Source organism: Malus sylvestris, chromosome 15 (assembly GCF_916048215.2).
Source record: "Malus sylvestris chromosome 15, drMalSylv7.2, whole genome shotgun sequence".
NCBI classification, from domain to species: Eukaryota; Viridiplantae; Streptophyta; class Magnoliopsida; order Rosales; family Rosaceae; genus Malus; species Malus sylvestris.
Window position 1 is genome coordinate 54255521 of NC_062274.1, and position 72089 is coordinate 54327609.

Sequence of the window (72089 nt, forward strand, 5' to 3'; positions counted from 1 at the left end):
TTCCAAATTCAATTAGCTAATCAAACTTATATTACAGACATACTGCTTCCGGTGATAAAGGATTTGAGAACAAACTACAAATCTGCATTTGAAACTCTTCACACGATAGATGATCGATGCAGAGAGAGAAGCATTGCAAACTGAACATGTAAAAATATCCAATCTTTAACCAAACAATCTAAACCCTAAACCCTGACAAAATTATAGTACAACTGCAATTAGGGTTTCATCAAAATTTCAGTAATTAATCCTTGAAATTAAGCTGCATAAAAAAGTTATAGATCCAAGATTAGAAGCACTCACTGCAAACTATCCACTTTGAGACCAACAGAGGTGAAGAGAGAAGAGAGAGCAAACGGCTACGAAAGAAGCAGAAAGAACAGCTGTAAAACGACGCGACTCATTTGGGGAAAACAGCATAAAGAAACAAAACACCCAGGTTTTTAAAAGATGAAACCGGATTTGAGGCAGAGAGATACAGAAAGAAAGAAGCAGAAAAGAGGATGGTAACTAAACTTTCCAGCGGCTTCGTTCTTTAAAAATAATTTTATGACAAAAATACCCTTGGATAATTTTATGCATTCTGTTTTGCTGGTTTGAATTTTTTTTGGCCGAGGGGCATTTGCATCCAAATATTTTTGGCGAAGCCGGTGACACCAAAACCGACTTCCGACTTTCTATATAAATAAAAGAAGATGATGATATAATGTGGATGTGTGGAGAAAAAGAATTTGAATCTAACGTTGGTTGGGTTTGGGTTTGTAACTTGTGGATGGGTGGGTGGACGGAAGGAATAGTAGCAGTGGTGAAATGTAAACAAAGTAAAGCACTTCGGTATGAAATTATTATCCTAGCCAGTCAATGGCAAATTGGCAATTAGCAATTGGCATAGGCGCGTGGGGTAGGAAAAAGTATACAAGGTGTCGTTGTCGCAGCAGTGGAGTGGTCAGTGTTATTAACCAAATAAATATAAATATTAAATTGATTATATTACTTAAACTTAATCAACAAAAATAAAAAGAAAAATAATTAGGGGAAGGAAGAAAAAGAATTCCATCCCATCACAAAACTGGAAGTCTGGAAGCCACATGGTATGAAGAATATGAGGAAATCTATACAACTGTAATCTGCTGTGATTCTTTCTGGGCTAAAAAAGAAAACAAGAGCTTCTCCCAGCGTTACCCATCCAAGTTCAACCTTCCCAATTATTGAATAAATTAATAGATAATACAAAAGAAAAAGTCCAAACTCAGTCCACATTTTCCTTTTTATTGCCAGCAACAGCAAGACAAAGCAAGTAGCTTGTTTGTTTTGTGAATTCAGTTCATTCATTACTCATTGGATCTGATCGCTTTGCTTTGGGTGTCGGTGTCGGTGGAACTCAATAACATCTGTCGGTCGGCTATGAGCATGTACGGCAGGGACCCCTGGGGGGGCCCGCTGGAGATAAACACGGCTGACTCTGCCACCGACGACGACCGCAGCCGGAACCTACAGGATCTGGACAGGGCGGCGCTGTCGTCGCGGCCGCTGGACGAGACTCAGCAGAGCTGGCTGCTGGGCCCCTCCGGCGAGCAGAAGAAGAAGAAGTATGTGGATCTGGGATGCATCATCGTCAGCCGTAAGATCTTTGTGTGGACGGTCGGGACGCTACTGGTGTCGGCCTTCCTGGCGGGCTTCATCACGCTCATCGTCAAGACTGTGCCGCGTCACCACCACGCCCGCCCTCCCCCCGACAACTACACTTTGGCGCTTCGCAAGTCCCTAATGTTTTTCAACGCCCAGCGATGTATGTTTGTTTTTTCCTTCTACTTTTGGTTGGTGCTTCTTTTGTTACAAAAAATACATGTCTCAAGACTCATTCAATACCCTCAGAAACATAAAGTGTAACTATCAAATCTGGATCATGTTTGTTTGTTTTTGGTTAATTTGGCTTCCTCAGATACTGTCATCACTAATTTGTCTGCCATTCATTCAATAATTATTTCATTCATGTTAATTTCCTATAATATATGGGCCTGTCAGCCGGAAAACTCCCAAAGCATAACAATGTGTCGTGGAGGGGTAATTCGTGCTTAAAGGATGGCAATGATCCCTCCACCACTTTCAAAGATCTTGCCGGTGGCTTTTATGATGCCGGAGATGCCATCAAGTTCAACTTCCCGGCCTCCTTCGCCATGACCATGCTCAGCTGGAGCGTCATTGAATACAGTGCTAAGTATGAAGCTGCTGGGGAACTCTCCCATGTTAAAGAAATCATTAAATGGGGATCCGATTACTTTTTGAAGACCTTCAACCATTCTGCCGATTCCATTGACCGACTTGTTGCCCAGGTATCCATCTCTCTGCCTAATATTTGCAGCATTCACTACTTAGCCCTCTCTTTTATTTTTCACTTTTCAGTGCCTATTGCTAATTTCCTAATCTGGTACTTTGCTAATTTGACAGGTTGGGGTAGGATCTACTGCCGGAGGAAGTACTACTCCTAATGATCATTATTGCTGGATGCGTCCTGAGGATATTGACTACCAGCGTCCTGTGTCTGAGTGTCATAGTTGCTCTGATCTAGCTGCTGAAATGGCCGCCGCTCTAGCTGCTTCATCCATAGTTTTCAAAGATAACAAGGCATACTCTCAGAAACTTGTTCATGGTGCAAAAACACTCTTCAGGTTTTCAAGGGAGCAGAGAGGCAGATATAGTGCTGGTGGTAGCACGGATGCAGCAACCTTCTACAACTCCACCAGTTATTGGGATGAGTTCATATGGGGTGGAGCTTGGATGTATTATGCTACTGGAAATTCCTCTTATCTTCAGCTTGCAACAACTCCGGGTCTTGCTAAACATGCTGGTGCCTTCTGGGGAGGACCTGATTATGGAGTATTGAGCTGGGACAACAAGCTTGCTGGAGCTCAGGTACGCTAGCAGAAGAATTCATGTTTTGATATGATGCGTGAAATTTCTAAAATCCATTTATTCATGTCTTACAACTATCTTCTGTTAATTCTATGTTCATTAATCAGGTCCTTATCTAATATCAGATTACATTCGGGTTATGAGTCTTATGATCTTCACAATTTTAGTTGCTTCATATTTTTTATTGCCAACACAATCTTGAAATTCTTTGACTAGGTGCTTCTGAGCCGTTTGAGGTTATTCTTGAGCCCTGGGTATCCATATGAAGAAATTTTGAGGACATTTCACAATCAGACTAGCATAATCATGTGCTCATACCTGCCTGTTTTTACAACCTTTAACAGAACAAAAGGTACGAGGTTCTTACTCCATAATTTTTTGTGTTTTGGACTTAATTGACCTCTTGGGGTTCTCAAGTATGGGATCTAACATCTTACTGACCTGCTGTAGGAGGCTTGATCCAGTTGAATCATGGAAGGCCACAACCTCTTCAGTATGTAGTCAATGCAGCCTTCTTAGCTACATTGTATAGTGATTATCTTGATGCTGCTGATACACCTGGGTGGTATTGTGGACCCAACTTCTACTCTACTGACGTGTTGCGAGAATTTGCTAAAACTCAGGTATATATTTTTCATTTGCTTTCTTTCCTTTAAATTTTTTTCAGTGAGGTTGCTGATGGGCCTTGAACTCCCCACACATGTAAAGACTCATGTTGAGACTTGATGGCCAATAACCTTTTTTTTTTCTTCACCCTCTCTTTGGCAGATTGATTACATCCTTGGCAAAAATCCTCGAAAAATGAGTTATGTCGTGGGCTTTGGTAATCATTACCCAAAACATGTCCACCATAGAGGCGCATCTATTCCAAAGAACAAAATCAAATACAATTGTAAAGGGGGGTGGAAATGGAGGGACACTCCAAAGGCAAACCCAAACACGATTGATGGGGCCATGGTTGCTGGTCCTGACAAACATGATGGTTTCCGTGATGTTCGTTCTAATTACAACTACACAGAGCCGACTCTTGCAGGAAATGCAGGTTTGGTAGCAGCACTCGTTGCTTTGTCGGGAGAAAAATCTGTTGGAATTGACAAAAATACGATTTTCTCTGCGGTTCCCCCAATGTTCCCCACTCCACCACCACCTCCGGCACCCTGGAAACCATGAGATGCTAAAGCGGTCACTGTTGTTTTAGTATGCTAAAGCGGTCTTGTCGACATAAACAGTAACTCAGTAACATGAAGATCAAGGGGATGGGCGCAAGGAAGTACTGGACAGACGTTGAGAGATTGTTGGGCTGGCCTTCGTCAAGAGGAATTGATAAAAATGTCTATTTGATTCAATTTTGTGATATATACAGTATATATGTGTGAGACAAATCCTTTATTTTTTGAAACATGGAAAGTGAACAGTTTGAATTTGGTTAACAGCAATGTCTCAAATGCCGATAATTTCGCTGATATTATCGGTTTTTCACGTTACCGATATTTTAATAGGTATCCATCTGGTTTTCGTCAAAATATCATGATATTTTCAAAACAATCGCGATATTTTGGAACTGTGCTAATCGGAGAAGAACGCCGGAGCTTTTATAGCTCCAGCCAACTGTAAAAGAGCACCCTAGACTTCGATTTAGGTATCAAAATGAAATATAAGACGAGATGAATGTTTTTATAAATTTCGTTTGCCGTGAAACGGTCGGAGGTGTTCGGAAAGTTCATCGACACCCACGGCCTCGCTGGAGATGGGTGTGCCTATTCCCGAGCCGATTTCGTCCTAAAAACCTTGCAAAAACACGATTTTGAACTTAAATTTCACATATAAGCTTCAATCTACAACAGAAAGAGGCAAACCCGAAGCTTACCTAACCGGAGAAATTCAAGAAACTCGCCGGAGTTCCTGCGTTCGCCGAGTTGCAGAGACGAGAAGGAGAGGGAGAAAGACGAGGTTGCTGATGATGATGGGTGTCTTCCTGAAGCTGGTGCGATGGTGTGCGTGTGTGTATGTGGGTCTCAGACCCTCGGTGCAAAGAGAAATGAGAGAGACGGTGCCGACGAGGGAGGAGCAGAAGGCGATGTGGGAGAAAGATCGAGAAACCTTGGGTCTATGTGCGTGTGTGTGGGAGAAAGATCGAGAGACTTTGGGTCTCTGTGCGTGTGTGTGGGAGATCTCTGTGTGTGTGGGGGAGAATGGAGAAGGGGGAGAAGGGAGCTCAAAGAAGAGAGAAGGATCCAGAAAGAGAGACTGTGTGCGTAATGAAGGGATAAATGTAGAAAGAGTATTAGAGGAGGAGGTGGGATCTAGCAGCGCTAACTCTTTGGAAGAACTTTTGCGCCCAAGACCAAGAAACACTGAAATTCCACCTTCTTCCAATCCTACACAACCACAACATCGTGCTGATATTAATGATAGCTCTAGTACAAGATCAGGAGACTCATCTACCACCGGAGGTGGGAATGATGAAAGATATAGTGGAGCTGGAGGTAGTGGTGGTGGATATGGAAACTATATTGGACCACCTCCCGGATTTATGAGCCCCTTCACTGGTGAGGCAAACTTCACGCATGCAACACAGGATGAGGACCATGGCAGTAGGCGGGCAGGACGAGGAATTTGTGCCATAGGGAAGGACTATACTCGTAGAGAAAAAGGCAAGGGGATTTTGTCAAGTCAAGAAGATGACTCGTTATCTATAACTTCGGACTCTGTTGGAGTGGGAAGTAGTAATTAACTATGGTTATACTCATAACCAACCATTTCCCTACCCTTCATATCCCATTCCTGTTGGGATGGAATCGAGCGACTCATGGAAACAATCCGAGACTCAATCTTCAAATGATTTTGCTTATGGACAACGTCAACCAATCTCAGATAAATATGGGTGGCATGTTAACAATTACATGCAAAACTATTTTGAGGATTTATCATTTGATAACTACTCTTCACAATACACTCACTTTACACATAGAGATGATGAAGATAGTGAAAAATTTGAACCTCATAGGAACTCTATGTGGTACTAAGTCACCCATGTATCTTACCATGCAATGTATAAAGTGTAAAATATTGTACTAATTCATTATATATAAATGATTATGGTGTGTTTAAACTTCTTTCATTAATTACTACATATTTTCTACACTCACAATGTTTGCCAGCTCGCTATATAATCAACTTGATAATGTTAAATCCATCATGCAATGCATTTCCTTCCATTTTTTGTGATAAACTAATAGATAATTGACTAAATAAAATCCTGGAAAGTTTCAATAAAAATTTCCAAGTTTTTCTTACAATTTCTGTGGTTTCTATATTATTTTTATCGATATCGATAATATTCCGATATTTTCATCGATATTTCCGTGTTTTCGGACTACCGATATTTCTGATATCATCGATATTTAATACCTCGGTTAATAGATAATAAATTTGAATTTTTCATGTCAATCGTAGTAGTATTTTTCTCGCTCCTTACCTCCCTGGAATTTGGGTTTTGACAAGAATGTGTCATGCTAATGCTGTTATGAGCATTGAGTTGTATTCAGAGTCTCGACCCGACTCAGCTTCTTACTTTACATGGATCTGTGCTATGTTTTCATTGTTTTTTCTGGTGGCTGCTGGCGAGTTGGATAAGGAGCTCTGTAAGAATAACAATAACCAAATAACATGGATTCAACCAATTGAATCACAACTCACTAATAACCAATATGTAAAACTATAAACCAAAAGCTACAAAAAACTAACCTGCAGAATTCGATCCAGATGAAGTAGCCATTGTAGCTTCGTGAACTCAAAACCTTCTCCTCTTTAACAAGACACGATAGCTCTTGGAACGACGATGAACCGAGAGCTTGCAAGTAGTGGCTTAAGGGTTTAAGCCTTATATAGTATTCCTCTAACTATTCCCTATTAGAATCAGTTTAGGATTTAAACTATACAATCAATACTAAATCATGAGTCTAAATGAGTTCCAGCACTAAGTTTCAATCCCACAGGGATTGAACAATTCTCAATACTCATATCCGAAAAGAATAAGGATAACTCACGACTTTTAATCAAAACTTTTCCATATCAATCTTAAACACTATAGCTATTCCTCTTACATAATTCATACACATAATCTTACACTTTCTACTTTAGTAGATGTAGATCTTGCAGTGGTAACTTTCCTCTTTTACTCGGTGAAATTCTGTACATTACCATGGCCATCTTGAATATGTATACCCACTGTTCTAAAAAGTGGTCTAAGCGGCCGCTCAGGTGCTGGGTGTTAGGCCGCCTTCACGATTATCCTAAAAGTGTTCAATAAATCAGAGGGGTTTAAGCGGTGACTAGGTGGCCAATTAGGCGTGCTAGGCGGCCTTGGCGGCGATATAGGCGGCCATGTTCTGTCTTGCCATTTCACTGCATGTCGTAGAAATGGAATAGACAACATAAGATCTAAAGAGAGAACGGGAGAGCATGAGGAAAGAGAGAGAACTGTAGAATGAATTTAAAAAATAGATCTGTAATTGCATGAAAAAGACGAGAATTTGATTTAGACGCTTGGGATTTCTGCCGAAGCAAGCAACGAGGGTTTCTTCGCTGCTTGAGAAATTTTGCAAAACAAAATAAATGGAGAATTAGGCAGAGCGATCGAAGAAGGGAGGAAGACGACACGGAACAAAAACCAAAATCAAAGCTTTCGGCTTTTAAAGTCTCAAAAACCAGGATCTTCTTCGGATCCGGGTATCCTTTAATTGTCATTCGTCGTAAATTGTGTAACCAGTTTTCGTCAGGTACTATTGGTAATTAATTTTAAATATAAAATTTAAAATAATTTCTAACCGTATAATGTACGATGAATTGACATGACTAGAAGATCCTCACAAAGAGGATCACAAAAAGATCAAAAGAGTAAAGGATCCGAAGAGGATCCACTTTCTCAAACACCAACTCTTCGGTTTCCAAGGCCTTATAAATTATAATAAAAGAATAAAATACAATTTTCCACTCTCTCGCTCCTCTCTTTCCCTCTCCTCCATCTCTCATTTTTTGCCCTAACTGATAGGGTTTCCATGTCCATATAGCTCCAACCTCTCATGCATCAGTGCCTTCAACCTTTACCGATCGTTGTTGCAGCAGCCTTAATCGTTTCTGGGTCTCTCTCTTTCGAGGGTTTTTTGGCGGAAAGCTTTGCACTTTTGGCCTCCCAGAGGTTTTTGAGTTGCACCCATGTCAAAGCTACTTGGTTTCTCCGGTAAGTCTTGAGACTTTTCATGTTTTTTGTGTTGAATTTATTGTTTTTGGGCTTAAATAGTTGTCCGCTTGTTTGGAATTTGTGATTTGAATGATGTCTAGCTGTTAAATTTGTACATTAGAGATGAAATATTTGGAAATTTGATGAGCTAGCTTGTTGATCTGTTGTGTTTTCTTGTTTTAGTGAATTTTGATGATTTTAGTTTCATTTTTCGAATAATATTTTGGATTTAGAATAATAATTTAGGGTGCTTAGATGAAATAGTTTTGGATTTGAAACCCTAAGATCTGATCAGCCTTTTGGTTCATGTATTCAATTTTGGGGTTATTGGGTGAATTAATTGCTTTCTAAAATTAGATGAGGATTAATTAACGGAGTAATTAGGTTTTCATCCTTATTTTTACTACTCTATTGATTAAAACCTTATTACTTTTCAATTTTTGATTAAGGTCCTTTGTATTAATAATATCATTAATTATTTCAATAATAAAATATTTTTTATTTATAAATATATTCATTTAATATTAAAAATGTTACAATTAGTATATTTATATTTATGGCTAAATTTTTCATCATATATTTTTATTTTTAGTTTGTACCCATTTTTAATTTGCAACCCTTTTTTAATTTGTACCAATTTTCCTTTCAATTTTAATTTGTACCCATATATTAATTTCTTTTTGTGCCCATATTTTTTAAATTTTTATTTGTATTGTACCCATATTTTTTTATTTATTTGTACCCATTTTTATTTTTGCTAAATGTACCCATTTTGAAGAATGTACCCATGTTTTGATACAATAATTTTTTGGTTATTTTTTATGAATGTACCCATGTTTACACACACACATAATAGTATATTTATATTTTAATATTTTTAATCCCACAAATTATGTTTTTTATTTAAAATCTCATTAATATAAACAACTATAAATTTTAATTTTTAATTTAAAAAATATAGTAACGTACATAGAAATAAATTATCAATTAATTTTAGGGACTTGGATCAAAAATTGAAAACCAACAAAGTTTCAGTCAAAGATTGTTCATAACTAGGGACTGCATCCAAAATCTTCCATTAATTAACCATAGTTTTAGAAAGCACCATAACTCAGGAGTTTAGTACTTGTTTCTTGCGTGGTCCATGTTTGCATGTTGATAACTCAAAGTTGGGCTTCGATTTGATCACATTGGTTTTCTTTTCTAATTTGTTGTTCTTATGGATCTTTATGATTTTCTGTTCTTTTTTTAGTTTATAAACTTGCTCTATGTTTGAGAGTACTTTTTGTATGCAGAGACATCCCAACTTCTGTTTGGGTTCAACTTTGTTGAAGGGGAGCATGCTGCTTTTTGAAGGGGTTTGGGTTCTTGGCTTATGATTTGATTTTGTATTGCTTGGGGATTGTTTAATGTGCAGATTTTTTTAGCTTGGATTCTTTTGTACGTCTACTTTATGGAACCGTCCTCACATTTGGTTTGCTATTCATCTGTTATCCTTCACTGTTTTCATAGAAAGATTGTCTTTGGTTTACGCTTCTTTGCTTCATTGTCTTCTAGCACTGGTTTTAAGCATCTTGGCTTCGTTTATATTTTAATACTGCAGCCTGATGTACAAATGATGGGATTCATTACTATTTGACAGATGCTGAAGTTTGTTTGGCGACTTTAAAATTAAGGAATTTTCCTTGGATAAGATCCGGCATTTTCATTTCAGATGCAGCTGTCTTTAAACATAGTTACAGAGGAGGGCACTCTGTGGTTTGATTTCAAGAGGGATTATGATGCTTCTTTTGTTGTGATTAGTTTTTTCTTTAAAGCGTTGTTAGATGTGATTCTAAATGTACGCAGTGAAGAGTGGAGCCTTATTTCATTGGATCCTAGAGGAGTATAGATTGCTTCTAAAATGGAGCCTTATTTCACGTGATGTTTGAAACTAAATCTGTGCAACCTGTGCTGCTATAATTTTTTTTTTTCCCAAACCAAAAAAAAAAAAAAAGAAAAAAAGAGAGGACCCGTGGACCAGGCCAGGTTAGGTCCGATTGCTGTATTGAAATATGATGTACTCGGCCCGATCCGTTTCTTTTAAACCTAGATCCGGTCCGGTTCTTTCAAAATTGGGCCCGGGCCGGTCCGTGCCCAGCTCTATTCCCCATCTCCCAAACTCCTATTAGACTTAAGACGCCCACTCTTCTCCTCCTCGACATCATCCCTCACAAAAAACCCAGTCTCAGACCACCATCGCCGTGGCGAGTCGCGACCACCACCACTTGAGCTCTCTTCCTCAATGACATCCCAGAGAACCCAGGTCTTAGAACCCAGTTCTCCCACTCCTGATTCCAAGTCACAGACCATCGATTCACCATCGTCCCCCATCACTGCCGTCGCGACCACCGTCATCCAGAACACTGCCGGTCATCATGTGAGCAAGATCCCAGTTGAAAATTCATGTGGTGGTGGGTGATAGGTGTAAATGTACAAACTGAAGAAGAAGAGGAATGCATTTTTTTTTATGGAATTTGAGAAATTTGATTACTCTGTCGAATTAGGATTTTGGGCCAATTTTGCGATTTTCTTAATTAATTGTGCTTAAGTTGACGCATCATGCTTGATATATAATATGTTCGAAAATTAATCTTTACCCTTAGAAAATGCATGTTATGATTCTAATGCTGCTAGCATCTGACTGTAAAAGAGTGTGCTTTGTCTTCTCTATAGATTCGTTCGAATATGTGCTGCTGTGTTTTTGAAAAAAACAAAATAACATTTTGTTTTAAAGAAAAAAAAATAATTGGACCCGTGGATCCGTCCCGAATCGGCACGTTTCGAACGAGCCGGGTTAGGGCCGGTTCCAATGATCAAATTTGCAATACTCGACCCAGCCCGTCCAATTTTTTTTTTTAAGCGGGTCTGGTCCGGTCCCTTCAAATTTAGCCCGACCCGGTCGGTGCCCATCCCTATTATATATAAAGTGAGCACTCGAAAATGGTGAAACATTCAAAATACCATAAATTGTCCTTTAAGAATTTCATAAATTATAATTGAACCAAAAGAAGCTAAAGTATTTAACCATATTTTTATTTTGAATGAATTTAATATTTAAAATTATAGAAAAAAAAAAAAACAAAACCTCCCACATTAGTGGGTGGTTTCACATTTTTAATTCATTTCTTCTTCTTTTTTTTTAAATAATTTTAAAAAAATATGTAAATTAATTATTTAAATAAAAGATATATATATAAAGTGAGCACCCTAAAATGATGAAACATTCAAAATACCATAAATTGTCCTTTAAGAATTTCATAAATTACAATTGAACAAAAAAAAGCTAAGGTATTTAACCATATTTTTATTTTGAATGAATTTAATATTTAAAATTATAGAAAAAAAAACAAAACAAAACCTCCCACATTAGTGGGTGGTTTCAAGTTTTTAATTCATTTCTTCTTTTTTTTTTTTAAAATAATTTTTAAAAAAATATGTAAATTAATTGTTTAAATAAAAGATATATAAAAATGTCAATTGCTACACGCGTATGTGTGTGGCAAGAGGCTAGTATTTACTTAAATCCGCATAAACAGCCTAGGCGTAAGGCCCCAATCCGCTTCCTGACAAGTGACTAACGTCTTTTAGAACCTTGTGTATACCCCTAATTTATTTGCTGCTTCTCCACTTTATTATCTTCTTTTTCCTTTGCTTTGGAACGGGTATTCTTTGTCCCCAGAATAAAAGTTTCCCTATACAAACATATTCAATGTCCACTAAAGCAAGATTCATTTCCGTCCCGACCAAAAATGCTCGCCGTGGCAATCTTTGTTGGTGGATTGTTCATTTTGGTGTGACGAAGCTATGGCAGAATAACTCAACAGCTTTTTAGAGTATACACCGACATGGGTGGTTGCACTTGTTTGCCTTGTCATTGTTCTGCTATCTGATCTCTTTGTGCCGAGCGCACGCTTCATAAACTTGGAAAGGTATCCAAAAATTGTTCCCCTCTCTTATCATATTTGCCGTCTTTCTAACACTTGAAATCTTTTTGCTTTTTCTCCCTCCCACGCTGGAAAATGCTTTCCACCGTGCCATCCCTATCCCCATCCCCCGGCATGCCACCTCACCTAGCTGTTCACAACAAATCTAACTTCACCAACAGTTCCTGAAACAACGTTAGCAACTACAATCATTATCAAATTTGATAACAGAGTTCGCCTAGATCCTTTAGTAGCGGTTTGATCAGTTTGATCACAAGGTTCATGATGATGGTGAAGATTCAGAAGATGTAGTGCTAAACCCACCTATGTAAAAAGCTCAATATTGCTAGAATTTCATAAGTGTTGAAGCTTGAATCAGGCCCCTGGATAAAGAACATAGATAATGGGTCAAAAGAAGTAATAGAACGATGATAAATTAGATATAACTTTAGTCATTCCTAACAGTAGCGGTGGATGGAGTTTGTCTTTCATTGTCCCTCATTGGTACTTAGAGAAAAATAACCCCTTGTCGTCAGTTCCACAATAACAAGTAATAACAGTCCTACTTCTTCATCTTCTTCAGTCATCACCATACTGCTCCTTGTTCAATCTATAGAATTGTTAGCAGCTGGTGAATATGGACACATGCGAATAAGCAGGAATGTATTGACAGGTGATAAATGCAATGTATACACGGAGGGCGGGAACTTATTTGATCAATAAATATTTGTCAGAAATTGATACTGCTGAGATTCAAATAATTCCGAGGGAGGGAAAGCAATCTCAAAATCACAATTTTGTAAGAAAATTGTAGGAAATAAGTTCTGTAGCTTATGAGAACTTTTAAATATATTTCTTAGCTCTAGTTCACAAAAGGTGCACGTGGTATTGATAAACTGCGAAACATGTCCAACTTTTTTGAAAAGTGAGGATTTTTCCAACTTTCAAATATTATCGATGGGTAGAGTCATATAGTACTCTTTAACTCTGTTTTTGACAAAATTGGACTTATCTATTAGGACAATTCTTCAAGCGGTTATTGAGCGCATTGAAAAACTTTCAACTAGTTTTGCTGTTTGGTTTAATGATTTTTGCCTTTGAAAATTCAGTATTTAAAGCATGAGTAACAAGATGCACAGTTTGAAACCCTACAGAAACTAAAAGAAGGTCACTCCCTCTATAAACATATCATTTTATTCTTGTATCTCAAGTCCTTTGTGCGGTAGCTCCAAATCGTCCGAGACTCGGAGAACGAGCCAATATCAAGAAGATTTGGCATGCTCCCGGTGTTTTAACCTGAGTAGACCAGAAACCCACAATTGTACTATTCTGAATTGGTGAAGTCGATAGACGTCTTGAATCTCTAGATTAACATTATACTCCATTCTCTGATATGCCAAGGACTCAGCTCCCATTAAAATCTCAACAATCCAAGTTTCAACTTACGGGAAGTCAAACGAAATAAAAATCCAAATCTCTAGTCCAGCAGCTAGTTGAGAAAATACTCAAACGAGACAAGTACATCGTTATTGCATTAGCAGCACAGAAACCAGGCACCAGGCACATAAAATATGTAACATCCCTATAGCAACCAGGTATGAACACAGTAGTTCATAAAAAATTCTACATTTTACACAAATATTATTAGTCTTCTGTTTTCTTTTGTTTGCCTAGTTTACATAGTTACAAAAACTACCCCTCCCCTTTCTTCCCCAAAAGGGACAACTAAGACATAAAATCACTAACCAATCCAATTATCTGCAATCAAATTTCCATGAGTGTATTCAGCCTACCATGTTCTTATATGCTTGGGTTTTTCAAGGGGAAGCTTCTCCATCTCTAAACTGCCATGGTCCAAGGCTGATGCTTCCGCTCCTCCACTAGTTTCTGCCCTTTTAAGCTTATTTAAAGCATTTTTTGCATAAACAGTAAAAGCAACTGTGGTTATAACTGCAACAATTAAGGATATAACGTTGTATACAATCTCCACTTTAGTCAAGTGATAGTTCCCATACTTAACATTTGCAAATGTCCTTATTAAGCGACCACTGCACAAGAAAACAGAAGAAATAGCTGAGGAAAAAGAAAAAAAAAACAGTTTTATTCTCTTTAAAGATTGACATTTTGACTGGCAATACATGTATGGATATCAGAAATGACATGCAAAATTGTTAAACTTTATCACTAAAAAATACTTAACAAAATTGGAATTTGATGGTACCAAAACAATCATACTGGATAGGGAAACCAACCTGTAGATGTAAATGAAAGCCTCTGGCACCATTCCAGCAACTGATCCACATAAGTAGGGCCAAAATGTCATACTGGTAACAACGATTGCATAGTTAAAAATTGTGTACGGAAAGGGTGAAACCCTAAAGAGAGCAACCACTCGAAATTGATGGAACCAACTCCCTTCCCCGGCAAGTCTAATCATTGCAGCATTTCGGGGCCATCTATTTAACCATTGCTGCCCAATAATTAAATACAAAAATGCAATGAAAACGTTATTTAAAGAAACAAAAAGGTAAGAAGAAAGAAGAAAAAGAAAGGCTCTCTTCAACAAGTCATTATTGGTTCCAAAAACATGAAAATCTTACATGTATGCGATCACGGAAAAACAGACCAATTAGATATGGCAGGACCATCCCAATAGTTGTTCCGACCATGATGATAACAAACCCTAAGCCATAACCAAATATCATTCCAGCCAGCCACATGGAAGGGCCAGAAGGTATTAGGACCACAGGGAACAAAGCGAGTGAAGCAACGAGAACAAGGGCAAGAACTGGACGGCCAAATGCAGTAGCTTCCCATTGCATTATTGGTAAGAGAACCTATGATAAGTCAAAAAACTTCAGGTATCACGAAAAAAAGAAATTGAATTTGTCCAACAACCAAACAATGTATAAAATTACAAACAGGACAATAGCTAGTGAACTATAACATGTTCTATAAGAGGAACTAATGAAAGAGGAGTAAAAGGAAGGACCTTTTCAAAAAGAAACGGCATCCCCCATTTTAAGAAAATGAGGAGCAATATAATGATAACAAGGCACCAAGCTAAGGCTCTAATCCACCACAAGAAAGATTTAACCCTTGTCTCTGATTGAGGCTGCAAGATATCAGCTTCTGCCGCCCTTGTTTCATTGGATACAACCAGCCTAACATACTCACTGTCTTCTCTAACATAATGCACTGAGGTTGGATGCTTCCCTAACTCTTCCAAGGAGTTTGTCATCATCAACAGGACCCCAGATGCAGTAGAAGGCTATCAAATTTAACAAAAAAAATATTACAAGCATCATAAGACACAGATATGAAACCTTTTCCTCTTGAAACATGTAACATGTTATATGAAAATGACCAGAAATTTGTTGGTGTTTTGGGGTTGGGGGGGGTGGGCGTTAGAAAAGGTGAAATAGTTACCCAGAAATATAATGAGAATCCTGAGCCATTTGTGGACAAAGGAAAATAATCCCCATATCATGCATTAATTAGCATGATATTCTATGAGAATTCCACAAGGGACAAATGGGATTGACAATTGTGACTATAAGAATATGAAACAAACCACCAGACAAAAGTGGGGAGACTGAGACTGGTGGTTTGTGATTATATATGGCTGTTATGCATACCAAGGAACTCAAGACAACTGTGGCACATACTATCACAAACCATCAGTCTCACTCTCACCACTGGTTGATCAACCAAACATAAAAAAAATAATTAGGTTATCTACACGGCCCCAATATACTTCTGGTTAAATGCCACCAACTGCACTCATGATAACTCCAATCTAACTCGACAAGAACTTACCTGGAATCTTCTAGAGTTGAAACAGTACCAGTAATCACTCAAAATTAGCTGAAATTTACTAACATTAGCAGAAGTACCCAGAACTTCTTCAAACTTGACAAAATTATCCTATTCTACCAGTAATCACTCAACATTAGCTTGATTCACAAAAAAGGATAAGCGCTGTTTTGTTTCGGCCTTTCCTTCTGAACTGATTTTTTAGCAACTACAGTTTGTTCTTATCATATCAAGATCTAAAAGCAATGTATTCGAATGCAAACTAAATTCTATTAGTCACATATGTTATCACATCCCATATCCGATTTCTGCTAGGTGCTACTGAATCTTTTCTGCTAGTCGACTTGTGGAACAGACTGAGTTAGAATCAAGCTATTTTGCAAATCTTGATTTTTGTTTTAGAACAGAAGGAATATCCAGTGCTACATCTAGATATTTCGAAGGGAGAAAATCCCCCCAGACCTGCATTTATAGTTAAGAGATTTCCTAGTATCAAAGGAACATTATCATCAATAGTTAAGAGATTTCCTAGAATCAAGCTTAGTTGACAGCTCTGACCCTCAAGACCCTCACCCTTAAAACATTATTAAACAAAAAGGGCGGAAATCTGATACGCCAGGTCTAAAGCTAAGACCCAAACCAGGAAGGTGTCAGCTGCAAAATTCTTCTCCAATAGCCCATGTGAGGTTGTGGACCTCCTATGCTGGCCATGGGGTGACAAGTCTCCAAGTTGTTTTGAACTAAGTTAACAGGAAGATAGAATCAGTTTCAAGAAGGACAGCTTTACAACCACTTTCCCAGGCCAGTTTTATATGGAAGAAAATCCCCCCAAAGCTCCGCCTCCAGCACCTATCCTCTCCCCAGATTTTCTGTGAATCCCGCAGACCGCTATTCATTAGAATCCCGAATAAGGGTTCCTGCACCAATATGTCCATCAGCACCATTCTTACAGCCATCAATGCCTAGCTGCCTAGACTGGAGGGTGTGGATCCATTGCAAGGAAGACTTGGAGTGTGGATGATTTTAGACCCAAAAATTTATAAGCATTAAGCCACTCCTGTCATGGAGAGGGTTTAATGTTGACAATTACATTCCTCTGATTCGGAATCTCACTCATTGCTTTCATAATTGTTCATAAAACTAGAGTGTGCAGCTCAAATTAAAGAATTAATATTCTAATTCCTACACTTGAGCACTAAAAAACAGGAAGATAAATGGTGTGGGTGCAACCATTCAAGTGAAGAAATTAAGCTTATCACGTTCAGATCATTAGAATTCTATCTGGATTCAACTATAATTTTTGGAGAATTTAAATTATTATGGTATTGCAGTAAGTATTTATAATTTTTTTATGTGATTTCTTTGGATTTCAGAATTTTTCTTGTGCATCCCTTTATCCCTTGTCCTCTTTTGTAGACTACATGCTCAGATAACGGGCGATAACACCACTAAATTCAAACATCAAGATTACCGTAACGCAACATAGCTACTTTGGAGATGTCCGTCTACTTCTGGTTGCTACTGTCCTCAACCAAGGGAAGGGAAGCACCTTGAGATGAAAACCTTAGATTATGAAATTAGATTATCTTTTTTCGATTAGCATGTTTAAAATTAGTAAACGCAGAAGGGTTGCAGAAGATCGGACGGGACGGGGCGGGGCGGCAGTCAAGTGGATAATACGAATTCTTATGTTGAGGAAATGAAGAAAATCAAAGACAAACAGAGCTCGAGGAAGCAGTTGCAGTAGAAATCCTAAACCCTAACCAATTAAAATGCCAGATATACAGACAGAGATAACTATTAGCTCGCTAGGGTTTTGAAGCAATGAATTACTGGAATTAATCAACATTAAAAAAAAACAGAAAAGGAAAGAGAATTGACCTACTTTACCTACGTCTCTTTCTAGCGTAACCGAGCTGAGGAGTTTGGAGTTTGAGTTGAACCACCGGCAGCCGGAAGCTGGCTGGGCTGCTATGAGTCGGCGGGATACTTGGCTGTTGCTTTTTTCCCAAATTTTATTTTTCAGCAGCCCACGGCCAGAAGAAAGAATAATATCTGCAAAACCAAAGACAGAGTTGATATTTCTTCGGTTTGCTTCAAATCAAAGTGTTAACAATAAAATAAATATTTAGAGACCGTGGAGCGCCTACCGAACGTGACTTTTTGTCCGTTGGTCTCGCATCAAGAAGAATGAAAAAAAAAAAAAAAAATTGAATTACATTTTATTACCTCAATATCATATCTCAACTTATAAATTCGTTACAATATTAGACTTTCGTTAAGTTTTCTATCAATTTGGTTGTTAAACTTACAAAAAGGTAATCATCCCATATACGTAGGTGAGAAGCCTAACTGCCACGCCTACTTGTCTGCCCTGAATGTCTCCTTATTCTCACTGTTTTGAGGGTTGAAAAATAAGAAATTTTTTCCACGTCAGTTTTTGATAAATTTATACTTAGAAAAACACTTCAAACTCAATAATTCAGAAACATGAAAAAACTAATGTATTTTGTATTGAGAATAAGGATCCAAAAATCTCCGAGTCTACATAGGTAGTTGATAGTTTTATTTCCCTTTTATTTGAACTTTTAAATAGTTTTTATAAAATCATAAGGTATTTTATTTTATTTACTAACATATGGGACTAAAAATATTAATCATATTTTCAAGTTTTTAATTGATACACACACACACACACACATATAATGAGCACCAAATAAAGATGTTGATGAGACTAAATTTGGAGACAAAATTTGCAAACTAAATGATGGGTCACCGATAGAATGAACACATTTATCAGCGCTTAAGTATAAACCAATCATTAACTTCTATGTCCTTTGGTGTCCAAAATTTTATCTCCAACATAACTCCTAGACCCATAAAGTGGGATGATGTTCTCAGTACCCGTATTCATTCTAAAATTTGCATTTCGGCCTCTTTTCTTTCAATTCGACAGTTTAAAAGTTTTGTATTCTTTTTATTTTTTTGGGATGACCTATGAGATATACAGTTGGATTTTTTGAGACATAACTCGTTGACCCATAAAGTGGGATGATGTCCTTATTATTCGTATTCATTCGAAAATCTGTATTTTGGCAATTTTTCTTTCAATTCAATTGTCTAAAAGTTTCGTATTCCTTTTACTTTTGAGGATGACCTATGCGATGTACAGTTCGATTTTTTGAGACATAACTCGTTGACCCATAAAGTTGGATGATGTTCTTATTACCCGTAATCATTTGAAAATTTGTATTTTGGGCTTTTTTCTTTCAAATCAAAGGTCAAAAAGCTTTGTATTCTTTTTAATTTTGGCAGAAATGATCTTTAAGGTATGACCTATGAGATGTACAATTGGATTTTCGAAGCGTAACTCATAGACCCATAAGGTGGGCTGATGTTCTCATTACCTGTATTCATTCGAAAATCTGTATTTCGGGCTTTTTTCTTTCAATTTAACAGTCTAAAAGTTTCATATTCTTTTTATTTTTGGCAAAGATGATTGTTAAGGGATGTCCTATATGATGTATAGTTGGATTTTTGAAACATAACTCGTAGACCCAGAAAGTGGGATAATGTTCTTAGTACCCGTATTCATTCGAAAATATGTATTTCAGGATCTCTCCTTTAAATACAACAATCTAAAAGTTTCGTATTCTTTTTATTTTTGGCAGAGATGATCTTTAAGGGATGACCTATGAGATGCATAGTTGGATTTCGAAACATAAATCGCAGGCCCATAAAGTGGGATGATGTTCTCATTACTCGTATTAATTCGAAAATCTGTATTTTGTCTTCTTTTCTTTCAGTTCAACAGTCTAACAGTTTGAAATTTTTTTTTTTTTTCCAGAGATGTGTTTAAGGGATGACCTATGAGATGTATAGTTGTATTTTCAAAACATAACTCGTAGACCCATAATGTAGGATGATGTACTCATTACCCATATTCATTCGAAAATATGTATTTCGAGCTATTTTCTTTCAATTCAACAGTCTAAAGTTTTCGTATTCTTTTACTTTTGGTAGGGATGATCTTTAAGGATGACCTATGAGATGTACAATTGGATTTTCAAAACATAACTCGCAGACCTATAAAGTTGAATGATGTTCTCATTATCCGTATTAATTCGAAAATCGGTATTTCGGCCTCTTTTCTTTCAATTCAATAGTCTAAAGTTTCGGATTCTTTTTATTATTTTTGCAGAGATGATCTTTAAGGGATGATCTATGAGATGTACAGTTGGATTTTTAAAACATAACTCGTAGACCCATAAAGTGGGATGATGTTTTCATTACCCGTATTCATTCGAAAATCTGACTTTCGAGCTCTTTTCTTTGAATTCAACAGTTTAAAATTTTTATACTCCTTTTAATTTTGGCAGGGATGATCTTAAAGGATGACCTATGAGATTTACAGTTTGATTTTTGAAACATAACTCGCAGAGCCATAAAATGGGATGATGTTTTCATTACCCGTGTTCATTAGAAAATATGTATTCCTGGCTTTTTCTTTCAATTCAACAATCTAAAAGCTTCGTATGCTTTGAAATATAATCATATCTACTATTTTCAGATAATTATACAGGTTTTACGGCAAGGGGTTACTACTTTTGATAGTGAAATGGTTTAGAAAAGCTTTGTTTTTGCCCACTCATACTTTCTGTTTTGTGCCCCTCCAGGTTTTAGGTAAGAGTGCTCGTTGGTGGCTCAAGAGGATTTCACGGCAGCTCTGACAGATTATCGCTAAAGTAGGACCATTTTTAGTATTGTATAATGAGTATTCGTCCTGCTGGACTGCACTTAGGCTACATGCGCTCTGGTTATGTATAGTCACTTCTATTATCGCACTTTCACCTTATCTCATCTAGTGTTTTAGTCCGTTGGTTTTTATTTATTCGAATTTCTTATATCATTATTGCTTCCGCACTGTGCACATGACTACGTCACCCTCACGTGACGGCCAGCATGCCTCGATATTAAGTTGGGGTGTGTCAACATCATCCCACTTTATGGGTCTACGAGTTATGTTTCAAAAATCCAACTATATGCCACCCCTCGGCATGTGTTCTTTTACGCTTGTCTCCACATGCTTCCTTGTATCCTTCTCACTTGCCCTATCTGTTCCTCAGGCATATGTGGTATCTTATCTGGAAGCATAAGATGTTGAAGATGAGTACTCGAGCGCAATGCCAAGTAAGTAATCAGGTAAGGGGTTCCAGGCAGTGGGTTCCTGACTGGAAGCTTGATTCTAAGTGCTGACTGATTGCTCTCTTTCTTCTTGTCTTGCATGTAAGAACAAGGCCAAAGGAAAAGATGGGGAAAAAGTATGATATGGGATACTCTTACTTTTAACCCTGATGATATGAGATACTCTTGCTCTGGTGTGGCTTGTTTGCAAAAGTATTATCCGGAGGAAAAGAAGCTGAGTATTTCCAGAGACTTTGCTGAGAGTGCCCTCTCGGATGTTAAGAAAAGTTGAGCATTTTTTTTATTTGCAGGTTTGCTTGGCTGTGGAGGATGGAGGTCGACATATATAGGAGTCTCCCTAACAACAAGTAGCAATGCTATTCCTTTACCCTTCTTGGTCATAGCAATGTAGTGGGAGCTGCAAGCTTCACATGTTTTAACTTTGTCAGAGCACTTTGAAAAAGTGGTCTGTGGTATCTGGAAAACTGATGTTGCGTGTGAAGATTGCAAATAAGCTTTATCCAAGGAAATCTAGCTCTCAAAGTTCGGAGAGCGGTGCCTATTCGGTTTTCAAACAAGCAATCCTGTCGGGGAGTCTGGCTCTCGAGATTCATAGAGCAGCGTCTCTTTAATTTTTAAGAAAGTAATCATGTTGGGAGTCTAGCTCTCGAGATTCGGAGGGAGGTGCCTCTTTGATTTTTGAGCACGTAATCCTATTGGAAGTCTGGCTCTCGAGATTCGGAGAGCGGTGCCTCTTCGATTTTTGAGAAAGCAATCCTGTTGGGAGTCTGACTCTTGAGATTCGAAGAGCAGTGTCTCTTAGATTTTTGAGAAAGTAATCCTGTTGAGAGTCTAGCTCTCGAGATTCAGAGGGCGGTGCCTCTTCGATTTTTGAGCAAGCAATCTTGTTGGGAGTGTTTTCTCGAATGTGAGTAAAGGTTAGGCATTTTTGCCAGTCTGCCTTGCCACGGAGTACGGAGGTTGACACACATTGGGATTTTCTAGTTATCAAGCAGTGGTGCTATTCCTTTGCCCTTGTGGGTAATAGTAGGGTAGCTGGACCTTCAAAAAATATGTGTCTAAAATTTGTCAGAGATCTTTGGCAAAGTTATATGTGATACCTGAGGAGCTGATGTTGTGTGTGGAAAGTGGTGCCTCTTCGGAATCTGGAGAGTGGTGCCTCTTCGATTTTTAAACCAACGACCATGTTACCCTTTTTTTTATAAGGGCACCAGTGGTGTGCAAGAAGTACATTAAGAGAGTTATTGCTTGTAGGAATTTTCCCTTTACTTTAGAGATTTATTGCACTTATTTCTCCTTTATCATTTCTGAGAATGTCTGGCCTATCCGACCGTCGTTTTGACTTGAACTTTGGTGAAGAGGCAGCCATGCCTTCTCAAGACAACATATGGCGCCCATCCTTCTTATCCCTTACTAGTCCTCTTACTGTTGGGGACTTTATGATGAAGAATGATATGACCGTTGCGGTGGTGGCCAGGAACCTTCTCACTCCCAAAGATAACAGACTACATTCTAAACGGTCTGATGAGTTGGCTGCTAAGGATTCTCTGGCTCTCAGTGTTCAGTGTGCAAGTTCTATGTCTAATATGGCCAACGCCTATTTGCTCGAACCCACCAAGTTAAATCATTGGCGGCTGAAGTGATAAGTCTCAAACAAGAGATCAGAGGGCTCGAGTATGAGAATAAACAGTTGCACAGGCTCACACATGACTATGCTACAAACATGAAGAGGAAGCTTGACCAGCTGCAGGAATCTGATGGTTAGATTTTGCTTGATCATCAGAGGTTTGTAGGTTTGTTCCAAAGGCATTTATTGCATTCGTCTTCTGGGGATGTACCACGTAATGAAGCTCTGAATGATCAACCTTCGGTGCTTCCTCCTTCTGGGGTTCTGTCCAGTACTGATGCTCTGAATGATCACCCTCCGGTGCGTACTCTTTCTGGGGCTCTACCGACTGCTGAGACTTCTCATGAGCAACCTTTGTGAAGGCTCCCTCTTGTTTGTTTATTTTGATTCATGTATATGTACATATTTGTAACTTAACGGAGATATCAATAAACAAGCTTTGCTTCATTTCAACGTATTGTGTTAAATACACCAAGGCCTTCTTCACTAAGTTCTTTTAGTTTTTTTCTTTTGTTGAAGCTTGTATGTTAAACCTTTGAGAGTGAAGCATGTGTGTTGAGGTAGTGCTCCCTTAATTTCCCGAGTGAGGAAAACTTCTCGTTTGGAGACTTGAAAAATCCAAGTCACTGAGTGGTCGTGAGACTTCTGAGTATCAAGGTGCAGTAGCATATGGTAGGTGTCCCCCAAGTCTCCGGTCGAGGGAGTTGACGAATGAGGCATTTCCTTTCTAAGTGGTAGCCCAAAACTCCTCCTTCATATATATTTGTTATGAAAGTTGTTAGGCCCAAAGAAGAGGAGGCCTAGGCAATTTTTTTTTTTTCGAATTTTCGAATTTTCGAATATTTTTTTTTTGAATTTTTGAATTTTCGAATTTTCGAATTTTTGAATTTTCGAATTTCCAAAAATATATATGTATATATTTTAAGCTTTGTCGGTAAAGCTTTGGTGTTGAAACCGTGAATTGATTTTGCTTCACACTATCTAATCAAGATAGTGTGAAGCTTTTGTGTGTCAAGCTTTTGTGGGTCAAGCTTTTGTAGGTGAAGCTTTTATGGGTGAAGCTTTTGTGTTGAAGCTTTTGTGGGTGAAGCTTTTGTATTGAAGCTTTTGTAGGTGAAGCTTTGGAGTTGAAGCTTTTGTTGGGTACCATGAATTGATTTTTCTTCACACTATCTTGATCAAGATAGTGTGAAGTTTTTGAGAATTTGTAGTTGTCCTCCATTGATGAAGCTTTTGTTGGTGAAGCTTTTGTTGGTGAAACTTTTATGGGTGAAGCTTTTGTTGGGTACCATGAATTGATTTTGGTTCACACTATCTTGATCAAGATAGTGTGAAGCTTTTGAGATTTTGTAGTTGTCCTCCATTGATGAAGCTTTGTTGAATTTCCTTTTTTTTTTTTTTTTTTTTTTTGGGAAACTAGAAATTTGAAAATGCGGGAAGGACAACATATACAAATTTTTCTTTCACACTGTTGAGCAAGAGATTGTGATGCAAGCCACACTTTGTAGTAGTCGAAGGTTTGGATGAACCATATAAATTGAATTTGCTTCGAAGGTTAGAGAATTGTAGTTGCCCTCCATTGCTTCGAAGCTTTTGTTGGCACCATAAATTGGTTTTGCTTCACACTGTCTTGATCAAGAATGTGTGAAGCTTTTAAGAATTATGGTTGAACTTCTTTGATGAAGCTTTTGTTGGCACCATAAATTGGTTTGCTTCACACTGTCTTGATCAAGATTGTGTGAAGCTTTTGAGAATTGTGGTTGCCCTCCATTGATGAAGCTCTTGTTGGCACCATAAATTCATTTTGCTTCACATTGTCTTGATCAAGAGTGTGTGAAGCTTTTGAGAATTGTGGTTGAACTCCTTTGATGAAGCTCTTGTTGGCACCATAAATTGGTTTTGCTTCACACTGTCTTAATCAAGAGTATGTGAAGCTTTTGAGAATTGTGGTTGCCCTCCATTGATGAAGCTCTTGTTGGCACTATAAATTGATTTTGCTTCACACTGTCTTGATCAAGAGTGTGTGAAGCTTTTGAGAATTGTGGTTGAACTCCTTTGATGAAGCTCTTGTTGGCACCATAAATTGGTTTTGCTCCACACTGTCTTGATCAAGAGTGTGTGAAGCTTTTAAGAATTGTGGTTGAACTCCCTTGATGAAGCTCTTGTTGGCATCATAAATTGGTTTTGCTTCACACTGTCTTGATCAAGAGTGTATGAAGCTTTTGAGAATTGTGGTTGCCCTTCATTGATGAACCTCTTGTTGGCACCATAAATTGGTTTTACTTGACACTGTCTTGATCAAGAGTGTGTGAAGCTTTTGAGAATTATGGTTGAACTACTTTGATGAAGCTCTTGTTGGCACTATAAATTGGTTTTGCTTCACACTGTCCTGATCAAGAGTGTGTGAAGCTTTCTACGAGTTGTAGTGTTTGCATTGTTAAATAGGGGAAATGTTTAAAGCAGATGCAAAAGGGCTGAATAGCTTGATCTTCGTATGCCATGCACTGAAGTTGTTGTTGGCTTGCAATAAGACTTTGTTGGTGACTATAACTCTTGTTGGGCATAATTGCTCCCCTAGTTCAATTGTCAAGCTTGAGGGTTTTTAATTATTTGTGAATGCTAGGAGTTCATATGTACAAGTTGTACAACTCGTCTTCTGGTAGGTGGAATGAATGGTGAGTTGCTTTCATCACTTGGTTGGTGGTACGAAGGTGAGTTCCTTCATCACCTTTGATCACATTTTATAACCTGGTTGGTGGCACAAGGATGAGTTCCTTCTTCCCCTGGTTGGTGGCATGAATGGCAAGTTGCTAAATGATATTAGAGTATGGGTTGTACATTTCATCACCTGGTTGGTGGCATGAAGATGAGTTCCTTCTTCACCTGGCTGGTGGCATGAGTGGCAATTTGCCAAATGATATTAGAGTATGGGTCGTACATTTCATCACCTGGTTGGTGGCATGAAGTAGAGTACGGGTTGTACATTTCATCACCTAGTTGGTGGCGTGAATGGCAAGTTGCCAAATGATATTAGAGTACGGGTTGTACATTTCATCACCTGGTTGGTGGCATGGAGATGAGTTCCTTCTTCACCTGGTTGGTGGCATGAGTGGCAAGTTGCCAAATGATATTAGAGTACGGGTTGTACATTTCATCACCTAGTTGGTGGCATGAAGGAGAGTACGGGTTGTACATTTCATCACCTGGTTGGTGGCATGAAGATGAGTTCCTTCTTCACTTGGTTGGTGGCATGAGTGGCGAGTTGCCAAATGATATTAGAGTATGGGTTGTACATTTCATCACTTGGTTGGTGGCATGAAGGAGAGTACGGGTTGTACATTTCATCACCTGGTTGGTGGCATAAAGATGAGTTCTTTCTTCACATTTCATCCCCTTGTTGGTGAGAATAAAGGCAAGGTGTCTAGGCATATTGTAGCAAGTGTCGAATGACACAAAGTATGTTGTCTAAATCACCTCTTTATTGAATTCATGCCAAATAGTCTTTGTTACATAGGATGCCGAACGGCTGAAGCTTAACACTTGTACAATGTGAGTTTACTTGTAATAGTACTTCAAGTGATCAGCGTTCCATGGATGGGCAAGGGTCTTGCCATCGGAGCTTCTAAGCTTGTAGGAGCCAGGGCGACTGATGCCAACAACTTCAAACGGTCCATCCCAGTTTGGACTAAGTGTTCCTTCACTCGGGACTCTGTCGTAGAGTAATCTTTTCTTCAATACCCAATCCCCTACTTTGGAAGAACGAGGTTTGACCCTTGAGTCATAGTAGTTGGAGATGCGCTGCTTGTAGGCAACATTCCTCAAGTGAGCCTGGTTTTTGTGTTCCTCGACTAGATCTAAGTTGAGGGTAAGTTGTTTTTCATTTTCGCTTTGCACGTAGTTCTAGACTCGGTACGTTGCTTGCTCAAGCTCAAATAGGACAACTGCCTCTGTACCAAAAGCAAGCGAGAATGGGGTTTCTCCTATTGATGCCCGATACGAAGTGCGATATGACCAAAGAACTTGGGGCACAAATTCTGGCCAATAACCTTTAGCCTTGTCCAATCTGGTTTTTAAAGTTTGCTTGATTATTTTGTTGACAGCTTCAACTTGTCCATTAGACTAGGGATGAGCTGGGGAGGCAAAACATAAGTTGATGTTGAACTTAGAGTAGAACATTCTGAACTTATTGTTGTCAAACTGTCGCCTATTGTCGGTGACTATCGCATTGGGAATGTCGAATCTGGAAAGGATGTTTTTCCAAACAAAGTCTTCTATTTTTGCCTCAGTAATGGTTGCCAAGGGTTCTACTTCGGCCCACTTTGTGAAGTAGTCAACTGTAATGATTGCATAGCAAACTTTGCCCTTCCCTGTAGGCATTGGGCCGATCAAATCAAGTCCCCATTAGGCGAAGGGCCAAGGGCTGATCATAGGAGTGAGCGGCTCGGGAGGGGAGAGAGGAATAGTTACGTAGCGTTGACACTTATCACATGAGCGGGATATTCTGATGGCATCTTGATGGAGTGTTGGCCAGTAATATCCTTGGTGAAAAGCCTTGTGTTCTAGGGATCGAGATCCAGCTTGATCTCCGCATACTTCTTCATGTATTTCCTGAAGAACAGTTTCCGCCTCTGCGGGTGTAAGCCATCTTAGGTATGGTAGGTTAAAATCCCGCTTGTAAAGTTGGTCATTAATGATCAAGTAACGGGTAGCCTTGCCTCGAATTTGCTTAGCTTAGACTTTGTCATTTGGAAGGGTGCCATGAGTAAGGAATCTATAAATCAGGGTAATCCAACTATCCCCCTATTGTAAGTTGCACACTTCTGCAGCCATGGTGCTTGGTGTTGCCAACAATTCGACCTGAATTTTTCTCCCAATCTTGTCTTCCACCGCTGAAGCGAGGCGAGCCAAAGCATCTGCATGACTGTTTGCCGCTCTAGGAATTTGGGTGATCTGGTAGTGGAAGTGCTTGAGCAACAATTGTGTTTGTGCCAGATATGTTGCTATGGAGCTATCCTTAGCGTCAAAGTTGTTGGTGACCTGGTTAACCACCAATTGGGAGTCACTGAAGATATCAATTCGTTTAACCGCAAGGTGTTTGGCCAAACGTAAGCCTGCTATAAGGGTTTCATATTCGGCCTCATTGTTCAACACCTTGAATTTGAAACGAAGAGCATACTTCAATGCCACTTTGTCAGGGGTCGTAAGGACTAGTCCTACTCCACAACCCTATTTGTTGGACGAGCCATCAACATATAGGCTCCATGCTAGGGCTATTGGTTATATTTTCTAAGCTTCCGACGGTAATGAAACCACATTTTTAGGAGTAGAAACAATGTCAAAAGGATATGTGAAGTCGGCGATGAAGTTTGCCACTGCTTGGCCTTTATCAGCTGGCTTTGGTTGGTAGGAGATGTCAAACTCACCCAATGCTATCGCCCATTTGATCATTCACCCAGAAGTGTCAAAACTTTGGAGTATCTGTCAAAGAGGATGATTGGTAAGCACGATGATGGAGTGTGCTTGGAAGTAAGGGCGAAGTTTTCGAGCAGACATGACCAATGCTAGAGCCAATTTCTCAATGTTGGAGTATCGTGTCTCCGCATCTTGTAAGGTCTTACTAGCGTAGTAGACAGGCCGTTCGACATTACCATCCTTTCGAATGAGAACGGAGCTTACTGCTGAAGCTGATATCGACAGATAGATAATGAGAGTGTCAATAACCTCAGGTTAGGAGAGCAGAGGGGCTTTACTCATGTAGTCAACATCAAAACCCAAAAAATCATCCACAACATAGAAGAATGGGAAGCAAGAAACTGAGATGGTTTTTCATTGTGATGGCCTCACTGGTCGTGGCAACAATGGCAACAATTCTCCATTGATGAGAAAGGGTGTGCAGACCAGATGGCATCCCATCCACGGCGTCCATTCTTGCCTTCAACCTGGTAGCATCCTTGCAAAAGCAGGCTCCTCAAACGCAAAAAACCTGTTGTCATCTCAACTTTCCAGCGAGTCCAGGCTCCTCAGACATAAAACCCCACAAAACAGTGCGGTTATGGCCGAGATCAGCTTTTTGCAGCGATCGTCCTCAGTCAAATCCCGATATCATCTATCTCTCTCTTCCTATTTCAGCGACGTCAAAGCTAGCCTCAGGCAACTCCACTAGCAGCAACAATCACCGCCGTCGCCGGAATAGAGAAAACCCACTTCCTCTGCAACTCCACCAATCGCCGACCTCTCTACGAATTAGGGTTTCTCTTCGTCTTCGGCAAACATGGCGGATGTGGAGGCTGATGTTGCGGGGGCAAGAATACCAAAGAAGAGGACGTTCAAGAAGTTCAGCTTTAGAGGCGTCAATTTGGATGCGCTTGTCGACATGTCGATTGATGAGCTTGTTAAGCTCTTTCCTGCTATAGGGCTCGCAGAAGGTTCTAGAGAGGTTTGAAGAGAAAGCCAATGGCTTTGATCAAGAAGCTGCGCAAAGCGCCTCATATTTGGTTATGACATCGGAATTTCAGCTTGTTTCCGCAACAATTGCCTGCGCACTTTATTTACGTTATTTACATTATTTACATTTTTTACAGCTGGAGTACACCAGCTTGTTCAAACAGCAGAAAAAGAAAAAAAGGAGGCATATATACGAAAGTTGCTAAATGGTGAGGCAGATCTTGTCAGCAAGGTTGAAAGAAATATTCCCAAGGATGACCCAAGAAACCTAGCTATGATAGCTGATAATTGCATGCGCACTTCCTCAACCAATACGGAAAGCGTTGTCTGCCATTTACCAAAAGAGAAAAGAGAAAGCAAAAGCAGAAAGCAAAAGAGAAAGCAAAAGCAAGGAATAAACACCCCACCAAAATGATGTAATTTATTTTTATTATCTTTCGGAGACATCTGTATAAACCCAATCAGAGAGTAATATGTATAAACCCCATCATAGGGTAATTTAAAAAAAAACGGAAAAACCCAAAATAAATGGGCTGGAATGTTGTGTAGAGGGCGAAGGCCCATAAGCCCAAAATAGCTCCAACCAGGCGATCAAAAATACGCCTGGTACTTCCAAAATTATTCGGCAACCCGCTGCTATTATCACCAACCAAGTGACCAAAAGTACGCCCAGTACTCCAAAAATTATTCGGCAACCTGCCGCTATTACCACCAACTAGGTGATGAAATGTACAACCCGTACTCTAATATCATTTGGCAACTAGCCATTGATGACACCAACCAGGTAATGAAATGTACAACCCGTACTCTCCTTTATGCCACCAACCAAGTGACCAAAAGTACGCCCAGTACTTCATATTATACATAAGCATTACTCATGTCAATCATACATAAACATTCATGAGCATCACTCATATCAATCATACATAAACATTCATGAGCATCACTCATGTCAACGTCCATGAGCATCACTCATGTCAATCAAACATTCATGAGCATCACTCATGTCAATCAGCTTCAAAAGCTTCATTTACAAAATCTTTAGCTTCAAAAGCTTCATTTACAGAGCTACAGCTTCAAAGCTTCACTTACAAAGCTTCAGTGAAGGGTATACAAATACAGCATCCGAACAACCGCCACTTCGGCCCATACATGGATTCAATTTGAAGTCTCCAGCCAACAGACTCTATTGACTGAAGACTTGGGGGACTACATTATGTACCATATATTGGGCCTCAACTGGGCCTCATGAAAAATACTTGGGGGACTCTAGCCCATCATTCATGTATTGAGGAATGAGCCCTTATTCTATAAAAGGGACTCCCTCACCACCATTAGAGAGCATTAACTTTAGCCCGTATTTATGTATTGAGGAGCGAGCCCTTATTCTATAAAAGGGACTCCCTCACCATCATTAGAGAACATCGCCGCCTACTGAGCAACCGCCTCACCGCGAGCATCAAATCTAGCACATATTTATGTATTGAAGAGCAATCCCTTATTCTATAAAAGGGACTCCCTCACCTTCAACGCCACAAGCCGAGCCAACCAAGGCAACATAAGCCACGAGCCGAGCAGCCTCGCAGCATGTGTTACTTCTAGTTGAGCATCATTTCAAATTGAGCACCGCCTCATATCGAACATCAGTTCAAAACAACATCTAGTTACTTCGGCCCACACATGGACTGAATTTCAAGTCTCCAGCCAAAAGACTCTCTTGACTGAAGACTTGGGGGACTACTGTTTATACCATATTTAGGGCCTCGTATTTAGATCTCGTACAAATACTCGAGAGACTTAAATGTAATTATGTGATAAAGGAATGGGCAAATATGTAATAAGTGAGGAGTCCTTATTCTATAAAAGGATCCCACACCCTCATAATTAAGGGAGGCCATTTCCTAAGCCTCTCTTATCTAGGGCAAAGCTCTCACACTCTCTCCCTCACAAATACTCTCAGAGAAATACAATCAATGTGGACGTAGCCCAAACCTTGGGGTGAACCACGATACATCCTGTGTTATTTACATTACATGCAGATTCACGGTTGGATTTACGTTGTTCCAAGACCTTCGGTTTTGTGCATCAACAGAGCCAAAAATAATCAAGAAGAATATGAAGGCGACATGTGGATTCTAGGGTGAAAAGCACAAAATTACCCTCGAGGAACATCAAAATTCCTACGCGTGAGCAGCAGACAATCATCCCACAATCAAGTCAAAAGTGCCAAAAATAGGTATTTATTTATAACCTATTTCATCCATCCTCATCAAATCTTCTCCACAAGGTAACCCCTAAATCATTCTTGTTTTATTATATTAATTAGCTAATTAATTGATTAATTATTTAATTAATTTGCTAATTAAACACACATCATTAACTTCACCCCTAAAACCATCCAAGTAGCTGGTCCATCTCCTCCCAAGGTGGCTGGCTACACCCTTATATAAACACCCTCATTGTATCCAAAACTGAATTCCATTCTCTTGTTAAATTCTCTAAATTCTCCAAACACTTTTTCCTCAAAATTTTAACTTTTGGCATTGGAGGTTCTTTAGCTAAAGCACCCCCCCCACTTCATCGTGGGTGCGTTAGACTATTGACCTTGACCTAAGATGTTATTTATTTTGTAGGTGTAATTTTGTCCAAGAGCAAGGAGAAAGAAATTTGCATCCACAAATTGGTGCTTTCATTGAGAGTTGAGTCACACGCTCGTAGAAGACTCTCGTATCTAAGGCTTTTTGTTTCTTTGCTTATTTGTAGATTTTTCGTACATTCTTATCTTTGGAATTTTTATTTCTAAAAATTCTTTGATAAAACATAAAACAAAAGTACAATGGCAAATGATTTGCAAACCTTGACAAACGGAAATTCCAACGTTCAAGGATTCGGACCACTACAAGGCTCAACATAGTGGTAAGCGGAGCGGCACCCCCACGAGGCACCACTGTGGTAACCACCACGGTAGCCACCATTGGCAAAACCCATGGCTCCAAGGCCATGGCCCAAGCCGTGCCACTTAAACCTTCAAGGGCCTAAGCCCTAGCTAAGCTGAACTATGCTGTCCAAACTCAACACGTTGCGAAGCTGAGCCCAAGCCTCACATCCGCGTGTGCCACACGCCTAGCAGCGCACTCCTGTGGCCCAGCCTGCTCTTGCGACCCAACCTACTCCCATGGCTTTCCAAGCAGCCTAAATTAGTCCAAGATTAGTTTAACCATCCCAGCTTCAAATTTCTGGGCCTACGATCGAACTAGGGGCATTTTCACCGCATTTCTTCGTGAATTTGACATTTCCTAACTCAAATCTCACACCCGGAGTCTACCACACTTCCACTGCTCATGGAGACGAATTCCTTCCAACCTCTTCCAACCCAAATGGAGAACAACATTTGTCTCGAAAAATCATAGAGTTGACGAGCGCACTGAGATCTAATGCGCCCCAGACGAGGTGTCCCGAAGTAGGACAAGAGCAGATGAAGAACCTCTCCAACAACGTCCCAGCAAGCATCCACTCAACCCACCATGAACTGAGCGTTTGGGCAGTGTACACTCCCGACTAAGCCCCCGAGATAGCGTATACTCCCATCTAAGTGTGCGGAGGAGCATACACTATCGACTAGGCCCACGGATGAGTATACACTCATGATTAGGACCACACTCCAATGAACAACATGGACAACCTTCCAGGCGAAGTGTTCATTCATGGCTAGGCCCGCAATGAGCATCCTCCACCTCACATTGAAATAGGTAGCACGATAAACGGAGAAAAGGACTCACTCAATCCGACTAAAGTTTAATCAGCAGACTGCGAAGAATTCGCTCACCTGCTAGGAATGAACCACATGCACCGCAACTATGGCATATACGAGCCAAGTACATATAAGAATAACCTAGACCAGCAGGTCACGACTGGAGGCAGCCGAGAGCTCCATTACCCCAACAAAAGAAAATTCAGGAAGAAGTAGAGAGTCTCTTGACCAAGCGATTGCATGATTCCAACGCAACGAGGTCACCGACAAGGCACTACGACGGGACATGAGCAACATAAGTAAGTCACCCTTCACAGATGAGATCGAGCAGGCAGAGCCTCCACGTGAGTTTAGCATGCCACATTTCACATCTTTAAAGGAGATGGAGACCCAAAGAGACATTGGAAGCACTACCGAAGCGCAATGATCCTCTATCGAAACAATGCCGATCTTATGTGCAAGATATTTGCCACCACTCTACAAGGTGAGGGGCAAGATTGGATCTACACCCTGCCGCCACAATCCATATGGAGTTTCGACGAATTTTTTTTGGTTTTCCCCAAAGGATATTCATCCTATCGCTCGATCAAGAAAAAGTCCTACCACGTGGTCAACATCAAGAAGAACCCAAAAGAGGTTCAAAGCAGAGAAGGTAAAGATAGTCGAATGCAATGACTCGATAGCAAGTGTAGCCTTCCAAAAGGGACTCCCAGCAGACCACCCATTGTTTGGGGAGTCAATCATGAAAGAAGACCTAACTCTTGCTGACTTTGTCACTCTAGCAGAGGACCTATTCGCTTGTTTGACGGTATCTGAAGTAGCAATAAGCTCAACCATCATACGAGAAGAGCTGGGGGCCCGACTACCTGTATTCCATAGTTCAAAAGCTTTCCTCGATATTGAAACCAACTACCAGAAATTCAAAAGCTAACTTTGGTGATAGTTGTTGCAACCCAGAAGCTGAAGTTATACCTTCATATGCACGCAGTCATCCTCATGATGCACTATTTCTCCCAATCCAAATGCACGACAATAAAGGCACAGACACTGGTGGTACAAAGTTTTTTTACGAAAGCAACAACTAAGCCCAAAAGGCATGTCAAGGGCAGACGAACACTAGAAGGACACTCAGAAGCAAGTTTTGTCCTCGTCGCCCTAGAAGATTCTACATAAGAGCAACATGTACCGGCAGTTGAGTACCACCACCTGCTGCGCGTCACATGGCCCTAGCTGACCCTTGCTCCATAATTCAGCTCTAGAGTGGCTCAATACCGGCAGTTGAGCATCTTCTACTACATGTAACATGGCCCCAGCTCCACGACTCCCTACCGCACCTTCATGTCTAGCCTAGGGGATGTAACAGAGCGACCCAATGGTGCTCCAGAAGCAACCAAGCACACCCTAGCCACGCCTGCTTCGCCTAATGGAGACTTTTGGCATTTGCATGTCAACGATGCATCCAACTACAAAGGATCGGAAGCAAGCATGGTCCTTGTCACCCCAGACGGTTCGATGCTCAAGCATACGATTACTCTAGGCTTCAAGGTATCCAACAACGAAGCAAACTACAAAGCCTTACTAGCAGGTCCTTGAATGGAAAAAGACTTGGCGGTGAAAAAGCTTGCAATCCATTCTGATTCCCAGCTAATCACCGGCCAGATTATTGGGGAGCACAAGGCAAAACATCCAAGGAAGGTGCAATACTTAGAAAAAGTATGCAAGAAACTTAAGGCATTTTAGACTTACACCCTCACTTAAGTTATGTGGGCAAACAACGCCCACAAGAAATGCACTAAGTTTCTTGCCCACTCAATTTGGCATCCTTGAGTCCATCGTCACTAACAACGGACCGCAATTTATGGGCAAAGATTTGGCGAAGTTCTTCCAAAAGTATGGCATCAAGCAACACATGTCCATGCCGAGATATCCTTAAGGCAATGGGCAGGCCGAAGCATCCAACAAGACAATCCTCAATAACCTCAAGAAATCCTTCTCAGACAAAAAGGGAAAATGGCCAGATGAACTCGCCGAATGTCTATGGGCATATCGCACCACCAAACGATGAGCCATCGATGAGACTCCTTTCTCTTTGGCATTTGGTTCAGAATCATTCCTCCCAATGTCATCATGCCAAGTATCAGCACTCTACTGCCAAACATCGATCAAAATAGTAAAGAGATGGCCACAACCTTAGATCTGGCAGAGGAGAAACGCGAGCAGACCAACACCCGCATGGCAGCCTACCAGCAGCAACTCCTCTTTAGCTACAACAAAAGAGCAAGATCTAGTAGTTCCAACCCAAAGATCTAGTCCTAAGAAAAGCCTTCATCACTGCCTGCAGAGAAGGCTCCAAAAAGATGGATCCCATCTGGGAAGGTACGTACAAGATCAGCAAAGTAAGTGGCAAGGGTAATTACACCCTCGTCACCATGAACGACAAAGAGATCGAAAAACAGCGGAACACCTACAATATGAGGAAGTATCATATGTGACATCCCGCCACATCAAAGCCTGAAGACTCAAGCAGCTTGATAGGCACTACCTCACAAGTCGAGACTATCCAATTGTTATGTAGTTTATACCTTACAGCTAAGTTCTCGTTCATTTCACTAGTTTTTCAATGAGGAATTCAGAAGTAATATACAACTTGGCTCGGCTACATGCTTACAACAACGTATCACTCTTGCACTTCAAAAGAAGACCGTGCCCTTCTTAGGGACTCATTGCAGGAATTGCACCCCCCGATGGACCAACCATGCTCTCCAGTGCAAAGGGGTAAACCAATTCCCCGACAACCATATGCGTCTGCTATCCAATGCAAGAGGATAAACTAATTGCTCTTCAGTGCGAGAGGGCAAACCAATTCCCTGACACCTACATGGGTCTGTTCTCCAATGTGGAAGGATAAACTTACACTCCGAATATCCAAATGTGGATGAGCCGAGCTGCCCTGGTATAACTAGATGCACGATGGCTTGCGCCAAGATTCCAAGAAGTAGCCAGAATGGTCTTTTTCAAGGCTTAGCTAACTAAAGGATTTTAGGTTTGTAGGCCTAATCCGTGGGGAACTGGGCCCCAAGAACCTAAAGGACATAAGCAATGCGACTCGCGTAACACTACACCCCAATGCCATAATCCGTGGCCCCAGTTGCATAGATGCCCTTGGCTTTAGCCAAACCAAGTAGTCCAAGCAGTGGTCTGTGCCACAAGACCTCCTCGGCCCATGCCAAGCCAACTCCTGGCCCTTGCCAGCCTACGTGCCGCACCACCCTGACGGCTGCCCCGTGATAACACTATCGAAGAAGAAGACAAGGAAAAATAATTTTTTCTTACTTCGGTGCGGCATGGAGAAGACGAAGAAAGCAATGAAAGATGGTCCTTTGCACGGGCAAGTGTAGAAGATTGCTAGGGGAAAGGGAACAAATATCCTCTAGCTTTCTCTCTCTTGTAGGGTAGAATAAATTGCTCTCTAAAGTTGATTCAATCATCTACTTAAGGTAGACTTAAATAGACTTTAGAAGTGATTTATTTCCCTTTCCTAGAAGGATCTAATTTCCAATTAAAGAGGGACTCAACATCAAAATTAGAAACAATCCTACGTTTCCTAAAGCAAGAAGATCTCTACATCTGCTACCCTTTCCTGCGAGCAGCCCAACAAGTGTGGGGGCATTTGTGGAGCCAAAAATAATCAAGAAGAATATGAAGGCGACACATGGATTCTACGGTAAAAGGACAAAATTACCCTCAAGGAACACCGAAATTCCTACCAGCGAGTAGTGGACAATCATCCCTCAATCAAGTTAAAAGTGCCCAAACTAAGTATTTATTTATAACCTATTTCATCCATCCTCATCAAATCTTCTCCACAAGGTAACCCCTAAATCATTCCTTTTTTATTATATTAATTAGCTAATTAATTGATTAATTATTCAACTAATTTCCTAATTAAACACAAATCATGAACTACACCCACAAAACCATCCAAGTGGCTGGTCCATCTCCTCCCAAGGTGGACGGCCACACCCCTATATAAACACCCCCATTCTCTCCAAAACCTAATTCCAATTCTCTTGCTAAATTCTCTAAATTTTCCATACAATTTTCCCACAAAAATCTAACTTTGGCATCGGAGGTTCTTCAGCCAAAGCCCCCTCCCCAATTCATCGTGGGCGCATGAGGCTTTTGTCCTTTGTGGAGCTTTTTTCACAAGGCGACATGTGGATTTTTGGGTAAAAAGAACAAAATTACCCTTGAGGCACATTGGGATTCCTACTCGTGAGCAATGGACAATCATCCCTTAATCAAGTCAAATGTGCCCAAATAGGTATTTATTTTTAAACTTATTTCATCCATCCTTAACATATCTTCTCCACAAGGTAACCTCTAAAACATTCCTTTTAAATTATGTTAATAGCTAATTAATAGATTTATTAGATAATTAATCTATTAAATGGCTAATTAAACTACCAATTACAAAAAATACACAAGGGGCCGACAACCTTCCCTCCCAAGGGGACCGGTCATGCCTTATATATACCACCCCATTTTCTCTAGAAAACCAAATTCGAATTCTCTTGCTAAACTCTCTAAATTCTCCAAACATTTTTCCCTCAAAATTCTAACTTTGGCATCGGAGGTTCTTCGACCAAACCCCTGTTGGAAATGTGCCCTAAAGCCAACCATGTGATGATACTTTACGGACATTTCACATGTTAAACTAATCTAGTTTTACATATAAAGGGCATAAATTATTGTTTGAGCCGTCTCATATAAATGTTATATGCTTAAACGATAAAGTCCAAGGAATATGTGATTGGGAGAATGTAATCTAATGAAGTTAGATTCATGAGACCATTCTTTCGTAGACACATCCTAAACGTTCCTGATCATAGGATTGCCAATTGGGCGTTGACAGTCCGTCAAGATCAGTACGTACTATGTCTTCTCTCAGGGAGAGTGATTAGTCTCGAGTCATTGGTGTGTATGACATCAAGACAAGTACGGTAGGTGCTCAATAGAGAATGAGTTCACTGAACGCGATCAACGAAGGGTTCTCATATTCCATGTCACATGAGAACTCATGGTTGGGATAATGCAAAGTAGTCCTTTGACCTGAGGCATCATAGTTGTCTTGTGGTTAAGACCTTGATCTTTGATTATGTCAAAGTCACTCCATCAGGAGGGTGTCCACGGCATCGTTGGGGTCAAGTGACTTAGCTATGGAGACAAGTGAATGCGCAACAAGGGATCTCTAACCTTCAAACCGTTTGAGGGAGAATACTCTATGATATGATTTAAATCTTTGATCAGAGTATGAATGAGATTAGGGAATGCGTTCCGAATCACATTCATGGTAATCATATAAGCACAAGACACACATTGGATAGTAGACATGAGAAAATAAACTATCAAACCAAACAATGTGGTCAAGAGTATTAGATTAGAGAAAGACCGTATTGCATTTGTAATCCCGAACTGAATAGGTTCTCTAACCTCTTCTGATTAGCTTGGGTAACCATGACATGCTGCTAGGCGTCAACCATGGTTTGTGGAAGCCCTAAACGTGTGTAATCACTAAAGGGAGAATTGAAAATAGTTTCAATTCACAATCGATGTAAAATGGTTTTAATCGCCCACTACCTCGCTAAAAGGAACCTAAAGGATCGCACACCGTGTAAGGTGGAGATTGGAGATTAAACGGAGATGAGTAAGAATGATTAAATGGTTTAATCATTTATTTATGGCAAGGATTAATTAATATGTTAATTAATCAAACGAAAAAAATTCGTTAAAGACTTCGGGATAGTTTTGGACCTTAAGGCCCAATGGGCTTCGAACGTCAAGCCCATTAACTTAAGTTGTATGACAATTTAATGAATAAAGATTCATTAAAGCCCAAAAGCCCAAACATCCCTAAATGGCCAGCCATGATGAAATGAATTAGGGTTTTGGTTGTTTAGGTCACTTAAAGAAGTGACTATATAAATGACTTTATAACTAAAATTCATTAAGGAAATATTAAGGGTTTATTTTGGGGGAAAATTGGTGAGAATTGTCTCTCTATTTTCTCTCTAAATAGGCCAACACCTTGGAGGGTACATCTAGCAATCCTACTACTCCAAGGTCACTCATTTCTTCTACAATCGAACCTTGGTGTCGAGAATTAGAGGTTCTCAATTTTGGGAACTTGGAGAACCTATTCTTCCATCCAAATCCATGGATCTAAGAAGCAAGGAATGAAGGCCCCTATCTCTTTGGGTGATTAGCCTTTGCTTATGCAAAGAGGAATCTACAAAGGTAAATTTATCAACTCACTTTGTTTTTGAGTTGATTATTGGTTCACCAATCTACTAGGCTTTGAATTTCATGGTCATGTTTTGTTTTTGAGTACATACAAGCATGATTCCGCATTTAATTGTTAAATTGCATGCTATATGATGTTGCTCAAACCAACATGTTTTCACAAAATAATTCCTTCAAGTGGTATCAGAGCCTAGGTCTAGTAGTTGGTGAATCCTTTTGGGTTTTGTAGTTCATAAGTTTGTGATCTAAAAGTTGTAATTGTTACAAGCTTTATTCTTGCTTCTTTGAAAGTAAATTTTGTTGGAAAATTTGCTATCTCAAATGTTGTAGATGTTGTTCATATGAGCATGAATATTGGAGCTAAAATTTGGTGCCATGCTTTTGGGAAAATTCGGCCAAAATCAAAGGGTGAATTTTTGGGTTCTTGTTTGACTTGTTAAAAGTGTTTTAATGTGTTCTTTGGAACCCCTAAGTACCCTAGTTTGGTTAGATGTTATTTCCCTTAAGTAAGAATGGTTTTGGAATGTTTTTGGGTGGAAAAAGTTCATGAAAAATTTGGGTTTTTCATGGATGTTCTTCATTGTTCTTGATGTTCTTGCCAAGAACAAAAAGGTTTGGTGTTTTGATTCAAAGTTTTGATTTATTTCATAAAGTATATGTGATATGTTTTTAAATGTTTTATCATGTATTTAAAGTATTAGATATTTGTATAAATGATGATTGAAATAATTGTGATTGAATTATTTCATAAACATATCCTTTCACATACACTTGCATGCTTTTGACAAAACTCACAAATCAACACACACACCAATGTTATCTTCCCCTAAAACAGGCCACTCCCTCAAAGGGAGTACTTTTGGGGCTTTTATGCAATTACATAAAGTTTTGATACTTTTGTGTATTTGCACTTTGGCCCAAAAGTTTACGTTTTTACGTTTAGGTCCAAAAACGCTAAAGGACAAATTGTTTTGTTCCTTTAATGAAGTTTTTGCATTATTAAAAGTTTGGGTTCTAGTTGTATTTACATGAAGTAGTGACTTTTGTGTATTATACAAAGTGACCCCAAAAGTTTTTGTATTTGCAATATGGCCCAAAAGTTGAGGTTAATTGCATGATGGCCCAAATAGGATGAGAACAAAATTGTTTTGTCTCTTTAAATGAGAATTGGATTTTCATTTTGTTTAGCTCCATTTAAATCAATCTTATGGATACAAAAACCAAATGAAAATGTTGCATTCATTTAATTAGTTAAAGTGTTAATTAATTAAAGGGTGATTATGAACCTAAGCCTAATATAATTGAGCTATGTGAAAGGCGTTTCAAATTTGTTTGAACCATGGGAATGTGTAGATTTGATTTTGGTTGTAATTTGATTTGATCAAATGTTGTAAAAGGGCTTAAGCTCTTCTTTACTTTAAAGTAATTTGTTATATGCAAATGTTGTAATGAGCATAAGCTCACCTTTACTTTGAAGTACTTCTTTCTTGCTTTATATGATATGCATGAAAATGAAGTAGTTGGGTCCAACGCCCATAAGACAACACGCCTTAATGTGATTAAACGCGTAACTAAAATCAATCACCATTTCTAGACCGAGATTCAACACAAGGCTCGTGTTGAATCTAAACAAAGGTTCATAATCATCCTTAGGCCCTAAGGCAACTATATATTGTCCATCAAATGAATGCAAAGTTTATGTTAGTAGTATCATATACTCTTGCTTTAAAAATCGTTTTAAAAGCATAGTGGGAGTATTATGTACAACTAAAACAAACGAGATGGACCAATAGTTGTAATAGGACCAAAATTGTTTTAATAGAGATTAAAATGTATGTTTATATGTGATGAGACCAAAAACCCTCAACCAAATCATTATTAAGTTGATAAGCGTGAGAGTGCTTTGAACACTCTTTCGTGGCCTTCCACCGTGGTAGGCTTCAATCGTGTGTGACTCGTACAATGTATTCGTCCAGTTCTGGGGTTGCAAAGTATGTGCTTACATTCAGGAGAAGCCTATACACATATGATGAAGTGAAAGGTAGGCAACAAGTGTGGCCAATATGGAGTTCTTCTGAGGTCATTCTTGAACCCCTACTTGAACTAGCATGGTGGGAATGACTTAACTAAGTGCAATGGTGCCAATATGGAGTTCTTCTGAGGCATCATTCTCTAGAGGCCAAACGAGATGGGTACTTGCATTAGTTGCAAATGAGTAAGCGTACTCTCTCATTATTATTGTTGCTAGCCAATATGGAGTTCTTCTGAGGTGGGCTTGGTAATAGTGAGCCTCCCATAACCTACTAAGAGTTTCATCTAAAACTCTCGAATTCCAATGAGGGATATGGAATTTGCCAAAAAATAGTGGGTGATGCTATTTGATTTAAAGACCCGAATCAAATGGCTTAAAATCAATCAATTTATATTCGTTATGTATTTGATTACCAATATATTTGCAAACGCTATCCAACACTTGACAAATAAAAACCGAATGTTTTAGTTTCCGTACTTAGGTACCACAATCCCAAAGAATGTCTTAAAAGGATTGCATATGTATCTAAGTAGTCTCTTCCTCACAATCTTACTATTGATAATGTATCATTAGAAGAATATGTTAGAAAAGGTCTATCATAAAGAGGACAACACTTTTAAATGTCATAATTCTTCAATTACAATTTGTTGTATGAAGAAATAGGAGTTGCTTTGAACAACTCTTAGTCAATGCAAACACTAGTGCTTGTTTCTTTGTTAAATGAACAAAGAACTTGAGAAGAAAGCACAAAGGCATGAACACTTTATGTGCCATGATTCTTCACTTACAAATTGTTGTATGAAGAAATGAGAGTTGCCTTGTACAACTCTTGAAGGTTTGTAATTATGTTTAGAACATAATGGTTGGTTGACAAAAATAGTCCATTAACATGGACTTATGATGATTTTGAATCATTGAATGTTGAAGTGATAAACCACTTAACGAGACGGAAACTAGGCAAGGACTTCACCTTTGTTTCCCTATACTAATCATTCACTAAGTTTATTGTAAACTGTGTAGTGAAAAATAACCACATGCTCTCCAAAATGTTTGATGTGTATAACACAATTGAAAAAGGTTTCAAGAGAGATAGTGGGAGTTTAGGGACTATGACTATTGTAGTCCAAGGAGAAGTCAAATGAAGAAGATAAAATTAACTCCAAGGGAACAAACTTTCTTTATGAAAGGATGGACATTGGAAGGGGTATTTGCAAGAAATGTCTTGCAAGTGTCAAGAACACACCTTTCGAAGGTGTTATAAAATGTTCTTGAAAAGTTCAAAACAGTTGGTTCTTCTACTTGAATGCTTGATTATGTATTAGTAACTATGTTTTACAATCGTTGTAAAAGTGTGGCTAATAAGAAGTAGAAGATTAATGAGAGAAGAGAAAGTACTTCACATTCGAAGCGTGAATCAAATGTAGATCTCTGCGAAAGCAGATGGTACTTACTTCCTCATATGAACTACAAAAGAAATTGGAAAAACATAGATTGTCTTTATATTCCAATTTTAAGGAACTAAATTCCGTCACTATGTGAAATGGATAAATGTTTTGTTTGACAAAACAATGTTCTTTATTAATCAATGATTGGATTATGGTAATCTAATTAATTGTCTCTATAGTAGAGATAATATGGTAGTGTTAACTGTTTAGAAAATAATGATGCTTAAAACCCAAAAGGTTGCAAGGTAGTGACTAATCGCAACTAAAGTTGTGATACCTCTAAAACATAAATTACGAGTTGGTCATAGATGGACGCTTTGGATCGTTAGATCCGGATCCAATACCTTCTTGTTAAAATTGTATAGAGGCGAAATGTTCGAATCTTTATTCTTTTGGAAAGAAGAAAGAATCACAAAGTTGTTGAGGTTAATTCACTTAAATGTTAGTGGCACATGTCCATAAACATAATACTACTCATGTTGGATAACATTCACCGAAGATCACTCTCGGTTGGACTATAGTTTATTTTGAATAAACACAAGTCCGAATACTTTGCAAAATGTTTCAAAGAATTCAAGAAATGTAAGTTGATGAGTAAGACGTCTAAAGTATTTACCTCCTTAGATTTGATCCAAGGAAAGGTAACACTTTAGATGAGTTTCCTTGAAAGATATCAAGGAAAATAGCATCATAAGATAATGTATTTCTCCATTAGGAGAAGAACGAACTTGAATAAGATTTAGTTCGTTAGATGTTATCTATTACCCATATATAGGATATATACTTCTAAAACAATATGATTGTCAATGAGAAGATCTTCCAATATTTTCATGACTCCATAAGATGTAGTTGGAAAGAAAGACAAATCTTAAGCATGTTAAGATTTGGGGTTGTGTGCTAATAAGCAATATTTGTTTAATAACAATCTTGTAGGATATCCTTAAAATAACTTTTGGATATCGCTTCTATAAACCAACTAACAAATGTTGTTTTGTTGGGTAGTTCATTGTAATTCTACAATGTGATTTGCCTAAAAGCAAATGAACGAGAGATAGAACTCAAAGAATGGGTTCTTTGAGAGACAAGAAAGTAATCAACAAATATAACAACCTAGTTCCTATACCACAAGCTCCAAGGTAGTCGATAAGGATTTATAAACCGTCTCAGTTGAATGGTTTTGAACTTTATAACTATGTCATAGAGTTGCACCTCTTAATTCGAAAGAAATAAGAATGAAAATCCTTATGACTACATTGAGTGCATATACGATATATACTCAAGGAAATGGTAAAGTACCATTTGACTCGAAATAATGAAACCTTCATAGCTAATTGGTAGCTTAAGGTGACTACAATCAAAGAGATTGGTTGACTTTGAAGAAACTATCTTTGAGATAGTCTTGGTTTCAATTAATTCGAAAATTGCTAGCTACAACTAAATGGTGATTCAATGTTTGGACATAATATGGGTTTCCGAAACCATTATTAAGATAGTCTTGATAATATATGTCTAAAACCATAAATCACAAGACATATAAGTTGTAGAGATCCATCCATCATGGATCTTAGCAAGTTAGTGGGAGCTATTTGCATTTTATGAGAAAAGGATCAAATCGTTTGATTTCTCATAAAGATGTAAATGAATCTTTTGTTTACTTGTTTTACAAAAGATTAGTGGGAGTTAATCATGTTCCTAAAAATTTAAATATATATGATATATTAATTTTTGGAAATGAAAAGAATACTTCTTCGTTAAAGTTAAGACTTTAATACATTATATGAAGATAGAATGTATATGGGAGATATAGTCTATGTACATGGGATGGAAATCTATAATGATATATTTCATGATATAATTGGATTATATCAATCCCTAATAATAGACAATGGATGCTAGGAAGTTTCTCATATGATGATAAACTTCAATAAGAAGGACGATTCTAGTGAGACTAGCAAGTTGCCCTTCTCATAGGGAATGTACCCTTTGACTCCCAAAGAAATAATGCGTAAATTGAATCCTTTATGTATATGCAGAAAGGTGATTTATGTATTTCATATTGTATGAAAAACATTGATATGAGTTGTACCTAGAACGGTACAAGATGATATCAGTGCAAGCCCAGGATCAGAACCATGGCATCTGTCAAGTGAGTCCTTAAGTATTTAAGAAATACTAAAGGATAAATTCCTCAAAGATCGAGGAAGAATCAAAGTGACGTAATGGAAGCGTAAATGTATTAGATTATGAATCTAATCCTTCATTGTATGTTTCTTCATTATGAATGAAGAGATAAACAGATATCTATTTATTATGACTAAAGAGATATTTGGATGGAAACATTAAAGTAATGACTTTAGTGTGTTCCATTATGAATGCAAGATATATTGCCATATAGAAGTTTACAACAATGTTGTTTGGATGGGAAAGTTCATTTATGAACTCTCTATTCGGTTCCAACCAGAAAGTGTATGACACTAATGGGGCGATAGCTCAAGCCTGGGAATCAAGGTCTCATCAAGATTCGAACACAAATGAGAGACTGAACCACATGATTGAGAATCATGTATAATGGTGACGTCGTTATTCTCAAGGTTGCTTCTATGGATAACACATATAGATGTCCACTGTCTAGGCCTACTATTCAGCCATTTATGAAATGACTACAGAAGAGGTATCATCAAGATGACCAAGCTGATTGGCTCTAGTGCAAGTGGGAGATTGTTGGAAATGTGCCCTAAAGCCAACCATGTGATGATACTTTACGGACATTTCACATGTTAAACTAATCTAGTTTTACATATAAAGGGCATAAATTATTGTTTGAGCCGTCTCATATAAATGTTATATGCTTAAACGATAAAGTCCAAGGAATATGTGATTGGGAGAATGTAATCTAATGAAGTTAGATTCATGAGACCATTCTTTCGTAGACACATCCTAAACGTTCCTGATCATAGGATTGCCAATTGGGCGTTGACAGTCCGTCAAGATCAGTACGTACTATGTCTTCTCTCAGGGAGAGTGATTAGTCTCGAGTCATTGGTGTGTATGACATCAAGACAAGTACGGTAGGTGCTCAATAGAGAATGAGTTCACTGAACGCGATCAACGAAGGGTTCTCATATTCCATGTCACATGAGAACTCATGGTTGGGATAATGCAAAGTAGTCCTTTGACCTGAGGCATCATAGTTGTCTTGTGGTTAAGACCTTGATCTTTGATTATGTCAAAGTCACTCCATCAGGAGGGTGTCCACGGCATCGTTGGGGTCAAGTGACTTAGCTATGGAGACAAGTGAATGCACAACAAGGGATCTCTAACCTTCAAACCGTTTGAGGGAGAATACTCTATGATATGATTTAAATCTTTGATCAGAGTATGAATGAGATTAGGGAATGCGTTCCGAATCACATTCATGGTAATCATATAAGCACAAGACACACATTGGATAGTAGACATGAGAAAATAAACTATCAAACCAAACAATGTGGTCAAGAGTATTAGATTAGAGAAAGACCGTATTGCATTTGTAATCCCGAACTGAATAGGTTCTCTAACCTCTTCTGATTAGCTTGGGTAACCATGACATGCTGCTAGGCGTCAACCATGGTTTGTGGAAGCCCTAAACGTGTGTAATCACTAAAGGGAGAATTGAAAATAGTTTCAATTCACAATCGATGTAAAATGGTTTTAATCGCCCACTACCTCGCTAAAAGGAACCTAAAGGATCGCACACCGTGTAAGGTGGAGATTGGAGATTAAACGGAGATGAGTAAGAATGATTAAATGGTTTAATCATTTATTTATGGCAAGGATTAATTAATATGTTAATTAATCAAACGAAAAAAATTCGTTAAAGACTTCGGGATAGTTTTGGACCTTAAGGCCCAATGGGCTTCGAACGTCAAGCCCATTAACTTAAGTTGTATGACAATTTAATGAATAAAGATTCATTAAAGCCCAAAAGCCCAAACATCCCTAAATGGCCAGCCATGATGAAATGAATTAGGGTTTTGGTTGTTTAGGTCACTTAAAGAAGTGACTATATAAATGACTTTATAACTAAAATTCATTAAGGAAATATTAAGGGTTTATTTTGGGGGAAAATTGGTGAGAATTGTCTCTCTATTTTCTCTCTAAATAGGCCAACACCTTGGAGGGTACATCTAGCAATCCTACTACTCCAAGGTCACTCATTTCTTCTACAATCGAACCTTGGTGTCGAGAATTAGAGGTTCTCAATTTTGGGAACTTGGAGAACCTATTCTTCCATCCAAATCCATGGATCTAAGAAGCAAGGAATGAAGGCCCCTATCTCTTTGGGTGATTAGCCTTTGCTTATGCAAAGAGGAATCTACAAAGGTAAATTTATCAACTCACTTTGTTTTTGAGTTGATTATTGGTTCACCAATCTACTAGGCTTTGAATTTCATGGTCATGTTTTGTTTTTGAGTACATATAAGCATGATTCCGCATTTAATTGTTAAATTGCATGCTATATGATGTTGCTCAAACCAACATGTTTTCACAAAATAATTCCTTCAACCCCCCCCCCCCCCCAAACATCATGGGAGCGTGAGGCTCTTGGCCTTGACCTAAGGTGTTATTCGTTTTGTAGGTGCAATTTTGTCCAAGATCAAGGAGGAAGATATTTGCATCCACAGCCTTGACCTAAGATGTTATTTATTTTGTACGTGCAATTTTGTCCAAGAGCAAGGAGAAAGAAATTTGCATCCACATAACTCGTAGACCCATAAAGTGGGATGATGTTCTCATTACCCATATTCATTCGAAAATCTATATTTCAGGATCTTTTCTTACAATTCAAGAGCCTAAATGTTTCGTATTCTTTTCATTTTGGGCAGAGATGATCTCTAATGGATCACCTACGAGATGCATGGTTGGATTTTCGAAACATAACCCGTAGACCCATAAAGTGGGATGATGTTCTCATTACCTATATTCATTCGAAAATCTCTATTCCGGGCCCTTTTCTTTCAATTCAAGAGCCTAAAAGTTTTGTATTCTTTTTATTTTTGGCAGAGAAGATCTTTAAGGGATGACCTATGAGATGTATATTTAGATTTTTGAAACATAACTCGTGCACCCATAAAGTGGGATGATGTTCTCATTACCCGTATTAATTCGAAAATCTGTATTTCGGGTTATTTTCTTTCAATTCAAGAGCTTAAAAAGTTTCGTATTCGTTTTATTTTTGGCAGAGATGATATTTAAGGGATGACCTATGAGATGTACAGTTCGATTTTCGAAACATAACTCGTAGACCCATAAAGTGGGATGATGTTCTCATTATTCGTATTAATTTAAAAATTTGTATTTCATGATCTTTTCATTTTATTCAATAGTCTAAAAGTTTCGTATTGTTTTTATTTTAGGCAAAGACGATCTTTAAGGGATGACCTATGAGATGTACAGTTAGATTTTCGAATCATAAATCGTAGACCCATAAAGTGGGATGATGTTCACATTACCCGTATTAATTCGAAAATATGTATTTTGGGCCCTTTTCTTTCAATTCAAGAGCCTAAAATGTTTCACATTCATTTTATTTTTGGCGAAGATGATATTTAAGGGATGACCTATGAGATGTATAGTTGGATTTTCGAAACATGACTCGTAGACCCATAAACTGGGATGATGTTCTCATTATTCATATTAATTCGAAAATATGTATTTCACGATCTTTTCTTTCTATTCAAGAGACTAAAAGTTTCGTATTCTTTTTATTTAAGGCAGAGAAGAACTTTAAGGGATGACCTATGATATGTACAGTTGGATTTTCGAAACCTAACTCATACAGCCATAATGTGGTATAATGTTCTCATTAATCGTACTAATTCGAAAATCTGTATTTCGGGCTCTTTTCTTTCCATTCAAGGGTCTAAAGGTTTCGTATTCTTTTTATTTTTGGTAGAGATGATCTTTAAGCAATGACCTATGAGATGTATAGTCAGATTTTTGAAACATAACTCGTAGACCCAAAAAGTGGGATGATGTACTCATTACCCGTATTAATTCGAAAATCTGTATTTCGAGCTATTTTCTTTCCATTCAAGGTCTAAAAGTTTCGTATTTTTTTTATTTTTGGAAGAGAAGATCTTTAAGGGATGACCTATGAGATGTATGGTCGGATTTTAGAAATATAACTCATAAACTCATAAAGTGGGACGATGTTCTCATTACCTATATTAATTCAAAAATCAGTATTTCGAGTTCTTTTTTTTCTATTCATGGGTCTAAAAGTGTCGTATTCTTTTTATTTTTGGCAGGGATGTTCTTTAAGGGATGACCTATGAATACAGTTTGTTTTTTGAAACATAAATCGGAGACCCAAAAAGAGGGATGATTTTCTCATTGGCCGTATTAATTCAAAAATCTATATATCAGGCTCTTTTCTTTCAAATCAAGGGTCTTAAAGTTTCGTTTTATTTTTATTTTTGGCAGAGAAAATCTTTAAGGGATGACCTATGAGTTGTATAGTCGTATTTTTGAAACATAACTCGTAGACCAAGAAACTGGGACGATGTTCTCATTACCCGTATTAATTCGAAAATCTTTATTTCGGACTCTTTTCTTTCAATTCAAGGGTCTCAAAGTTTCGTATTGTATTTATTTTTGGCAGAGATGACCTTTGAGGAATAGCCTACAAGATGTACAGTTGTACTTTTGAAACATAACTCATAGACCCATGAAGTGGGACGATGTTTTTATTACCCGTACTAATTCGAAAATCTTTATTTTGGACTCTTTTCTTTCAATTCAAGGGTCTAAAAGTTTCGTATTCTTTTTATTTTTGGTAGAGATGATCTTTGAGAGATGACCTATGATGTACAGTCAGAGTTTTGTAACATAACTAGTAGACCTATAAAGTGGGCAGATATTCTCATTACCCATATTAATTTGAAAATTTGTATTTCGAGATCTTTTCTTTCAATTCACGGGTCTAAAAGTTTCGTGTTCTTTTCATTTTTGGCAGAGATGATCTTTAAGGGATAACCTATAAGATATATGGTCCGATTTTTCAAAAATAACTCATAGACCCATAAAGTGGGATGATATTCTCATTACCCGTATTAACTAAAAAATCTGTATTTTGGGCTCTTTTATTTCAATTCAAGGGTCTAAAAGTTTCGTATTCTTTTTATTTTTAGTAGAGATGATCTTTGTGGGATGGCCTATGAGATATACAATTGAATGTTTGAAACATAACTCGTAGACTAATAAAGTGGGATGATGTTCTCATTACCCGTATTAATTCGAAAATCTTTATTTCGGACTCTTTTCTTTCAATTAAAGTGTCTAAAAGTTTCGTATTCTTTTGGTTTAATCTCAGTTTACTACCTTGAAGTTTCATGGCTTTCAACATTTGGTACATAAAGTTTTTTTCATTCCAGAGTCATACCTCAAGTCTTAATTTTGGGACAGTTTCATACATCCGTTAATTTTTCTGTTAAAACTTTTGTTAACCAATGACGTGGCACCAACGTGGACAGTAACTGAGCGCCACATGTCAATATGGGCCCCTTTCAATATTAAAAAATTGGGCAAAAGACTGTTTATTACCCTCATGTTTCATGGTTTTCAACATTTAGTACATCAAGTTTATTTCATCCCAGAGTCATATCTAAAATGTAAATTTTGGGACAGTCTCATACATCCGTTAGTCAAACTGTTAAGGGGTGGTTTGGAAGTGAGGTGCATAAAAAAAAGCACCCATGAAAAAAAGGCTTATTTTGGAAGCTACTGTGAGAATAAGCTGAAATCAAAGGAAAAAGTTGAAGCTGCTATTTGTAGCTTTGGAAAACTGGCTTTTTTTCAAAGCACACGGAGCTATAGTGCTCCTTGAATGAAAAGACCCACTATGAGATTGCTTTTTTTCTTTTCCAAAAGTACTTTTACAAAAAAGTTTACCAAACACTCTGCTGATTTATTTCACAGCCGCTTATTCTCACAGCACAACCGCTTATTCTCACATCAGCTTTTTTAAAAAGCACAGCAATACCAAACCAGCCCTAAGTCTCCCGTTAACTGTGACGTGGCGCTCATGTGGACAATGACTGGGCGCCACGTGTCATCCATGTGAAAATTAAAAAAATACCAGAAGAAGAAGAAGAAGAAAAAAAAAACGAATCTGCCTAGAATAAGAAGAAGAAGAAGAAGAAGAAGAAGAAGAAGGAAGAAGAAGAAGAAGAAGAAGAGGAAGAAGGAAGAAGAAGAAGAAGAAGGAAGAAGAAGGAAGAGGAGGAGGAGGAGGAGGAGGAGGAGGAAGAAGAAGAAGAAGAAAAAAAAAACCGAATCTGCCCAAAAGAAGGAAGAAGAAGAAGGAGGAGGAGGAGGAGGAGGAGGAGGAGGAAGAAGAAGAAGAAGAAGAAAAAAACCGAATCTGCCCAAAAGAAGGAAGAAGAAGAAGGAGGAAGAAGAAGAAGAAGGAAAAAAAAAAGAATCTGCCCAGAAAAAGAAGATGGAGGAGGAAGAAGAAGAATGAGGAGGAAGAGGAAGAAGAAAATAAAAACGAATTTGCCCAAAGGAGGAAGAAGGAAGAAGAAGCAAAATAAAAAAAAAACACGAATCTGCCCAGAAGAAGAAGAAGAAGGAAGAAGAAGAAAAAAAAAACACGAATTTGCCCAGGAGAAGGAAGAAGAAGAAGGAAGAGAAGGAGGGAGGAGGAGGAGGAGGAGGAAGAAAAAAAAAAAGAATTTGCCCAGAAGAAGAAGAAGAAAGAGGGAGGAAGAAAAAGAAAAAAAAGAAAAAAAAATTCAAAATTCAAAATTTTTGGCGGGAAATTTTTTTTGAACCCCTAAATAAAAGTGAAAACCCCTTCTTTCAAAAACAAAAAAAAAATCCACGTGGCGTCCAATCATTGTCCACATGGCCACCACGTCACAGTTAACAGAACACTTAACAGTTTGACTCACGAATGTATGAGACTGTCCCAAAATTTACACTTTAGGTATGACTTTGGGACGAAAAAAAATTGATGTACTAAATGTTGAAAACTACGAAACATGAGGGTAGTAAACAGTCTTTTACCCTAAAAAATTAGAAAAATACAAAAACACAAAAAAAAAAAAAAAAAAACTGATCCTCGCCTCACCCCCCACACCCTCTCCCTCCCTTCTCCCTTCTCTCTTCCCCAATTACAAGCCCCAGTTCTCCTCACCCACAACACCCCCACCGTCGCCCTCTCCACTTACACCATTCTCTCTGACCCCAACACTAGGTTCTCCTTCTGCAACACAGTGCAACCACCATTCTCTCCTTACTGATCGTCGCCGAGGTAACCAGTCTCTACCAAAATGTGTGGATGTTGGCCAACGATGTCGCCTGCAAGCCCAAACCTCAAGCCTTCTTCTACAATAGCTTGATTGTGAACAAATCGTCATCTGGGTCTTCTCCATTTCCCCTGAAACCTCTAATCCCAACTTCTAGTCCAATTTGGCTCCCATTCAAATGTTTAATTTAACTCATTTCTTTTGTTTTTAGGTGGTCACCAATTGCAGCAAGATTACCAGGAGGCAACGATAATGAAATACAAAATGTATAGCACACCCACTTGAAAAAAAGACTCAAAGACCATACTACAATAACATCACCAACAAGTAGTAGTAATTGTACTTTCAATGTCACAAGCCAGTCTGTTGATCAACCAAATGGGTCAAATTGATATAAAATCAAGAGGTGTTGGGATTTGGGTGGGGTAGGGTTGTCTGACTTTCGCCCCTAGATGCTTTTGGGGATTAGGATTTTTGCAATGGGTGGAGGTGAAAAGGATGGAGGAGGGAGAAGGGAGGGAAGGTGAAGAGGGTGGGAGTGGCAGAGGAGAGAAGAGAGGGTACGGGTTGCAGAGGGAAGAAGGAAGAGAGGGGATTAGGGTGGTAGAAGACGGGTGGGTTTTTCTTTTGTGTTTTTATATATTTTAAAATATTTTCAATATTGAACTGGGCCCATATGGACACGTGGCGCACAATTATTGTCCACGTGGGAGCCATGTCATCAGTTAACAAAAGTTCTAACGAAAAACTTAGCGAATGTCTGAAACAATCCCAAAATTAAGACTTCAGGTATGACTCTGGGATGAAAAAAACTTCATGTACCAAATGTTGAAAACCACGAAACTTCAGGGTAGTAAACTGAGATTAACCCTATTCTTTTTATTTTTGGCAGAGATGATCTTTGAGGGATAACCTATGAGATGTATAGTCGGATTTTAGATATATAACTCGTAGACCCATATAGATGATGTTCTCATTACCGGTATTAATTAAAAAATCTGTATTTCGGGTTCTTTTCTTTCAATTCAAAGGCCTAAGGTTTTGTGTTCTTTTAATTTTTGGTAGGCATGATCTTTAAGGAAGACCTATGAGATGTATGTTCGGATTTTTGAAACATAACTCGTAGACCCATAAAGTGGGATGATGTTCTCATTACCCTTATTAATTAGAAACTAGATATTTCGGGCTCTTTTCTTTCAATTCACATGTCTAAATCTATAATATTCTTTTTATTTTTGGCAGATATGATCTTTAAGAGATGACCTATGAGATGTACTTTCAGATTTTTGAAACATAACTGGTAGACCCATAAAGTGGGATGATGTTCTCATTACTCGTATTAATTTGAAAATCTATTTATCAGGCTCTTTTCTTTCAAATCAAGGGTCTAAAAGTTTCGTATTCTTTTTATTTCAGGTAGAGAAGATCTTTAAGAGATGACCTATGAGATGTACAGTCGGATTTTTGAAACATAACTTGTAGACCCAAAATGTGGGACGATGTTCTCATTACTCATATTAATTTAAAAATCTTTATTTCCGACTCTTTTATTTCAATTCAAGGGTCTAAACGCTTCACACTATTTTTATTTTTTTGGCAAACACGATCTTTACGGGATGACCTATGAGGTGCACGGTCCTATTTTTGAAACATAAATTGTAGATCCATATAGTGGGACGATACTCTCATTACCCGTAATAATCCAAAAATCTGTATTTGGGGCTCTTTTGTTTCAATTCAAGGGTCTAAAAGTTTCATATTCTTTTTATTTTTAGCAGAGGCCATCTTTACAGGATGACCTATGAGATGAACAGTTGGGTTTTTGAAACATAATTCATAGACCCACAAATTATGATGATGTTCTAATTACCCGTATTAATTTGAAAATCTGTACTTCGGGATCTTTTTTTTCTTCTTTTTCAATTCAAGGGTATAAAAGTTTTGTGTTCTTTTTATTTTTGGCAGAGATGATCTTTAAGGGATATCCTATGCATTGTATAGTTGGATTTTAGAAAGATAACTTGTAGACCCATATAGTGGGATGACATTCTCATTAGCTTGTATTAATTCAAAAATCTATATATCGGGCTCTTTTCTTTCATTTCAAGGGTCTAAAGGTTTTGTATTCCTTTCATTTTTGGTAGAGATGATCTTTAAGGGATGACCTATGAGATGTATGTTTGGATTTTTGAAACATAACTCATAGACCCATAAAGTTGGATGATGTTCTCATTACCCATATTAATTCGAAAATAGCTATCTTGGGCTCTCTTCGTTCAATTCAAGGGTCTAAAAGTTTCATGTTCTTTTTATTTTGGGCATAGAAGATCTTTGAGGGATGACCTATGAGATGTACAGTAGGATTTTTGAAACATAACTTGTAGACACATAAAGTAGGATGATGTTCTCATTGCACATATTAATTCGAAAATCTGTATTTCAGGATCTTTTCTTTCTATTCAAGAGACTAAAAGTTTCGTATTCTTTTTATTTTAGGAAGAGAAGAACTTTAAGGGATGACCTATGATATGTACAGTTGGATTTTCGAAACCTAACTCATAGAGCCACAAATTGGGATAATGTTCTCATTAATCGTACTAATTCAAAAATCTGTATTTCGGGCTCTTTTCTTTCAATTCAAGGGTCTAAAAGTTTCGTATTCTTTTTATTTTTTGGAAGCGATGATGTTTAAGGGATGATCTATGAGTTGTACAGTTGGATTTTTGAAACATAACTAGTAGACCCATAAAGTGGGATGATATTCTCAATACCCGTATTAATTCAAAAATTTGTTTTTGGGGCTCTTTTCTTTCAATTCAGGGGTCTAAACTTTCATATCCTTTTTATTTTGGGCAATGATGATCTTTAAAGGGTGACCTATGAGATGTACAGTTAGGTTTATGAAACAAAACTCGTAGACCCATAAAGTGGGATGATGTTCTCATCACCCTATTAATTAGAAAATATGTATTTCGGGATCTTTTCTTTCAAATAAAGGGTCTAAAAGTTTCATATTCTTTTTATTTTTGGCAGAGATGATCTTTATGGAATGACATATAAGACCTATAGTCGGATTTTTGAAATAATACTCGTATACCCATAAAGTGGGATGATGTTCTCATTACCCGTATTAATTTGAAAATATATATTTCGGGCACTTTTTCTTTCAATTCAAGGGTCTACAAGTTTCGTATTCTTTTTCTTATTGGTAGAGATGATCTTTATGCGAAGACCTTTGAGATAGATAGTCAAATTTTTGAAACATAACTCATAAACCCATATAGTTGGATGATGCTCTCATTACTCGTATTAATTCAAAAATATATATTTCGAGCTTTTTTCTTTCAATTCAAGGGTCTCGAACTTTCGAATTCTTTTTATTTTTGGCAAAGATGATCTTTGTGCTATGACCTATGAGATGTACAGTTGGATTTTTGAAACATAACTCGTAGACCCATAAAATGAGATGATGTTCTCATTACCCGTATTAATTCAAGAGTCTGTATTTCGGGCTCTTTTCTCTCAATTCAAGGGTCTAAAACCTTCTTACTCCTTTGATTTTTGGCAGAAATAATCTTTAAGGGATGACCTATGAGATGCACAATCAGATTTTTGAAACATAACTCACAGACCCATAAAGTGGGATGATGTTCTCGTTACACATATTAATTCGAAAATCTGTATTTGGGCTCTTTTCTTTCAATTCAAGGGTCTAAAAGTTTCGTATTCTTTTTATTTTTGGTAGAGCTGATCTTTAAGGGATACCTATAAGGTGTACAGTCAGATTTTTGAAACATAACTCATTGACCCATATAGTGGGATGATGTTCTCATTACCCATATTAATTCAAAAATCTGTATTTCAGGCTCCTTCCTTTCAATTCTAGGGTATAAAAGTTTCGTATTCTTATTATTTTGGGCAGAGGGGTGGCATATAGTTGGATTTTTGAAACATAACTCGTAGACCCATAAAGTGGGATGATGTTGACACACCCCAACTTAATATCGAGGCATGCTGGCCGTCACGTGAGGGTGACGTAGTCATGTGCACAGTGCGGAAGCAATAATGATATAAGAAATTCGAATAAATAAAAACCAACGGACTAAAACACTAGATGAGATAAGGTGAAAGTGCGATAATAGAAGTGACTATACATAACCAGAGCGCATGTAGCCTAAGTGCAGTCCAGCAGGACGAATACTCATTATACAATACTAAAAATGGTCCTACTTTAGCGATAATCTGTCAGAGCTGCCGTGAAATCCTCTTGAGCCACCAACGAGCACTCTTACCTAAAACCTGGAGGGGCACAAAACAGAAAGTATGAGTGGGCAAAAACAAAGCTTTTCTAAACCATTTCACTATCAAAAGTAGTAACCCCTTGCCGTAAAACCTGTATAATTATTTGAAAATAGTAGATATGATTATATTTCAAAGCATATTCAAAATAGCAATCCACCGAATATAGCATGTCAAATCTCAGAATGAAATAAGTAAGCTAGGTGCAATAAATCAATATGAAATAGTAAACCAGCTGAAGTCACCTAAAGTGACCTGTACGGTTGGGTCCACAACTCATCAATCAAATTCTGCACACGAGTCGGAACCACCTAATGTGGTCTATACGATAGGCTAGGTGTAAATAAATATGCTTAAGTGCTACAGTCATGTGAAGGCTGTGCGAAGTATCGCAAGTCACCTACGAGTCGAAACCACCTAAAGTGGTATGTACGATAGGCTGGCACCTGCCTTGGATCCAAGGTGAACGTGTGGTGCGGGAGGTGAACGATCACGTGAAGGCTAGGCCCTATCCTCGAGCGAAGCACTAACATCGGGATGCAGGATAAATAGCTCAAAATGCATCTCAGCACTAATATATTCACTACCATCAATATACTCACCTTTGCTTACCTGAACGTCCACATCGTCAAGCAACAATATATATATATAACCATAATAATGCACAATTAAACATAAAGAGCATTTGACATGGCATTTCAAAGTATCAAACCATTTAATTAAGTTTTATTGGAAAAATACGAAGTATGTATATATATACTGAAAACCAAAAGCACACTCACTGATATGTGGAAGGGTCGTAACCCCCGAACCTTGCTTGACTGCGCTCGTCCTCACGATAGGTCTCACCTATATATGAAACAACTATTTAAACGTTATTTTTAAGCACATAAACAAAACTAGGTAATAACTTCTCATACATTGCTCAATTGGGGTATATGAATATACCACCGTGATCTACTCAACCTCAGGAACATCCCCATATTTTTAGAAAACTTTTCTGACGACCCATGTGCCGGCCAAGGCATGGCCAGAAACACGGCCCACGCGCAAGCACATGCCTGGCACATTGACGAATTCCATACCCGCGTTGGGGAATATTCCGTTAAAATATAGAATATGCCGTTAAATATACCTGAAGCCGTTAGAATATTCTGTCAACTTTGACGGAATATTCTCCACCTTCTTCCTTGGTTGCGATTGCCGGTTTCTAGAAAATCTTCTAATCGTGATATCTTCTTCAATTCTTAACCAAAATTCACGAATTTTATACTAAAATGAAGCTTAGGACAAAAGGAACACATCCTTACCACTTATAAGTCTGAAATCCACCGGAATCTCACCGGAAAAAGTCACAATAATTCGGTCACCCTGCAACTCATAAAACCAGAGCATTTCTACGTCAAAACTCTTCCAAAATTAATCCAAGGTGCTAGAAAAGCAAGAATAGAACCTTTCTAAGTCTCAAAACTACCTGAAACCTCCGCGAACATGTCGAGTGAACAGTGCACCAAAACGGGGTTTAGTTTGATTGGAAGACCTTTGTTTAGGAGGATTTGATTTTTACTAGGTTAAATAAGCTTGGCCAGCCCTATTATTACTGCTTATTCTCCATGCGTTCTTTGAGGGTGGAAATTGGCCAAGCGTAGAGATTTTCCGACTTTTACATTTAAGGTGCTTTCGATATTATTTCAATAGAGAACTTTGTGATTTTTATTATGAACATGCGTAGTTAATTCTCTTTTTGCTAGGGTGAGGCCACGAGCCTTAGAAAGCATATGTAATTTCTTTTTAATTTGTTTAAGTTTATTTACATGAAGGTTTTCGAATTATTAATCACTGGTTTATACTGTCTAAGTGTCTTAATGATTCGCGACCATTAGGATGTATAGAAAAGTAATTTGATGCAATGTTGGTGTAATTTGATCCCTTAAATTGACGAAGGTTTATTGTGATTAAAATGTGCAAGTTCACTTAGGATGAATACCACGTCTTAAGGGTTGCATGGTTTTTCGAAAGGTTTCACAAAACATAATTAGTCATGCATGTTTAGATTTGATCAGAATACCACAAACGGATTGCATGTTTTAAGAAGACCTAACCTTAAAAATATGCATTTATAGGTCATAAGTAATTGGGAGAATTATATAAAATTGTTAAGGTGACGGCAGATCCCTAGTGCTTTCTTAACTTGATTTCTTCAAAACTGTTTCATCTTTTTCCTCATCTTGAATATTGCAAATTTGTGCACTTTCATTAATTAAACTCATTTTTCTAAAAATTAGGTCATAAAATCAATCACCTCAAAACTTTGTTTTACAATAATTAATTGAAATTTGGTTTGTTTCAAATTATTTAATAATCCCTGTGGAGAACGAACTTGCAATAACCATTTATACTACAATATCCTTGTCATTCTTACAAGTATTATAGGTGTTTTTAACCCTTTTGTGCTTATGGTAAAATCCCTATCAAGAAACTGGCGCCGTTGACGGGGACTATTGAAAATAATTTGTTCTAATCAGATTCTGCGTTAGTTATTAATGTATATAATTTTTGTTTTTATATAGATTACAGCAGTGCAGTGCAATGCAGATTACAACAATCCTTGCATGGTCAGCACAAGTTTAGCAAGGTAGAAATGATTTCCGATTGATCCAGAACCTAAGGAATCTTTAAGAAGAAGACGCAGGGAGCAAAATTTACAGTGGGTTCCTTCATTGTAGGGGATTTTTCTGCAGTTTTTATTTTATGGGGATCTGTAGAGCAATGAACCAATTGCTTTTGTTATTCCAAAGGCTGGTCAGCCTTTGGGTGATTCATTGATAACTCATGCCACTAACATACCAAGTTGATCAGAAAATGTCCACATTCCGTTATTGATGGTACTACTCAAATGCATATATTTTTCAGGGGGTTAAGGCCCCGTTTGGGATTGAGGTGATTTTAAAAAAAGCCACTGTGAAAAAAAGCTGAGGGTCATTTTTGTGTTTGGTAAACTGAAAAAAAAAGGGCTTATTTTGGAAGCTGCTGTGAGAATAAGCTGAAAATCAAAGGAAAAGCTGAAGCTGCTATTTGCTGCTTTGAAAAAAAAGCCAGTTTTTTCAAAGCACACGGAGCTACAGTGCTCCTTTAATGAAAAGACACTATCATCCTGCTTTTTTTTCCAAAAGCACTTTCACAAAAAAGTTTACCAAACACTCTACTGGCTTTATTTCACAGTTGCTTATTCTCACAGCACAGCTGCTTATTCCCACATGTCTAATCCAACTGGGCTTCTCTGAAATCATCTTTGCTACTTATTTCCATAACCTAACAAAACAATACCACCTTTGTGTCAAAAAAGAGGCCATTTCTTTGAGCGCGTTGAGAGAGATTGAAAAGATATTGAGCGATTGTTGTGTAAGCGAGCCGAGGCAGCAACATATGGATGGAAGCTGTGCATCATCTCTTGGTATTTTGAGATTTAGCCATGAGAGAAAGATTTGTCATTGTCGTTGTGCAACAGGAGATCGCAGAGGGAAAGAGCATCTTCCTCAACTTCTTGCTGCTGAAAATCTGAGAAAGTTTCCATCTTTGTGATCTGGGTAGTGGTGCGATTGATTTGTTTGTGTTACTCGTTGCGTTTGGTAGTGGTTTTTGTATCCAGAAGCTTTGAAATTTGCATATGGTAGTTTTTTTGGGTTGTGCAGATTCATGGCGGAGGTGAAAAAATAAAAGAGAACTGACACAACTTTTCATATCGTTTCCCACAGACGGCGCCAAATGTTGATGCACAAAATCGGAGGTCTTGGAACAACGTAAATCCGACCATGAATCTGCAAGAAATGTAAATAACACAAGATGTATCGTGGTTTACCCCAAGGTTTGGGCTATGTCCACACTGATACTGTATTTTTGAGAGTGAGAGCTTGAGGAGGTGAGGAGGCTTAGGAATTGGCCTCCCCCATTGTGAGGGTGAGGAGTCCCTTTTATAGAATACGAGCTCCTCACTTATTACATATTTGCCCCTTCCTTTATTCCATAATTACATTTGAGTCCCCTGAGTATTTATACGAGATCTAAATACGGAGGCCCTAAGTATGGTACAAACAGTTTTGATGTTAGTTTAACTTAGTTTTCAGTTTTACAAGTTTAAGTTGTATTGATTAGCATCTATTCTAATCCTCGGAATAGAACGATCCCTACTTACTCATACTACGATTGCATAATTTATAGGGTTTAATTTGTGTGTTAGTTTCTACCACATCAAGATGTATAGTTGGATTTTCGAAACATAACTTGTGGAGCTTGTTGATGCACAAAATCAGCGAGGAATTTGGTACAACAGAAAATGTTAAGTTTGTGACCTTCGCTAGATTGCTCCGGTCGCTAGTGTGGATAAGTATGTAAATGGATAGACATAGGGAAGCAAACACAAGATATACATGGTTCACCCAGATTTGGCTACATCCACGGAGTAGAGGAGTTCTCATTCATTGTGAAGGGTTTACACAAGTACATAGGTTCAAGCTCTCCATTAGTGATTACAAGTGAATGATTTAGTACAAATGACATTAGGAAATATTGTGAGAGAATAATCTCTATTTATAAAAGAGAGTTTCTAGTTTCATTCTGACATTGACACGTGTCATGTTGTGATTGGCTTTTGATGTTGACACGTGTCGCGCTATGATTGGCTTCTGATGTCGACACGTGTCACGCTGTGATTGGCCTCTTGGTTGGAGGGAAACTCTTATGGGTCATTGACGGTATAACATTGATAGGTGTTTAGTAGTTTCAGGATTGGTCAAGTATGGTACAAACAGTGCTCCCCTAAGTTCCCGAGTGAGGGAAGCTCGTCAGTTAGGGACTTGCAAGATCCAAGCTATTGAGTAATCACGAAACTTCTAAGTACCGAAGTGTGGTATCATTTTCACTTGCCTTATCTGTCTCATATGTAGATGTGGCATCTTCTCTGGAAGTACTTTTCCTCTATCCAGGGGTGGTATCTTTAACCGATGAAGGTGCACAAGGTAATGTATCAATTTCACTTGAAGCTTACTTGTAGTTTCGGGCTTGGTCAAGTGCGATACAAACCCTATAGTAGGAGTCCCCCAAGTCGCCGAGCTAGGAGATTTACCGAAGGAGGTAACAGACAAGGTAAGCAATTAGACTTCCAAGCAAGCAACCTGGATCGGAGGTTCAACTTCAGCTTCCGATTGATTGTTCTCATTCTCCTTGTGTCGTAAATAGCACCAAAGATAAGGAGAAGCAAATGGAGAAGAGATGATATGAGATACTTTTTCTTTTGAAGAAGTAACTTTCCACAGGCTTATTCTTGAACTGGGCTAGAGGGTTTTCTAGTTTCCTCCAGTGTATAAGGTTGACTCAAGAATTTGAGGGTCAAAACAAGTGAAGGATTATTTTGTGAAAACATGTTCATTTGAGCAACATCATATAGCATGCAATTAACAATTAAAGGCGGAATCATGCTTGCATGCACTCAAAAACAAAACATTACCCATGAAATTCAAAGCCTAGTAGATTGGTGAATCATGAATCAACTCAAAAACAAAGTGAGTTGATAAATAATACCTTTGTAGATTCCTCTTTGCATAAGCAAAGGCTAATCACCCAAAGAGATAGGGCCTTCATTCCTTGCTTCTTAGATCCATGGATTTGGATGGAAGAATAGGTTCTCCAAGTTCCCAAAATTGAGAACCTCTAAGTCTCTTCACCAAGGTTAGATTGTAGAAGAAATGAGTGACCTTGGAGTAGTAGGATTGCTAGATGTACCCTCCAAGGTGTTGGCCTCTTTAGAGAGAAATGGAGAGACAAATCTCACCAATTTTTCCCAAAATTAACCCTTAATGAATATTTGGCTATAAAGTCTTTTATATAGTCACTTCTTTAAGTGACCTAAATAACCAAAACCAATTTTCATCTTCATGGCCGGCCACCTAATGGGATTTGGGCTTTTGGGCCTTTGTGAATCCTTATTCATTAAGTTGTCATACAACTTAAGTCAATGGACTTGACGTTCGAAGCCCATTGGGCCTTAAGGTCCAAAACTATCCCGAGGTCTTTAACGAACTTATTCGTTTGATTAATTAACATATTAATTAATCCTTGCCATAAATAATTAAACCATTTAATTATTCTTACTCATCTCCGTTTAATCTCCAATCTCCACCTCTTATGGTGTGCGATCCATTAGGTTCCTTTTAGCGAGGTAGTGGGCGATTAAAACCATTTAACATCGATTGTGAATTGAAACTATTTTCAATTCTCCCTTTAGTGATTACACACGTTTAGGGCTTCCACAAACCATGAGTGACACCTAGCAGCATATCATGGTTACCCAAGCTAATCAGAAGAGGTTAGAGAACCTATTCAGTTCGGGATTACAAATGCAATACGGTCTTTCTCTAATCTAAAACTCTTGACCACATTGTTTGGTTTGATAGTTTATTTGCTCATGTCTACTATCCAATGTGTGTCTTGTGCTTATATGATTACCTTGAATGTGATTCGGAACGCATTCCCAAATCTCATTCATACTCTGGCCAGAGATTCAAATCATATCAGAGAGTATTCTCCCTCAAACGGTTTGAAGGTTAGAGATCCCTTGTTGCGCATTCACTTGTCTCCATAGATAAGTGGCTTGACCCCAACGATGCCGTGGACACCCTCCTGATGGAGTGGCTTTGACATAATCAAAGATCAAGGACTTAACCACAAGACAACTATGATGCCTCAGGTCAAAGGACTACTTTACATTATCCCAACCATGAGTTCTCATGTGACATGGAATATGAGAACTCTTCGTTGATCGCGTTCAGTGAACTCATTCTCTATTGAGCACCTACCATACTTGTCTTGATGTCACACACACCAATGACTCGAGACTAATCACTCTCCCTGAGAGAAGACATAGTACGTACTGATCTTAACGGACTGTCAATGCCCAATTGGCAATCCTATGATCAGGAACGTTTAGGATGTGTCTACGAAAGAATGGTCTCATGAATCTAACTTCATTAGATTACATTCTCCCAATCACATATTCCTTGGACTTTATCATTTAAGCATATAACATTTATATGAGACGGCTCAAACAATAATTTATGCCCTTTATATGTTAAACTAGATTAGTTTAACATGTGAAATGTCCGTAAAGTATCATCACATGATTGGCTTTAGGGCACATTTCCAACAATCTCCCACTTGCACTAGAGCCAATCAGCTTGGTCATCTTGATGATACCTCTTCTGTAGTCATTTCATAAATGGCTGAATAGTAGGCCTAGACAGTGGATATCTATATGTGTTATCCATAGAAGCAACCTTGAGAATAACGACGTCACCATTATACATGATTCTCAATCATGTGGTTCAATCTCTCATTTGAGTTCGGATCTTGATGAGACCTTGATTCCCAGGCTTGAGCTATCGCCCCATTAGTGTCATACACTTTCTGGTTGGAACCGAATAGAGAGTTCATAAATGAACTTTCCCATCCAAACATCATTGTTGTAAACTTCCATATGGCAATATATCTTGCATTCATAATGGAACACACTAAAGTCATTACTTTAATGTTTCCATCCAAATATCTCTTTAGTCATAATAAAGAGATATTCATTTATCTCTTCATTCATAATGAAGAAACATCCAATGATGGATTAGATTCATAATCTAATACATTTACGCTTCCATTTTGTTACTCTAATTCTTCCTCGATCTTTGAGGAATTTATCCTTTAGTATTTCTTAAATACTTAAGGACTCACTTGACAGTTGCCATGGTTCTGATCCTGGGCTTGCATTGATATCGTCTTGTACCGTTCTAGGTACAACTCATATCAATGTTTTGCATACAATATGAAATACATAAATCACCTTTGTGCGTATGCATAAAGGATTCTATTTACGCATTATTTCTTTGGGAGTCAAAGGGGCACGTTCCCTTTGAGAAGGGCAACTTGCTAGTCTCACTAGAATCGTCCTTCTATTTGAAGTTTATCATCATATGAGAAACTTCCTAGCATCCATTGTCTATTATTAGGGATTGATATAATCCAATTATATCATGAAATATATCATTATAGATTTCCATCCCATGTATATAGACTATATCTCCCATATACATTCTATCTGCATATAATGTATTAAAGTCATAACTTTAATGAAGAAGCTTTCTTTTCATTTCCAAAATTAATATATCATATATACTTAAATTTTAGGAACATGATTAACTCCCACTAATCTTTTGTAAACCTAGTAAACAAAAGATTCATTTACATCTTTATGAGAAATCAAACGATTTGATCATTTTTCTCATAAAATGCAAATAGCTCCCACTAACTTGCTAAGATCCATGATGGATGGATCTCTACAACTTACATGTCTTGTGATTCATAGTTTTAGACATATATTATCAAGACTATCTTAATAATGTCCAAACATTGAATCACCATTTAGTTGTAGCTTAGCAATCTTCGAATTAATTGAAACCAAGACTACGTCAAAAATGGTTCCTTTAAAGTCAACCATTCTCTTTGATTGTAGTCACCTTAAGCTACCAATTAGCTATGAAGGTTTCATTATTTCGAGTCAAATGGTACTTTACCATTTCCTTGAGTATATATCGTATATGCACTCAATGTAGTCATAAGGATTTTCATTCTTATCGACTACCTTGGAGCTTGTGGTATAGGAACTAGGTTGTTATATTTGTTGATTACTATCTTGTCTCTCAAAGAACCCATTCTTTGAGTTCTCTCTCTCGTTCATTTGCTTTTAGGCAAATCACATTGTAGAATTACAATGAACTACCCAACAAAACAACATTTGTTAGTTGGTTTATAAAAGCGATATCCAAAAGTTAATTTAAGGATATCCCACAAGATTGTTATCAAACAAATATTGCTTGTTAGCACACAACCCCAAATCTTTAACATGCTTAAGATTTGTCTTTCTTTCCAACTACATCTTATGGAGTTATGAAAATTTTGGAAGATCTTCTAATTGACAATCATATTGTTTTTAGAAGTATATATCCTATATATGGGTAATAGATAACATCTAAAGAACTAAAACTTATTCGAGTTCGTTCTTCTCCTAATGGAGAAATTCATTATCTTATGATGCTATTTTCCTTGACATCTTTCAAGGAAACTCATCTAAAGTGTTACTTTTTCTTGGATCAAATCTAAGGAGGTAAATACTTTAGATGTCTTACTCATCAACTTACATTTCTTGAATTCTTTGAAACATTTTGCAAAGTATTCGGACTTGTGTTTATTCAAAATAAACTATAGTCCAACCGAGAGTGATCTTCGGTGAATGTTATCCAACATGAGTAGTATTATGTTTGTGGACAAGTGCCACTAACATCTAAGTGAATTAACCTCAACAACTTTGTGATTCTTTCTTCTTTCCAAAAGAACAAAGATTCGAACATTTCGCCTCTATACAATTTTAACAAGAAGGTATTGGATCCGGATCTAACGATCCAAAGCGTCCATCTATGACCAACTCGTAATTTATGTTTTAGAGGTATCACAACTTTAGTTGGGATTAGTCACTACCTTGCAACCTTTTGGGTTTTTAAGCATCATTATTTTCTAAACAGTTAACACTACCATATTATCTCTACTATAGAGATAATTAATTAGATTACCATAATCCAATCATTGATTAATAAAGAACATTGTTTTGTCAAACAAAACATTTATCCATTTCACATAGTGACGGAATTTAGTTCCTTAAAATTGGAATATAAAGACAATCTATGTTTTTCCAATTTCTTTGGTAGTTTATATGAGGAAGTAAGTACCATATGCTTTCACAGAGATCTACATTTGATTCACGTTTCGAATGTGAAGTACTTTCTCTTCTCTCATTAATCTTCTACTTCTTATTAGCCACACTTTTACAACGATTGTAAAACATAGTCACTAATACGGAATCAAGCATTCAAGTAAAAGAACCAACTGTTTTGAACTATTCAAGGACAATTTACAACACCTTCGAAAGGTGTGTTCTTGATATTTGCAAGACATTTCTTGCAAATACCCCTTCCAATGTCCATCCTTTCATAAAGAAAGTTTGTTCCCTTGGAGTTATTTTATCTTCTTCATTTGACTTCTCCTTTTGACTACAATAGTCATGGTCCCTAAACTCCCACTATCTCTCTTGAAACTTATTTCAATTGTGTTATACACATCAAACATTTTGGAGAGCATATGGTTATTTTTCACTATATAGTTTACAATAAACTTAGTGAACCATAAGAATAGGGACACAAAGGTGAAGTCCTTGCCTAGTTTCCGTCTCGTTAAGTGGTTTATCACTTCAACATTCAATGATTCAAAATCATCATAAGTCCATGTTAATGGACTATTTTTGTCAACCAACCATTATGTTCTAAACATAATTACAAACCTTCAAGAGTTGTACAAGGCAACTCTCATTTCTTCATACAACAATTTGCAAGTGAAGAATTATGGCATATAAAGTGTCCATGCCTCTGTGCTTTCTTCTCAAGTTCTTTGTTCATTTAACAAAGAAACAAGCACTAGTGTTTGCATTGACTAAGGGTTGTTCAAAGCAACTATTATTTCTTCATACAACGATTTGTAAGTGAAGAACTAATAACACTAAAAGTGTCCTTGTCATTATGCTAATCTTCATAAGTTCCTTTGTTCATTTAACAAAGGATTAAGCATTGGTTGTTTGTGTTGTCCTCTTCATGATAGACTTTTCTAACATGTTCTTCCAATGATACATTATCATTAGGAAGATTGTGAGGATGAGACTACTTAGATACATATGCAATCTTTATAAGACATTCTTTGGGATTGTGGTACTAAGTCCGGAAACTAAAACATTCGGTTTTATTTGTCAAGTGTTGGATAGCGTTTGCAAATATATTGGTAAACAAATACATAACAAATATAAATTGATTGATTTTAAGCCATTTGATTCGGGTCTTTAAATCAAATAGCATCACCCACTATTTTTGGCAAAATCCATATCCCTCATTGGAATTCGAGAGTTTTGGATGAAACTCCTAGTAGGTTATGGGCGGCTCACTACTACCAAGCCCACCTCAGAAGAACTCCATATTGGCTAACATCAATAATAATGAGAGAGTACGCTTACTCATTTGCAACTAATGCAAGTACCCATCTCGTTTGGCCTCTAGAGAATGATGCCTCAGAAGAACTCCATATTGGCACCATTGCACTTAGTTAAGTCATTCCCACCATGCTAGTTCAAGTAAGGGTTCAAGAATGGCCTCAGAAGAACTCCATATTGGCCACACTCGTTGCCTACCTTTCACTTCATCATATGTTTATAGGCTTCTCTTGAATGTAAGCACATACTTTGCAACCCCAGAACTGGACGAATACATTGTACGAGTCACAAACGATTGAAGCCCACCACGGTGGAAGGCCACGAAAGAATGTTCTAAGCACTCTCACGCTTATCAACTTAATAATGGTTTGGTTGAGGGTTTTAGGTCTCATCACATATAAACATACATTTTAATCTCTATTAAAACTATTTTGGTCCTATTACAACTATTGGTCCATCTCATTGTTTTAGTTGTACATAATACTCCCACTATGCTTTTAAAACGGTTTTTAAAGCAAGAGTATATGATACTACTAACATAACCTTTGCATTCATTTGATGGACTATATAGTTGCCTTAGGGCCCTAGGATGATTATGAACCTTTGTTTAGATTCAACACGAGCCTTGTGTTGAATCTCGGTCTAGGAATGGTGATTGATTTTAGTTACGCGTTTAATCACATTAAGGCGTGTTGTCTTATGGGCGTTGGACCCAACTACTTCATTTTCATGCATATCATATAAAGCAAGAAAGAAGTACTTCAAAGTAAAGGTGAGCTTATGCTCATTACAACATTTGCATATAACAAATTACTTTAAAGTAAAGAAGAGCTTAAGCCCTTTTACAACATTTGATCAAATCAAATTACAACCAAAATCTAATCTACACATTCCCATGGTTGAAACAAATTTGAAACGGCCTTTCACATAGCTCAATTATATTAGGCTTAGGTTCAAAATCACCCTTTAATTAATTAACACTTTAATTAATTAAATTGAATGCAACATTATCATTTGGTTTTTGTATCCATAAAATTGATTTAAATGGAGCTAAACAAAATGAAAATCCAATTCTCATTTAAAGAGACAAAAAAATTTTGTTCTCTACCTAATTTGGGCCATCATGCAATAACCACAACTTATTTGGGTCATAATGCAATTAACCTCAACTTTTGGGCTATATTGCAAAACTTTTGGGGTCACTTTGTAAAGACATGAAAGTCCACTACTTCATGTAATTACAATAGAACCCAAACTTTAATCAATGCAAAAACTTCATTAAAGGATCAAAACAATTTGTCCTTTAGCGTTTTTGGACCTAAACGTAAAAACGTAAACTTTTAGGCCAAAGTGCAAATACACAAAAGTATCAAAACTTTATGTAATTGCATAAAAGCCCCAAAAGTACCCCACTTGAAGGGGTGGCCGGTTTTGGAAGGGATAAGATTGGTGTGTGTGTTGATTTGTGAGTTTTGTCAAAAATCATGCAAGTGTATGTAAGATAAGATTTTCTTATCACCATTATTTCTATCATCATTTATACAAATAATATATGTTTTGATGATAGATTTTTCTATTGCCATTTAATCAAATATCTAACACTTTAAATACATGATAAATCATTTGAAAAACATATCACATAAACTTTATGAAATAAATCAAAACTTTGAATCAAAACACCAAACTTTTGTGTTCTTGGCAAAAATGTCAAGAACAATGAAGAACATTCATGAAAAACCTAAATTTTTCCATGAACTTTTTTCACCCAAAAACATTCCAAAACCATTCTTACTTAAGGGAAATAACATCTAACCAAACTAGGGTACATAGGGGTTCCAAAGAACACATTAAAACACTTTTAACAAGTCAAACAAGAACCAAAAAATCCACCCTTTGGATTTGGCCGAATTTTCCCAAAAGCATGGCACCAAATTTTAGCTCCAATATTCATGCTCATGTGAACAACATCTACAACATTTGAGATAGCAAATTTTCCAACAAAATTTACTTTCAAAGAAGCAAGAATAAAGCTTGTAACAATTACAACTTTTAAATCACAAACTATGAACTACAAAACCCAAAAGGATTCACCAACTACTAGACCTAGGCTCTGATACCACTTGAAGGATTATTTTGTGAAAACATGTTCATTTGAGCAACATCATACAGCATGCAATTAACAATTAAAGGCGGAATCATGCTTGCATGCACTCAAAAACAAAACATTACCCATGAAATTCAAAGCCTAGTAGATTGGTGAATCATGAATCAACTCAAAAACAAAGTGAGTTGATAAATAATACCTTTGTAGATTCCTCTTTGCATAAGCAAAGGCTAATCACCCAAAGAGATAGGGCCTTCATTCCTTGCTTCTTAGATCCATGGATTTGGATGGAAGAATAGGTTCTCCAAGTTCCCAAAATTGAGAACCTCTAAGTCTCTTCACCAAGGTTAGATTGTAGAAGAAATGAGTGACCTTGGAGTAGTAGGATTGCTAGATGTACCCTCCAAGGTGTTGGCCTCTTTAGAGAGAAATGGAGAGACAAATCTCACCAATTTTTCCCAAAATTAACCCTTAATGAATATTTGGCTATAAAGTCTTTTATATAGTCACTTCTTTAAGTGACCTAAATAACCAAAACCAATTTTCATCTTCATGGCCGGCCACCTAATGGGATTTGGGCTTTTGGGCCTTTGTGAATCCTTATTCATTAAGTTGTCATACAACTTAAGTCAATGGACTTGACGTTCGAAGCCCATTGGGCCTTAAGGTCCAAAACTATCCCGAGGTCTTTAACGAACTTATTCGTTTGATTACTTAACATATTAATTAATCCTTGCCATAAATAATTAAACCATTTAATTATTCTTACTCATCTCCGTTTAATCTCCAATCTCCACCTCTTATGGTGTGCGATCCATTAGGTTCCTTTTAGCGAGATAGTGGGCGATTAAAACCATTTAACATCGATTGTGAATTGAAACTATTTTCAATTCTCCCTTTAGTGATTACACACGTTTAGGGCTTCCACAAACCATGAGTGACACCTAGCAGCATATCATGGTTACCCAAGCTAATCAGAAGAGGTTAGAGAACCTATTCAGTTCGGGATTACAAATGCAATACGGTATTTCTCTAATCTAACACTCTTGACCACATTGTTTGGTTTGATAGTTTATTTGCTCATGTCTACTATCCAATGTGTGTCTTGTGCTTATATGATTACCTTGAATGTGATTCGGAACGCATTCCCAAATCTCATTCATACTCTGGCCAGAGATTCAAATCATATCAGAGAGTATTCTCCCTCAAACGGTTTGAAGGTTAGAGATCCCTTGTTGCGCATTCACTTGTCTCCATAGATAAGTGGCTTGACCCCAACGATGCCGTGGACACCCTCCTGATGGAGTGGCTTTGACATAATCAAAGATCAAGGACTTAACCACAAGACAACTATGATGCCTCAGGTCAAATGACTACTTTGCATTATCCCAACCATGAGTTCTCATGTGACATGGAATATGAGAACTCTTCGTTGATCGCGTTCAGTGAACTCATTCTCTATTGAGCACCTACCGTACTTGTCTTGATGTCACACACACCAATGACTTGAGACTAATCACTCTCCCTGAGAGAAGACATAGTACGTACTGATCTTAACGGACTGTCAATGCCCAATTGGCAATCCTATGATCAGGAACGTTTAGGATGTGTCTACGAAAGAATGGTCTCATGAATCTAACTTCATTAGATTACATTCTCCCAATCACATATTCCTTGGACTTTATCGTTTAAGCATATAACATTTATATGAGACGGCTCAAACAATAATTTATGCCCTTTATATGTTAAACTAGATTAGTTTAACATGTGAGATGTTCGTAAAGTATCATCACATGATTGGCTTTAGGGCACATTTCCAACAACAAGTTCATCCAATCTAGATTACGTTCGACCCTGATGATATGGGATACTTTCGCTTTTGACAAAGTAGTGGATGTATCGGCATGTGTTCTTTTACGTTTGTCTCCACATGCTTCCTTGTATCCTTCTCACTTGCCCTATCTGTTCCTCAGGCAGATGTGGTATCTTCTCTGGATGCATAAGATGTTGAAGATGAGTACTCGAGCGCAATGCCAAGTAAGTAATCAGGTAAGGGGTTCCAGGCAGTGGGTTCCTGACTGGAAGCTTGATTCTAAGTGCTGACTGATTGCTCTCTTTCTCCTTGTCTTGCATGTAAGAACAAGACCAAAGGAAAAGATGGGGAAAAAGTATGATATGGGATACTCTTGCTTTTAACCCTGATGATATGAGATACTCTTGCTCTGGTGTGGCTTGTTTGCAGAGGTATTATCCGGAGGAAAAGAAGATGAGTATTTCCAGAGACTTTGCTGAGAGTGCCCTCTTGGATGTTAAGAAAAGTTGAGCATTTTTTTTATTTGCAGGTTTGCTTGGCTGTGGAGGATGGAGGTCAACATATATAGGAGTCTCCCTAACAACAAGTAGCAATGCTATTCCTTTACCCTTCTTGGTCATAGCAATGTAGTGGGAGCTGCAAGCTTCACGTGTTTTAACTTTGTCAGAGCACTTTGAAAAAGTGGTCTGTGGTATCTGGAAAACTGATGTTG

The 72089-nt window shown here is 37.9% G+C and overlaps 2 protein-coding genes, 2 long non-coding RNA genes and 1 pseudogene across 8 annotated transcripts; 3 read left to right on the forward strand and 2 right to left on the reverse strand.

Moving 5' to 3' along the window:
- The first annotated feature begins 1015 nt into the window (after positions 1 to 1015).
- LOC126602282 (endoglucanase 25-like) lies at positions 1016 to 4343 on the forward strand. The gene is made up of 6 exons (XM_050269107.1): positions 1016 to 1789; positions 2026 to 2333; positions 2449 to 2913; positions 3130 to 3265; positions 3364 to 3536; positions 3682 to 4343. Exons 1-6 carry the CDS (start codon positions 1405 to 1407, stop codon positions 4081 to 4083), a joined length of 1869 nt encoding a protein of 622 aa, XP_050125064.1. The 5' UTR covers positions 1016 to 1404; the 3' UTR covers positions 4084 to 4343.
- A 3470-nt stretch (positions 4344 to 7813) lies between these two features.
- On the forward strand, positions 7814 to 10093 carry LOC126602284 (uncharacterized). Of its 2 annotated transcripts, none has more exons than XR_007616069.1 (2): positions 7814 to 8155; positions 9798 to 10093. It is a non-coding gene; the product is annotated as an uncharacterized LOC126602284 (long non-coding RNA). The 2 variants fall into 2 exon arrangements; XR_007616068.1 differs by lacking the exon at positions 9798 to 10093 and adding an exon at positions 9451 to 9686.
- A 1983-nt stretch (positions 10094 to 12076) lies between these two features.
- On the reverse strand, positions 12077 to 12639 carry LOC126602285 (uncharacterized). The gene is made up of 3 exons (XR_007616070.1): positions 12568 to 12639; positions 12445 to 12503; positions 12077 to 12305 (listed from the first exon to the last, which is right to left on the reverse strand). It is a non-coding gene; the product is annotated as an uncharacterized LOC126602285 (long non-coding RNA).
- Positions 12640 to 13622: 983 nt separating this feature from the next.
- On the reverse strand, positions 13623 to 18042 carry LOC126602283 (uncharacterized). Of its 4 annotated transcripts, none has more exons than XM_050269111.1 (5): positions 17831 to 18042; positions 15113 to 15391; positions 14721 to 14957; positions 14373 to 14590; positions 13623 to 14168 (listed from the first exon to the last, which is right to left on the reverse strand). In XM_050269111.1, the coding sequence occupies exons 2-5, from the start codon at positions 15362 to 15364 to the stop codon at positions 13910 to 13912; spliced, it is 966 nt and encodes a 321-aa protein (XP_050125068.1). In that variant the 5' UTR covers positions 15365 to 15391; positions 17831 to 18042; the 3' UTR covers positions 13623 to 13909. The 4 variants fall into 4 exon arrangements, with proteins under 4 accessions (XP_050125068.1, XP_050125069.1, XP_050125066.1 ...); XM_050269112.1 differs by having other exon boundaries at positions 17818 to 18042; XM_050269109.1 differs by having other exon boundaries at positions 17827 to 18041.
- Positions 18043 to 28974: 10932 nt separating this feature from the next.
- On the forward strand, positions 28975 to 29425 carry LOC126603113 (40S ribosomal protein S15-4-like; annotated as a pseudogene).
- The last annotated feature ends 42664 nt before the right edge of the window (positions 29426 to 72089 follow it).

Coding starts and splice junctions, on each gene's coding strand:
- LOC126602282 (XM_050269107.1), top strand. CDS start 1,405: ATGAGCATGTACGGCAGGGACCCCTGGGGGGGCCCGCTGGAGATAAAC. Junction 1,790..2,025: donor GTTTTTCAACGCCCAGCGAT/GTATGTTTGTTT, acceptor TGGGCCTGTCAG/CCGGAAAACTCCCAAAGCAT. Junction 2,334..2,448: donor TTGACCGACTTGTTGCCCAG/GTATCCATCTCT, acceptor CTAATTTGACAG/GTTGGGGTAGGATCTACTGC.
- LOC126602283 (XM_050269111.1), bottom strand. CDS start 15,364: ATGATGACAAACTCCTTGGAAGAGTTAGGGAAGCATCCAACCTCAGTG. Junction 14,958..15,112: donor TGCCGTTTCTTTTTGAAAAG/GTCCTTCCTTTT, acceptor GACTTATCATAG/GTTCTCTTACCAATAATGCA. Junction 14,169..14,372: donor GCTTTCATTTACATCTACAG/GTTGGTTTCCCT, acceptor TTTCTTGTGCAG/TGGTCGCTTAATAAGGACAT.